Consider the following 72,089-nt stretch of genomic DNA (forward strand, 5'->3'; position numbering starts at 1 on the left):
GGTTCACCACAATGTCTCTCTGAAAGTCTCTGGCACTGTTTCTTTTTAAACTTATGGAATAACAGTCCTTTTGTCTCTGTGGTTTTACCTACAGAGTGCATCCCCTTGTAGGTATGCCAGTTGTGGCAGCCTGTCACTCTGACACCTGGCGTTTGGCAGAAGGAGATGGCCTTTGGCTCCTTGCGGAATCGGATCGACACTCCTGGAAGACCAGTTGTCGAATCTAGTCCAGTAAAGAGGGCGTCGTTTGGGGAGACTCCCTGGAGCTGAGCATTGGGGCTGAACACTACACAGATTTGATCGGGTTCCTGAGGGTTGTAGACCCCAGATGATTGGAGGTACCAGCATTCTTCACCTTTCTTTCTTAGAGGTTCTGGCTTTGTGTGGCCGGTAAGGAATATTTTCTGGATGAAGGCCACAAAGTTGTTTTTAGTCTCCAGTTCCCTTTGTAGGTCGCAGAGGTGCGAAGTGAACCTAGAGATGGCACGTTCTCCATTGTTTGGGAGGCGTTTTCTTGGTGAACGGAATGGTAGCGGGTTCACCCAACTGACCGGTCCGTCTTTGACGAGCTCCTTGACCGTTAACATTGGGAATCCTCTATCTCCCATCGATGGTGTTTGCTTGTCGTCGTCCCTTGTGGTCTGGGACGCTGTGCACCCTAAGTCATTGGTGCATTCCTCTTGCAAGAGAACGTCCCCGCGTATTCTGGTGATACGCCTTTGTGTCTCTTTGTTGACTGCTGTCAGGAGGTTGTTTTCTCCTTGGACAGGACGAAGAACGGTCTCTTTTGTCCTTGTAAATCCCTTTGTGAAATGTCTCTGCAACTGTCTCTTTTTTGACATGCGAGAGGACAGTCTTTTTGCCACTGTGGCTTCACCTGCAGGGCGCAATCTTTTGCGGCTATGCCAGCCGTGGCAGCTGGCTGCTTTGCCATTTGGTATTCTGCGGAGAGGAATGGCTGTACGTCTCAGCCGTGTCATTGCTCTCAGGAGGACTGTCTGATTGTTTATTGCCTTTTGGACGATCCCTTTGTCGGTCACCTTTGGGAGGTTACTTTCTTCCTTCGGTGGAATCGACTCATCATCCTTAGCTGTCTGGACTGCTGAGCATCATAGGCCATTGTCACATCCCCCCAATGTGAGGATGTTTTTGTTGATCTCAGGGGTATGACCTTGTCTTTTCTCTTCACTTGGCCCTTCTGTCACTTGGAGATGGCCAGACATGGTTCAGAGAGAGGTGTGTCTACATTCTGTTACCACGTTCTGCGGGCGTCAACATAGTCTTGTCCGTGCTCTTTGTCAGTGCACGCGTTGCCCACTATCACCCATCCTAGGTCAAGTCTTTGGGCGTATGGCGCGTTGTGGGGTCTGTTATGCTGTTTACGGACTATATGTACCCTCATGATGTCCTTACCGAGCAGCAGCAAGATCTTGGCGCCTTGTTCTACCGGCAGGATGTAGTTGGCTATTCCTCTGAGGTGCAGGTAATGGCGTGCCATGTCTGGTGTGGGAATCTCGTCCCTGTTTGTGGCCATGTGGTTGCACTCTGTTATCCACTGAACATATCACGTAACCGCTTGCTCTTCTCCCTGTTGTCTCAGTTGACCCTGCACAGGTTCTGAGGGTATAGGGTGAGGCATTGTCTTGTGAGTTGAATAAGTTGAAGAACTCCGTCTTCGCCAATGATCTGTTGCTTTGGTCGTCGAGGATTGCATACATCAGAATAGCCTTCTCAGGTTGTCCCTGGGGGTGCACTGCGACAAGGCATATTTTGGAGCAGGACATTTTGTCACTTTCTTTTCCGCAAACCTCAGTGCGCTGAGATGTGACGGATGTTGGTTCTCCTTCCTCCCCGCCATGCTCCGGTACGGAGGATGGGTTGTTGAGTTGGTGGAGTGTCAGCGCCTCTGGATGTAAAGATGTTACGTGCTTGTCACTTTTGCACACTGTACATTTGATTTCTTCTTTACAGTCTCTGGCTAGGTGAGTCGTGGAACCGCAGCACCTGAAGGAAACTCTGAATTCTCCAAGTAACCTCTTGCGTTCCTCTAAGGACTTCATCCTGAACCCAAAGCACTTGTTAAGTGGGTGTGGCTTCTTGTGTATGGGACATTCCCGGTTTGGGTCCCTTGGTTCCTCGTCTCCGGCGACCGACTGATCGGGAGTAGTTTGGGTCGTGGGAGGCACGTCTCCTGCGTGATATCTGGTGAGGTTCTGAGTTCTGCCATGCTGTAGGTGTGTGTAGGCCTGTAGCCAGTGCGTGTGGCGTGCGGTCTTTTACCTGTGTCAGCGATGGGCGACTGTCTCAGATGATGCCGAGCGGTGTCCTGCAGCATTCAGTGTAGGGGTAACTGTACTCACAGGTGTCCGGTGGCTCTGAACCGTGTCCTGGTGGGTGTTTGGTGGCGTGGCCCTTGGTGGCGTGGCCCTTGGTGGCGTCAGCCAGGAGACATGCGCAAGGGTAGGTGAGATGGTAGCTCTTCACTATGGAGCTGTGCAGAGAGTGGGCTCAAAGACAGACAAGAGCAATCAAAGTTCTTTTTATATTGCAGTCTTGACTGCAGTGCTGTTGCCTTGAGTGAGGTTGCAGGCTTGTGTGCAGTGTAAGCTGCTTGCTGTTTGAAAGGCTGCTGCAGGCTGTGTGCAGTGTAAGCTGCTTGCTGTTTGAAAGGCTGCTGCAGGCTGTGTGCAGAGACTGTACTGTGTTAGCATAAAGTCTTAGAGTAGCAGCTACTGTATGTATATTTCCAAGACACACGGTCTTCCTTTTCACATCCTTTTCACTATTCTGGAGGCCAGGGTCATGTGTAGGATGATTAGCCCAGATAGGTTCAACTCAGCCCCCTTTCCAAATCACTCCAAGTCCTCTAATATTTCCTTCACTTTATTGGAAAAGCAGCAGTAAATACAGGCACTTGTGGATGGTGTGTTGTAGTGATTTGTAGTTAGAAGCAGGTTTAAAAGATAAGGCCCTGTCACTAGAGCAATTACGGAGGGGTACTCACTCAGCCAGTGCTGGAGGTGGAAAAGGAAGTCCCAGTGTATGCTGGGTAGCAAGATAGCCTGGGAACAGACCATCTGTAAGCAAAGCAGAGGGGGAGAGGGCAGACTAACCCATTCTGATAGAAAGGCTGAGGTTGCTGTAGCAACTCACAGGCATAATGCAGAGACAGGGATTGCAACACTGTCTATCACACGAGCACTGTGTGTGTGCACAGAGCAAAACACATGCAGCTGGAAATGAGAAACTGACGGGCAGAAACCGCAAAGGAAAGGGGGGGGTGAAACAGAAATGTGGTTCTTGTGCCATGACAGGAAAGGATGCAGGGGGGAGTGTTCTAGACATAGGTAGAGAGCCGATAGGAGGAGGTTACCTGTGACTCAGGTGTAGCGCAGCTGATGGTAGTCCCGACGTTATCCGTTGCGTGGGAGGTGCGTGATGAGCTGGGTGAAGTGACGTTGTCATGCGTGCGTATCTGTTCGCGCACCGCCGGGAGTCCGCGCGAGTCCGCGGACGGCCAGCGTGACGTACCGGGAAGGCGGTACCTCGGCGCGACCCTGACATCTGCTCGTTAGCACTAGGTACTAGTTCCTTAATTCCTTGTGTTTGAAGACGATGAACCCTGCAAGTTACTTTAACTCCCTGTGCACCAAATATTAGATCGTAAGCAGGGACTCATTGCACCAGCAAAAATGTTCTATGTACAGTGCTGCATACATTATCATCTGTATATATATTTTTAAAGGAGCTACCCCTTTAAGATGGTTATGTTCAGAAGAAGCAGTTCTCCTAAATTCTACCAGAGGCCTGGACACCAAAAAACACCTCTATACACCCCAGAGGACATATTGCTGTATGTATGCTTTTTGCAGGCGCTAAAAGTATGTTATGATACTATATAAACAATAAAAACCACTACAAATAAATATTGACCGACCAGTCAGGAAATTAATCTCCTTTATTCTCACAGCGGCGAGATGTGAGGTAGCAGCCTCCTGGAAGAAACTATCCCCCCCCCCCCCCACCAAAGGAATGATTAAAAAAAGGATTAACGAGGTGATGCTTATGGAAAAGCTGACAGCTTTCCTTAGGCAAAACACAAACTCCTTCTATAGAATTTGGGAACCCTGGATAAACTTATAAGACGGGACCCTCCCCCCTTCATACAGAGAAGGAAACCATAGCACTTCCAGAAAAGTAAGACATAATCACTTCATCCTCAACTCCAATTTACTAGATTCAGATACTCGGCGCCCGGGGTAGATCCCCGATCCCCTCTCCCCCCCCTCCCATACCCCACCCCCCCTTTTTTTTTCCCCTATCCCCTTCTCCCATTTACTATTCTAAGCCTCCCTTTCTCCAGGGAGGCCCCACCTTATGGGCAATTAACCCTGCCTCCCTTCCCCCAAAATGTAAAATGTTTTCTGTATTGGGCTGTGTATTTTTGATATGTATATGTAACTGTATAACTGCCTAATAAAAATATTTGGAAAAAAAAAAAAACCACTACAAATAATTTTATCGGGGTTAATTGCATGTGGAATAAAAATACAGGTGATCTGTGCCACGAAGATCTTCTCATGTCTGTAAACTAGAACATGTGGACTGAAACCAGAGAATTATCACTGACAGATCCTTCCATAAAAGACTCAGATAAAGATTGACCGTGGCATATTATGTTAACATCTACTAACAGGAAACGTCCAAGAAGTATGCAAGCTGCGCCCCAAGGGTGTTCTGGAAAGATGGTGAGAGCAATAACACAGGGATCATTCATTTGACTGTTCCTGAGCTGTTATTGTAATAGCAGCACGTTCGGATGTTTGAGTCAAACTCCAAAACACATTTTTTTGTGTTACATTTATTCTGGATTCTGGCTGTGGATTTTTATGATCCAAGTGTATTATTTTGCACTTTTTGGCATTAAATTGTAGTTCCCATGCTCTTGACCATTCCTCAAATCTACCTAAATAAATCGGTCATTTTGTTTACCCCCTGGAGTGTCAACCCTTTTGTCATCTGCAAAAAGACAAACTTTCCTCTCCAGACCATTTGTAATGTCACTAAAAAAGCTATTTAAGAGCAGCGGTCCCAGTACAGATCCCGGAGGTATTCCACAGGTTAACGTCCCAGGAAGTAATACATTGACAGTTACCTCTCATTTTCAAGTACTGCATGTCGTTGGCACAGTTATAACACTACATATCAGAACAAAAATTCCTCCATAGTTACATTAAATGAACAGGGTTATACAGTCAATTCACAGACATTTCATGGACAGATCGAGTTGGAAAATTGGGTACAGGGGATAAAAGGGCTGGTGAGTTTCAGATTGAAATAGAGACGCTTTAACATCACCAAACATCAGTGAAAGGCAGCAAACGTCTCACACCCTTTAGGTGCACCAAAGGCTGTCTGCCTTTGGGGCGTCGCAGATGTACACTGAAGGGGTTTAGATTGAATGCAGCGGTGGATTCAATGTCCTTTGTCTTGCTAGCTTATTAATATTGGAGTTGACGTTCCACATAGTACAAGCAAAAGCAGAAGTTAACCCTTAGCACGGTGGTTCTGTGCAGAGGAGAGCAGCTCTTGGGGAACCCCATCAGGCATCCGCCTTTGGGGCGACACAGATGTACAATGAAGGGGTTCAGATTGAATGCAGCTGTGGATCCAAAGGCCTTTGTCTTCCTGGCTCATTAACATTCCAGTGGGTGGAGTTGACGTTGCACAAAGTACAAGCAAAAGCAGAAGTTAACTCTTACCATACTGGTTCTGTGCAGAGGGGAACAGCTCTTCGGGAACCCCATCAGGTGTCTGACTTTGGGGTGACGCAGATGTACGCTGTAGGGGTTCAGATTGAATGCAGCTGTGAATTCAAAGTCCTTTGTCTTCCATTCTACCACCTTAGAGTCCAATCCCAAGCATTACAACACTTGTTCAGCAGTATTTAATGTGGGACACTGTCAAATGCTTTACTAAAATCAAGGTAAGCTACATCTACTCAAATGACCACCACTAGTTGCTAAGCACTAGTCACAATAATATCTTGCTAAAAATGTGTAATATTGTCACCCAGTCAATAAAATAAATTAGATTTGTTAGACATGATCTCACCCCAGTAAACCCATGCTGACTGGGATCGTATGGGATGCTGGACTTTAGATGGTCGACAATCTTTCAGCAATGTTTCCATTCATTTCCTCACTAGTCTGTAGTTACCTGCCTATTCCCTACTTCCCTACTCTTTGATAAAGTCCCATCGGGACGAAACGTGTCAGAGGATGGTCTACGTGTAATTTTAATTTTGGCTATGATGCCGTAATAAAGCTTTTTTTCTATTTTGCACACTGCCCTTAGCCAGACAGTCCTTTTGCTGTGCTCGCAATCCCCACCTGTTTTCTTTTATTCCCTACTTCCATTCTTGTGGTATTTACTGCTTTATTAGGAGTTTTTGTTTTTCTCCAGAATGACACCAGTTTTGCCTTAGTACATTGGGGGTCATTTATCAAAGTCTCCTGTCTGCAAAACTGGAGCAAAACCAGTGCACAAAATCTGCACCATGTTTATCAAACAGAAAAGTCCATTTAATTTCAATGGAATTCTATGGGACACATTCACTTAGCACCCCCAGATCAGCGTGAACTTTCATTCAAGTCAATTTTTGGCAGGTGTGGGGGTTGTATATATTTGGCGGGGTCTTTTGTATGTATTTTGGGGTGAGAAGTTTTTTGGTATATATTTTGGGGGGGGAATTGTGTGAGGGGGGAGGAATGAGTGTGAGGAGGGGGATTGAGTGAGAGTGGAATAATTGACGGAGAGGGTGAGTGAGGAAAAGAGGAAGTAAGGCTGAGACGCAGGGGAGAGAAATACATGAGGGGGGCAGGGATTGAGTGAGAGTGGGGTAATTAGTGAGAGGGGAGAGAAATACGTGGGAAGGAGGGAAAAAGAGTGGGCTCGCGAGGTGGGAAATGCGGCTCGCAACACTGCCGACGGGGTGGGGGGCGGTCATATATATAGTCCTGGACCCCGGGAAATCTGTTTGCCTGATACCGATGTAAAAAGTCCTCCCTTTTCTGCATCTTTTCTCTGGAAACATCAATTACATTTAAAGCAATAACGTACCTTTAAATAGGTTTGTAGTCATTAAAGGGCTTTCACTGTGTGAAAAGAGCCTACACAGGGAGTTAATATGTGTGTATCAGTTGTTTTTTTCTGTACAAGACAACTGACATCTCAACGTGCCTGGGCATCAAATCCTATGTAACGTATGAAGACTTCAAGTCGCCTTACTTCCCATATCCACTTTCAGGGCTGAGCCTTAACAATAAAATAGTTTCTTTGTGCAAAGATGATCGTTCCTTTACTATAATGCCAAAAAATGAACTCTGCCGTGGCCTATTTAGCCCTTAAGTTTGTTCCCTAGAGGAAGAGAAAACGTTTTATGTTCATTTCTTAGGCTTTAGCAATTGCTTTTGTTCATTGTGGGAACAAAACAACATTGTTTTATCCGTCTCCTGGTGCCTTAAAGAGTCATAGATTTCACGTGCGGCAAATACTGAAACTTGGAGCGGTCTTGGGTTGTGAAAAGCAGGGGAAAGTTTTTAGTTGTGCGGGGAACATAATACTGTACAATCAGCCATTCTCATACATCGTCCTGGAAAATTTCCAGGGAGCACTGGACCCCTCACATTGTCCAGCTGCATACTGCTGAGGGAGAAGTGTGTATGTGTGTGTGTGTGTGTGTGTGTGTGTGTGTGTGTGTGTGTCTGTGTGTGTGTGTCTGTGTGTGTGTGTGTGTGTGTTTTCCTTGGTGCCGATTTAGTACTATTAGCACTGCTGCAAGCCATTTATAACCGTAAAGCAATTAATTTATTATTGATTGAATATTTGATTGCCATTTCCTACTAATTATAGAAAGGTAATGCTGTGACCTTGTTTGCATACTCAGAATTAAAATTGCCAGGTTGGCCGCATTGGCTAATATAAATAAACTTTTTTATTACTACATTCCTGATACAAACCCTCAATTTTGTGTCCTTCTGATGTATTGTCATGTGTATTCAAGTAATCCTTACTGATGAGAAGGTTATGCTGCATTCAGTATTTAATCAAAGATACTTTCCAGACAAAGCGTATAATTTTCATATACTTGAACATGTGGCATCAATGCTTCCCCAGAATGCTTATATTTCTCACTATGTCCCAACATATTAACATTTTCAGGTTAAAGTCTCTTCACGGGGTAGCCAGCCCCAGCCAGCCCCAGCCCTCCATGACCACCAACAGGCACAGGTGGCTCAATCGTTGGCCCAGTCATTTTGACTCAGCCACTGATTGAGCCACCTGTGCTGAAGCAGGGATATCCTTCAAACTTGACCGGTTGGTGGCCCTTGGGGACTGGAGTTGGCCACCCCTTGACTTATACAGACACCTGACTCTTCTGGCTCACAGACTGGCGACATTCCTACTTTCTCTCCTTCTCAAAAATAGGGTTATTTACTAATTGGCAATAGCCACACGGCGGTAATTGACATATCACTTACAGTATATAGCCAGGAACAGTTAATGGCATTGAGTAATAATCTCTAAGTGGTAGAAACTAACATGCATGAAAGGAGCTGAGTGGGGAAGGTGAAAACTCCTTCAATGAACATTAAATAATCCAACAGGTAATGAAGGATTCTGGGTACATTATTAGTGGTATTAAAGTTAGCCAGGGAGAATTAGCATGGCAGCAGTCTCGCCATAATTGTATTTGTTTTTTTTAACAGGAAGGAAACCATGGGGATTTTGCTGGTCTGAAGCACATTATTTTCAGGTATGGTGAACCCTTGGGTCTTGAGATATTTTCTGGTGTTCTTGCTGGGGATTTAAAGCTGCAGTCCAGGCAGCCGTTTTATTTTTTTATGTTTTATTTCCCCCCTTTAATATGTGCATCAATACAATTCACACCATGATAAGAGAATTAACTAAGTTGACGATCCATCCGTTCTCCTGTGATCAATCGGCGAAGATTTGGCTCGGGGGTTCACTAAATGTCAGTGCAGCAGAAGAGGACCAAAGACGCAAAATTCTGTGGGGAAGATCATGTGACAAGGCAGTCACTAGATACAATTGGTGCACTGCTAGAAAGAGGACAGGGCTCAAAAAAGGGTGTGCCAGTGTCACGGGAGACGCGCTTAATAACACATTTATATTTTGTGGGTCCTGATTGAGCAGAACAGGTTGAGCAAAATAAACTGAGATTTATTCCCTTGATAGGCAAACACACGACAACTGCAGAATAAACTTAATAATTACACTCACGGGTAGAAAAACAGAGGATAATGTCCAGAAATGTGCAAAGCAGCAGGAGATTGTCTTTAAAATGTAGTCCTTTTGCAAATTGCCAAAGAAATAGCCAGTCCAATCCTTCTGTGCATGTGCAAAGTCTTTGCTGGTAGTTTTAGATGCTTGAAGAAATCAGGTAACAACAGCAACAGCAACAACACAGGAACAACACAGGAGCAACAACAGCAGGAGCAACACAGGAATGAGGGGTAGAGGCCTTTTTAAGGACAAGGGCCTGTGAAGTGTTACATTAGCCTCATCCCATTGGCAAGGAATTATCTTCCTCCTATCAGAACCTGCCAGGTCACATGGGCAAATCCTACAGCCAACCCATGTAACTCTGAGCATGCTCAGTAAGCAGCTTGGTAGCACTGCTAAGTAAAAAGGGGCCACTCATTTCTGGGGACGTAATGTCTGGAGTTTGGTCCCAAGGTATGAAATATCTAGGACGAGTAGCAGGATTTGCTACTCAAAAACATCCTGATTAACTGACACTAAGAATCTGGGGTCTTTTGATATGCAACTTCCAGAGAGACTTACAGCTGTGGGCCTAGCAGGCTAGCTTTGAAGCTTGCATAGACAAGTGACCCAGCTCATAGGTGTCAAAACATTTGTTCCTTATAGCATCCTGCCTGTACATATAAAATTGCAACAGAAAGGCACTTTATCAAAAATATATGTTTCCCTTATGACAAAGTTATATTTTTAATATGTGTGTACTTGAGGGGTTACACTGAGGCTGCTCCCAAAAATCAGGGTGCTGGCTTACTCCGTTCCTAAATTAGCAGTCTTAAAAGGGGAACAGCATATAAAATTAACCCCTTCATCCCCAATACGAAATAGGGGTAACTAGCCGAGCCCACCGCCTTTATTAATGCGCTGATTACCCCCATTTTCGCCACAGCCAGAGCCAGTTTCAGAAGAGGAAGGGGATGTGACTTTGTAAATGGTTGCTATAGAAACAAAAATGCGTGTTGCATTATAATACATGACAAATATCATTCAGAGTTATTTGAAAAAAAGAATAATAAATGCTACAAGTATTTTCTCATAGTAGTACTTGCTGGATGCATGTCTTTTTTCAACCTCATTAACTATGTAACTACAGAAGTGATTTATTAATAAACACACATGTAGGATATTACTTGGACTGCACCTTTAAATGGCGTTCCAATAAGATGCCCCAACGGATCACATTGCAGCTTCCTATTGGCCCGCAGGACCTACAATTTTTTTTTAAATCTCTTCACGGAGCACAGAACTGGTAACTTCACTGGTAAGTAGCTTGAGAACAAGGGGTCCACGAAGCTGAAAATAACATGTTTCAGATCTGTAGGAACCAATGGTTCCCATCCTGTAAACATTTCATTTTTAATCAGTGCGGGGCGGAACGGCTGCTTTCATTAATCTATGTAACTAAACCCAGTTCAGATGGACATATTGGTCCAGTGCAGTTTTTATTGATTCTCTTTGCTCTGTGGAATAGCAAATAAAAATATCACCTGTGCGCACATTCACATGTCTCAGACAGGTCTGCAACCCTGCCTTTCCCCATTATCTCCCAGCATGCAGTGCTTCTACTGCCGCCAGGGATTCTGGGAAATCACATACAATTGAGCATGCATGCAAAAGTTGGAATTAAAGGACGACAAGTCCCAGAATGATTTGAAGGAAAGTAAAATCGGCATGTATTCACATGGGAACCTATTAAGAACAGGCCCCCAATAGAGATTCCCTGGAATCTCCCTCAGGATGTCTCTGGTAAAATATGCAACATTGTACTTACTGCAGCAGAAATTACATGAGATATAGTTTCAGGATTACTGCCTTCTGTCTAGTACAAGCATGTCAAACTTGCGGCCCACGGGCCGCATGCGGCCCACAACGAACATATTTGCGGCCCAGCCCAGTGGTTCCCAATCTGTGCGCCGTGGCTTGCCTAGAGGGGCGCCGCGATTATCCCTCCGATTATCCCTCCCCATTATCCCTCCCCATTATCCCTCCTTCATGCCGGCCCGGGCCGCAGGGGATTGGCTGCAGGCAGAGAGGAAGCCGGGGCGGGGCTTCCGCTTTGTGCAGAGCACACGGTGAGTGTGTGTGTCTGCCTTCCCGCTCCTGGCTCCTCTGCCTGCTGGTAGCTGCGCGGTGTCCCGCCCCCTTCTGCCCCGGGTGATAGGAGAAGGTGGGGGGGGGGTGCTGGGGGAGGGGGAGAGTTAGTTGTACATTTGCCTGTCCTGCACAGATCGCATGCCTTTCCTCCCCCCCTCCCCCCAGTCACTCACATCCGTCGCTGACTCTGCACTCCACTGCTCTCCTGTGTGTGTCTGTGTGTGTGTGTGTGTGTGTGTGTATCTGTGTGTGTGTGTATCTGTGTGTGTGTACCTGTGTGTATCTGTGTGTGTGTGTGTGTGTGTGTGTGTATCTGTGTGTGTGTATCTGTGTGTGTGTGTGTGTGTGTGTGTGTGTGTGTATCAGTGTGTGTGTGTGTGTATCATTGTGTGTGTGTATCAGTGTGTGTATCAGTGTGTGTATCAGTGTGTGTGTATCAGTGTGTGTATCAGTGTGTGTGTGTATCAGTGTGTGTGTGTGTGTATCAGTGTGTGTGTGTGTGTATCAGTGTGTGTGTGTGTGTGTGTATCAGTGTGTGTATCAGTGTGTGTGTGTGTGTGTGTATCTGTGTGTGTGTGTGTGTGTGTGTGTGTGTGTGTGTGTGTGTGTGTGTGTGTGTGTGTGTCTGTGTGTGTCTGAGAGAGAAAGTCTGAGAGAGAGTCTGAGAGAGAGAGTCTGTGAGAGAGAGCGAGTCAGAGAGAGAGAGAGAGAGAGAGTCAGAGAGGGAGGGAGAGAGAGTCGGAGAGAGTCAGAGGGAGGGAGAGAGTCAGAGAGAGAGAGTCAGTCAGAGAGAGAGAGAGTCAGTCAGGGAGAGAGTCAGTCAGAGAGAGAGAGTCAGAGATGCCAAGTGTCAGGAAGAAAACATTTATTTTATCGTTGTTCTTGTTCTTTTTTTTTTTTATACTGCCCTTTTCAAAATAAACCTAGGTTTCTATGAAAATTGAAGTTTTTGTTTTTTTGCGGCCCACCTAAACTTAAACCTTGTTTATTTGGCCCGTGTTAGCCTTTGAGTTTGACATGCTTGGTCTAGTACCTCAAGTTTAATTTTCATATTGGGTAAGTATCCCATAAGGTCCAAAAACGGAGCACAGCAGCATGAGAAATGGGGGCCACAACCAGCAAAAATGGTTAAAAAAGTTTATTAAATAACAAGTGGGGGGTACAGGGCTACTCTGACGCGTTTCGGGAACGAGTCCCTTTGTCAAAGAGTTAGTTTGCGTCTGTATACCATCCTGAATATGTCCGTGACCCCTCGCCCCCAGCCGTGACGTCACGGAGTCAAAATCTCGCGCGAGCATCAGGGCTGAGTCTCCCATTGGTGAAAGCAAACTACCAATGAGGCTCTGCTCTGAGGCTCGCTCTCGTGAGTACTGCTGTGTTGGGGAGGCACACACAGGAGTGTATAACTAGAAAAAGGAGTATAAAAACAAGGCAGCTTGTTGCTGCTTCGGAAAAGGAAGACAAAATTACACCAATGATGTTAAAAACAAACTATGTCCTAATATTAGCAATGAAGGAACAATAGTACAATGCTGAATTATATATCATATGTCATTGCAGGTATTATATTCATGAATGTACTTTGGTAGACAATAGAGGAGTAAACATAATGAATTATAGTTTATATACTATTCATAAATTTAAAATAGAAGTTAGTATGACAGTGAAAAATTCAAGCTTGAACTGATGCTGGATGAGTATAGATATTTCATACTGACATAAAGATGGCTATTCCATTCTAACCTATATAAATACCAAAAGCCACAACTAAATTAATAACGTATAAAGGAATTTACAAATGCTGAGATGAAGGTGGTATAAAAAGAAAAAGTGTATTGAGGGGGGGGGAAGGGGGGAGAAGGGGGGGAAGGGGGGAGAAGGGGGAGGGGAAAAAGGAGGGGAAGGGGGAAAAGGAGGGGGAGGGGAGGGGGTGTGTGGATGGAAAGGGGGAGGGAGGGGAAAAAGGGGAAGAAAGAAAAAGGGGGGAAGGGGAGGGGGACGTGGGGGGGGGGGGGGAAAGGGAAAGGAGAGGATGAGAGAGGGGGGGGAGGGGGGAAGAGGGGAAAGGAGCCTCATTGGTAGTTTGCTTTCACCAATGGGAGACTCAGCCCTGATGCTCGCGCGAGATTTTGACTCCGTGACGTCACGGCTGGAGGCGGGGGGTCACGGACATATTCAGGATGGTATACAGACGCAAACTAACTCTTTGACAAAGGGACTTGTTCCCGAAACGCATCAGAGTAGCCCTGTACCCCCCACTTGTTATATAATAAACTTTTTTAACCATTTTTGCTGGTTGCGGCGCCCATTTCTCATGCTGCTGTGCTCCATTTTTGGACCTTATGGGATACTTACCTGATCTACCTTGCTGGCGTGATGCACGCACCACCTCAGGATGAGCTGCTACATCAGTGAGTACTTACCTGTTTACTCCACTATGTCACTGTATATGCAGTTTGTTTCTTTGACTAGGCAGGGATGACCCTTATGCTATATATATAGGTCTGCCACCTTCTCTGGGACATTATACCACTGCTTTATGTATGCATCAATTGACAGGAGTACTAGACATACAGGTGCTCATAAAGTCTCACGTAACTTGGATTCTAGCTCTATTTCCCTGTGTGTTATTTCCACTTATGAAAACAGTGTAGGAAGGTTGGAGCACAACTGAATACAGGGTTGGAAAAAACAATCTGCAAGAGAGTGTGTGTCCCATAAAAAGTTTTAATGGATCAAACCATAAACATACAGTGAGCCCACGGGCCCCCACCAACGCGTTTCGAGCAACGCTCTTTATCAAGGTGCATATCGATCCCCTCTTACCTGGTCTCTGATATACCCTCAGTTTCCCGCCAAAACCTCCCCGTCCGCTCGGCGCTTAGCCGCGTCACAAGTGGCGCATCATGCGCGTCGCGCAACGGTGACGTCAGCGCGCACTGCGTGTATACAGATATGACAAACTTTATTGACAATTGACAATTTCATATTAGAGCATCCAAATAAGACTACATACATACAAGACCTGGCTACACAATGATAAGGCGTAGGGGGAAAGAAACAATATCCTTCCACATCCTACGAATATACAAACATACAAAATACTAAAATGAATGAATCTAACACAAAATAAACGCTTTTAAAACCCCACAATAGTAAATCATGTACATACATAATGTGTAAATACTATGATCAATGAGCTGCTACATCAGTGAGTACTTACCTGTTTACTCCACTATGTCACTGTATATGCAGTTTGTTTCTTTGACTAGGCAGGGATGACCCTTATGCTATATATATAGGTCTGCCACCTTCTCTGGGACATTATACCACTGCTTTATGTATGCATCAATTGACAGGAGTACTAGACATACAGGTGCTCATAAAGTCTCACGTAACTTGGATTCTAGCTCTATTTCCCTGTGTGTTATTTCCACTTATGGACTTTATTCATTTGTATGCCATGACCACCACTGAGCCCTGATATTGGGACTAGTTCCCTAGAACTCCATAATTTTCATATTGTTTGTGTTTGTTCATTTTTATTAACCAATTTATGGAGGGGAGGATGTATGTATTTATATCTTTATTTATATAGCGCCAAAAGTGTACTTAGCGCTTCACAAAGAATACTGTACAGGGAATTATAATTATACAATAAGTGCTGCAAAATCAGACAATAGGAAAGGAAATCCCTGCCCTGAAGAGCTTACAATCTAAAAGGTTTGATGGGAAACTTACAGAGACAGCAGGTGAGGGAGTAAGTGCTGTAGATGGCAGTGCTTGGTCACAATGGGTGGTAGGAGTGACTGGGTGTGGGACAATAGCTAGGAGTGCAGGCTATTGGGATGCTTGATTTGTGAGGCAAGTTTTAAGGTTAGTCAGTATTAAATCAGGGATTTATTTATAAAAGGTTTTACCAGGAAGTAACACATTGAGAGTTACGTCTCGTTTCAAGTATGTCCTGGGCACAGAGTTATGATGACAAAGATATGGTTACAAATACACAGTTACATTAAGTGAGCAGGGTTATACATTATATACAAGACATTGCATGCAGAGTTAAAGATAAAATATATTATAGGCTTATGTAACAGTTACAGACCAGATTACAATGTGGCATTTATCAGTCTACTGGCTGCAAAACTGGGGCAAAAAGATACCAAATGTATTCCAGACACCAAGGTTTTTAAATAAACCGTGGTAAATTACGATATTACTGAATATTGGTTGTCAGTAAATCAGGTGTGAAGCCTCCTACCAACATCTCATACATTAACATTGCAGAGATCAGTAAATACAATCTTACTTACTTGTGGAATTAGGCACCATATGTTTCCGCTCTCCCTTCCTTATAAATTGTAAGCTCCTTCGGAGCACGCTCCTCCTTACCTACTGTAACATTATATGTTAATGTTTGATATCTTGTTATTGTGTTCCAATTCCGTTGTACTGCGCTGTGGAATATGTTGACGATATAAACAAACAAATAATAAAAGTAAAAGTTATGGAGTGATTTAAATACACATTTAACCTCTCCATTAGTAGATAGGATTACAAACTAGGTCAGGAGAATGGAATATGCCCTCAGTGATACTTTAAGAACCATGATATCAGCACAGTAGGGAGTATGTTTTAAACTTTACATCCACTTAGCGGAGTTCTACATTAGAGTGAGACTCATGTTCTGTTTTCCTCGTTCTCCGCAGCATTGTCAGGCTCTGTCTCTGTTCCAACTAGCACTCATCGCCAATGGTTATTTATACTTACTTAATTTGTGCCAAAAATAATGAGGAGGGGTCAGAAACCCAATGCAAAGGTCTCTGCGGGGCCAGCAAAGTTTACTTGTTCACAAAGAATTAACTACATGAGCAGCTGGTGTCGTTTCCCTAAACAAGGAGAAGAAAATGTAGTTATTCAAACAAACAAAAATCTGTATATTTCCATGAATCTCTGAAAGAAAGTACAAGAGATGAGCAGGGATACTCCATACATGGAGTACTGTCTCTGCGTAGGTAATTTACCAAGTGTAGCCGAGTCCCCTACACTGCCTCCGGTGCGGGGATCTGCTCTGCTGTTTGGCCGGAGCTCCGCGCGATCGGGAGTGTGGGGGCGGCCATTTTGGTAAGGTGCGCGTGCGGTGAGGCGCGCATGCGCAGTGTCAGGAGTGCGACGGCCATCTTAGAATGGCTCGGCATATGCAGCAGCTGGACTACATGCCCCAGAATCCTCAGGTGGGAAGGAAGACCATATGGGACTGTCCCAGCCAATGGAATTCTGGCAGCAGGAGGTACAGGATATCCTCCTGACGAAGGAGTGAAGGGAGAAGGTAGTGTCTGGGAGCCGTGCTTCCTGGGCTAGGCCTAGACTTTGCCCCAGTCAGGCTGTAAGCCACGTGAGATCCGTGTTGCAGGGAAGGCCCCAGATAGGGACTCCTCCCATTAATATTATTGCTACGCCGGTGGCGAACGGCCACGCGGCGACTCGCGACCTGGGACCAAACCGAAGTATTCCAGAACAATTGGGTGAGACACTCCGGCTGGAGCTCACCCCGCGGGGAGGATCGGGACCCTTAGGAAAGAGGGGAATTGTTGACGGAGCCCCCCGCTGCATGGTACCTACTCCAACACACCTCCGTAAGCGGCACCTGGGTACTGGAGTACCCAGGCAGGTACCCAACGTGCACCAACATTTTCAGGGGGTAGCGCTACCTCACATTTGGGTGGAATTGCTGGGTCAGACACCAGGGGTTATTGGTGCCACAGCCCCCTTAGTACTTTGGGGGAACCACTAAGTGTTAGGGTCACTGGACTATACTGTGTTCCATAGTAGTGTGTGTTATATGTGCAGTATTGTTACAGTAAAGACCAGTTATATACATTGTGTGTTATTGCATACTGGGGTTGTATTGGTTCCTGTGAGGGGTTATCCCGCCAACGCTGGGATCCCTCATAGGCGGAGGCGCTGTGCACAAGGAGATAGAGCTCACCCCAGGCTCCCAGAAGCGAAGGCTTAGGCTGCGGCCAGGGTGGCGCTGAGCGTGCAGGCGCTCATGCGCGGCGGTGCAAGCAAGCAACAAATTCAAATTTGCTTGCTTGGCAAGCAGCTAAGCTCCACGCATGCTCTGGCGCTTGCTCACGCTGGCCACACACATTGCCACAATGTGGTCAGGCAGGTCCAGAAACCGCAGCAGATATGGAGTCCACGAACAACAGGAATCAGTCTCCCAAGCAGTACTGTTTCTCCGGTTCACTCAAAATCCTCCAGAACAGTCTGGTAACAGAGTTGGCCTTCATATAATTCCATGTGCTCCTCGGCCGTAAAGGATACACACAACGTGATGACGTAGTGTTGCAAGGTACGTCCCTGACGCGTTTCGTCGCAACAAATGCAACTTTATCAAAGGGTAGGAATTTTTGTGCGTATTATAAGTTCCATAAGCTGCATTGAACTCTCATCCAAAATCTTTCTCCAATGAAGTTCAAGCTCTTTACTGGTAAACCCAAAGGAGGGCATCTTTTTCATGCGTAAGCCCCTAGGAATACGTTTCACCTTTAGGTAGTTTTCTAACGTTGTTATGTCCCATGTTCAATGCAGCTTATGTTCCATGTTCAGACCCGCCTAGACCCCCTACAAATACAGCTAATACACAGGCAAAAAATGGAAGAGGTGCAGAAGGGGGAAGAAGAACAGGGAAACTCACTGGCTCCGACAGCAAGAGAAAGAAATACTTCTAGACCTTACCAAAAGTAACGTGATTAACATCTCAAACACAACTTTGACACCACAACAGACTCTACTCTTAAACAAAGGACTTAATTTCGCCCGTCAGGAGGACTTGGACCTATTTTCTACAATTATTGATCTCCAAAAATACACTAGGAAACTAGCACTTAAGAAATTGTTTTCAAAAAAAGATTAAATTGATGATAACTTGACTGTTGATACTGATGTATATGATACTGTTGATGAACCGACAAATTCAAATGTATGTTCCTTTAAGGAAAATGTCTTCAATCTTGAGATGGAATCTCTCTATGAAGAGGGATGTACCAAGGCCACACCAGACTCCCCATTTTTTGGTCATATAGACTCCGGTCTTAGGAAAAAGTCATTATTTATTCCTAATAGTTCCAAGGGTCCCTGCATATCCACCTTTGAGAGGTTGGTTGACAGGGACCTTAGGATCTTGGCTGAAGGTTTTTCCTTCTCATCACCCATATATGACAATCTTAGCAAACAAGAGAGGATTGACCTTGATATTTTAAGACATGATAATACAATCGTCATAAAAAAGGCAGACAGGGGGGCGCCATTGTGGTCCAATCGTCCCTTAAATACAAAGAAGAAGCTTTGAGATTACTAAGTGACAACAATTTCTATCTCAGATTGAAGACAAATCCTACTATGATCTATATCAGAGAATTACAGAATATGTTGGAATTGGGCGATATACTTTATGTTCTGAGTGTAAGGGAAAGACAGTTCTTGAATTGTTAGCACCCTGTCGTGCCAGTGTTTCACCATCTCCCAAAGATCCATAAATCTCTGGAGAACCCCCCTGGGCGACCCATCGTCTCCAGTATTGGATCTTTGGGGGGTGGTGTCTCCCGGTACGTTGATAGGCTCCTTCAACCAATAGTACAGACCCTACCTTCCTACATTCAGGATACTACAGCACTATTAATTGCATTAATGGATATTACCTGGAGAGATGGATACAGATGGGTCACCATGGATGTCACGTCTCTATATACTATCATTGAACACCAGCACGGCTTAAGGGCTATTTATCACTATCTTGAATCTTCATCACTTTCTACTGCACAGATTACCTTTATCACTGATTCTATTCTGTTTTTACTCACTCACAACTATTTTTTATTTGATTCACTATTCTATCTTCAAAAATGGGGCACGGCTATGGGGACTTCTTTTGCTCCTTCATGTGCCAATTTATTTATGGGAATCTGTCCACATTTTTGGTAACACTAACATCTTTCGTTCTAATATTATTTTCTATAAAAGGTACATTGATGACCTGATTTTTATTTGGCACGGTGAGTTGGATAGTTTACACACTTTTATTCATAATCTTAACACTAATGACATTAATCTTACATTTACATTTCATACTGATACACATTCGATCAACTATCTTGACGTGACACTCCATGATGATCCTGATATGATTATACAAACTGATATTTTCACCAAACCCCACTCCAGGAATGCCTATTTACACGCTAAAAGTAGTCATCCCAGATCCCTCATTCGGGGGATCCCCAAAGGCCAATTTTTAAGATATAGAAGATTGTGTTCTAACAGAGATTCCTTTGTGGAACATTCAAAAGAACTTAGTTCTAAATTTTTGGCTAGAGGTTATTCTACAGATGATGTACATGCAGCCTATGTCAATGCTGAATCTACAGACTGCACTGATCTAGTCCATCATAAAAAACGGAAATGTAATAAGGTTCAAGATAACCCTTTATTCATTACAAAATTTAACAAATAAGCACAACAAATATGTACGTACAATTGTTTATAAACATTGGGACGTCCTAAAACTGGATTCTGATTTAGACTCTATTACTAAATGCGGTCCTAGATTCGCATTTAAAAAGGCGAACACTTTAGGCACCTCAGTTTCCAGAAGTCTATTTCAATCTAGACATCAAAAACCCTTGGGTAACATACCTAAAGGATTCCACAAATGCGGTTCTGTAAATGGTGTCGATTAGCAGAACCCACAAAAAGATTGCATACCTTCTATCCTAAAGATCGGTATAGGATTAAGACTTTTATTAACTGTTATATAATATATGTCATTATATGTGGCTGTAATAAGAAATACGTCGGTAGGACCATTAGGTCATTCAATACAAGAATTTCTGAACATGCTAGATTGATTGTTAAAAAAGATGTTCCACACCCTGTGTCCAGGCACTTCACAGAGTGCCCACAGGGAGGAATGGCCAATTTAAAATTAATTGGTATTGAACATGTGCCCATTAATGTTAGAGGTGGAGATAGACTCCAATCTTTAAATAGAAGGGAAATGCACTGGATTTTCTCTCTCCATACACTCCATCCATATGGATTAAACATTGACTGGGAACTTCAACATTTCCTTCGGGATTGATTCATATGTTTATTCATTCATTGTCTTCTCTGTGTTCTTCTTCCCTTCCTCTCCCCACCCCTTTATATGTGGTTTCATTTACTTATTGCATACGGCAAGACTATATATATTTTTTCCTATCTCTGGTTCACTGTTGTTTTTGCTATTCATTACATAACATATTCATTTATAGATTCTTTGCATATGATACCCTTAATGTTTCAGAGCATATTAGTGGTACTTTCTGGCTTTGCCTATTTATTTTAATAATTACCAGATTCATGTTTCTGTTATATGTATGTTTATTTGAAATAGTACATATCTATTGAGTACGCTATATATGAACCTGGTTATATTTTATTTATGTATGTATGTCTCCTAACATGGTGATGTCACTCCAGATACCTGCTGATCATCATGTGGTAATTAGATCCCACAGGTGTTTTGGATTTGACACTCCATATTAGGGCTATCTGTTCACTGGCGGATCACTCTTTGACAAAGGCCCGCTGCGGCTGAAACGCGTCAGAGGATCCGCCAGACTTTAACCATGATGCTTCAATAAACTTTTCCAGTCCCCATCTCAGCCTTCCTAGTGACTTTTTTCTACGGCGGTGCATCGTCACTACCTCCGGTGGGAGGTGTGTCTATTGTTCCAGCGCGTCATCGATAGCACGCCGGGTTGCGGTGTCAGCTGATCGCTCAGCTACTGCGGGTCAAAGACCAACCACCGATACAGAGGAGCTGCCTGGTGGTTTGCAGTACGGCTGTTTGCAACCTATCCTCATTCATTCATCCGGTTCCATCTGCTCCTGTAACTGTGAGTCTCCACATTCAATGTTATTTGTGCTCTTGGAGAGCCAATTGTTAGGAGAGTTTATGCTCACTGGTTTCATCCTGGAGACTAGTCGTGATTTAATTTCCTTAGCAGGACACAGCTACTATATTGACTGTTTGAGCGCCTGAGTGGTTAACCCCTAGGTTACCCAGTGTATACTTGTATTGAAAAAGGAAGGTTTTTTTATATGACACGTTAGGAAGATGAGGCGTCTTCAATGAGTCGTTAGGATTTTTTTGAACTGTTTTCATGAAAAAAGGTTAAAAAAAATGCACTTCATTTGTTTTCCCCGTGCAACGACGATATATCCTATTCCAATGGGTGATTAAAACAACTTTGCGGACATACAGTCTGCTTATTATCTACATCATACAGAATATAAAATGGGGGCTATGAATAGGCAGAAGTGTTGCAATTTTGGCGCAGCACAAATTGCACTGGATGTGTCAAAGAAAAGAATCCTTTTTCAATGGGATTTTTTTGTTTGATACATTTTGTGCATTGTGCCCAAGGCCTGATGTCTGCCAAGAAGCATTGAAACGCAATTGTACAGTAAATATTGCAGAGCTGCCAGTAGTTTAATTAGCTTTATGAGGGCAGTGTTTGCTGCAGACGAAAATGAAGGACCAAGAAATAGATTTTGGGCCTGGAATATTTCCACAGCCGTGAGGGCTTTGATTCTGTCTGGTGGTAAAAGCTAAAGCTTTCTCTGCCAACGCTTATTTTGTGGGTTCGTCTGCTGTATCCGATTTGCATAATTTGCATGGAAACTGTTGCACTGTATTTTTTATGTGATTCAACAACATATTTACATAAAAAGATTCTAGCCCCTACTTCTCTCCATTCACCGTCATAATGATTCCCTTCTGTCTAAATCAGGGGTGCTCAACTCCAGTCCTCAAGACCCCTCCCTACAGGTCAGGTTTTCAGGATATCCCAGCTTCAGCACAGGTGGGTCAATCAGTGACTCAGTCGAAGCAGGGATAGCCTGAAAACCAGACCTGTTGGGAGCTCTTGAGCACCCCTGGTCTACACAACACCGGACATAAACATATTTCATAAATACCTGCAGGTGGCACAAACGTTGTCATTATATAGTTAATAAATGACTCCTCCTGCCAGGGCCGGCTCGTCCATTAGGCGAATCTAGGCGGTCGTCTAGAGCAGGGGAGCGCAAACTTTTTTCCCTGCGCCCCCCTGCCAGCAGTTCCCCTCTCTCCGCGCCCCCTCCCCCCTCTTACCTTTTCGTCGGTGTCGTGATGCCACGTTGCCATGACGACGCGTGTAAGATGTCGCCGGAGCGAAGGTAAGTGAGGTTTACAGAGGCATTCGCCGCTCCCCTGGAACTTAATTTAAGTGCCTTCGGGAAGCGCGCAGGGCCTCTGTAAACTCTGCGCCCCCCGCAGACAGTCTCGCGCTCCCCCCCCTCAGTTTGCGCACCGCTGGTCTAGAGCGCAAAGGTCTTAGGGGCGCATTAATAATAATATTATTAGTGACCGGAGCGACAGTAGAAGACTATGTCAGCGGAGTGAAGACCCCAGCGGGATACAAACTAAAAATAATAGGGCGCCAAAATACCAGACCAAAAAAAATGAAAAATAATTTTAAAAAAAAGATAAATAAAAACTAATACAGTAGAGTCCTGGCGGTGGATTGGCTATGGCAGACGAAGACATCCAATCGGAGAAGGAGCACCGGAAACGGCAGGGGAGGTACGCGCTCTTATACCGGCTCCGGAAATCAGGCGCCGGACGTCAGACGCCAGTCAACTTCCGGTGTTACAGCGGATGTCTTCACCTGCCACAGCCAAGCCACCGCCGCCCGCTGTCGCAACGTCTTCCCTCCGCTGACATCGTCTTTTACTTCCGCTTCCTGACCCCTGTGCCGCTCCGCTCCCGCTGTGCCGCTGCCAAGGCCTGGTAAGTGAGAAGGGGGAGGGTAGGGGGGGTGCAAATGTCGGATAATATTTTCCGTATTAGCCGATATTATTGGTTATCCAACACGGTATTTCATAACTGTTTTCATAACTATAAAGTTCCTGGCTCCCATCATTTCCATCTGCACACACGCCCAGCCTGCATGGACCAAGACCCCTGACAAGGTAGCGAATCCTGAGTAGCCAATATCACAGACACCTATGTAAACTCCTTAAGGGTAGGGAGGGTTATATACAGTATGTTTCATAGACATGGCAAAATGGAAAGTTAAGGAGTTTGTTACCATCTCTTGGATACCCTTCAATAACTCCAGGTTAACAGTGTGATAATGATCCAGTCCGAATTTTGTATTCCCATTGGCTGGTCTGTCATACACTTTTTTTTCATACACATTTTTATGAGGTAGGTGGCACCTCCCCCCAGAGCTCACTCCTCCTCCTCACCTTTTTAACTTGGGAGGTCTTTTCACTTTGCTGCAAGAACAGGGCCTACTATGGTTCTTTCCCCTCATACAGAGGTAAAGGGAAGGGTTCACAGTGTAGTGTCAGGACCTGCATTCATTTTGGTTATACCTTGAGGTGGTATACAGCCTTATGACGCTTTGGCCAAAGGGTTTAACTAAATAACCAAGTAAATATTATTATTATTGAAGTATTTCAGCTTTATACTTATTACTTTATATGTTTTGTCAATTGGATGTAGCATTGGGCACTTTTCTTGTATACATTTGCCACGCTCAGTAGCACTCTTTTTGACATAAATATATATTCATGATGTGGTGGGTGTGGGAGTTTGAGCTAGCTGCGAATGTGTGCGTTTCTCCTCAATTTGTTGGGCAGTATTTGTTAATCAATTAGATTTTTATTATTTGCACTCATCTTATATTTACCAGAAAAAAAATACCCTAAGATATTTATGCCGTTTTTAAATATCTCCAGGTAATTCACAAAGAAATTCAGTGTTTTGCTCAAAATCAGACTATGAATGTTATTGTCAGGGATCGAACCAACAAACGTGTGGTTTAATATCTCTGTACTGGTGACCTGTCATATTGGGGTTTGTTACCTTGATATTTTGGGTGGATTTCTATACTATACACTTACATAGTACTGTATATAATGTATGTTTACAAAAATGTGCACTTAATAGTTGTTGCTCTGAGGATCATTAAATCCCCTTTATCACTCTGTTTTGACAGATACTGTATCTTCTTTCTTTCTGATTACGGTTGGTGGCAGCGAAGGTGGAAACGCCTATTTCGATATATGCAGCAACAGCAACAACCAAAATGCAGAATGTGATGTTTTCTCACCTTCCTGGTATTATGTTTATGATAAACTGTTAACATCTGAAACTGTATTCAATAAATTGTGATGCAGCTTAAGTCTTCCTGGACAAGGAGAAGAGGATTTAAGAATATACCGTAGATATAGTAGACTATGGGTGCGCCCATGAAATACAGAACCTAATAACTCTTGAGGTACTGTAATTAAGAACCAAACACTGATTTGGGTGCTGCATGTGGTAAAGCCATTCACTACAATACGTTCATTGCATTGTTTAGTGATTAAGTGCCGAAAACAGCGATCCCTCCAGAAGCTTTGGTTTGATTCATATAACGGAAAACAGATACATCAAACCCGCGTTCCTCCCTTTATGAAGTATGCAGCTGGTAAAAAGATTGGCCTTACATTTATGGAAAACAAATGTACAAATCCAGGGCTCCTCCCAAATTAGCTAGCAATGTATTAGTGACATTTCTACATTTTGAACCTAAGACTCATAACAAAGGAGCCATTTAAGTGCATCTTTTGATCAAAGCCTGCACGGAATGAATACAATTTCTTATTGTCGTATGAACTAAACTTAGTGAAATATGTGAAAGTGCCCTAAGGGTTAAATTAATGAAGCAACATGTTTTTTCCTGATTTAGTGCAATTAAATACTGGCAAAAGCCAGTAACAAGGATCCTTTCACATTATGAAGAAAAACTGTAAGTGCACAAATTCCTTAGTGAGAAATAATATTACATACACATATTTCTCTTATGTAGCACACTTTCCCCCACCCCCAGGGAGATGTATAGCTACGGTGTGTGTGTGGGGTGCAATACCTGTGGCTCACAGGAGGCCTGAGCCTCCACTGCTGGGAGCCTGTGGTGTACCTGGAACGATGCTCGGTAGCGCCTCCACCTGTGCAGGATTCTATGGTATAGAATGACCCAGGACACAATAGATATACACACTTGATAAAGCAGAACAGAAGCAACTAATATAGTTACAGTCTACCCACCAGGCCTCGCATGGCCGTACCTTCCAATACTCCATCCCCCTCTCAATGAAATCACTGTCCCCCAAAATACCTATGGGCCCTTGGGCACCCAACCAACCACAACGTCAATCCCCACCCAATGTGTGGTACAGCACTGCCCACTAATATGTGAAGGTGAGTTGGTGCACGTGATGAGGTGAGGTACCTGCCAGGTGTGTCCCCACACGGGCGCGCAGTGATGCTGATGGGATCCACGGATCCAGTGACGGTAACCGCGAAGCCTCCGCCTCTACATTGGGTGGATCCCGCAGGGATGGTACCACCATATGCAATGTCTCCGTATTGCAGGTGTCTAGTCCCAGATCACCCGAGGTCAGGATGCAGCTGCGTCCTGGCTGTGTCCCTCACTTTAATGCTACAGGGGTAGTGTCCCTATCTATGGGACGGTCCCTGCAGCAACCACAAGCTGAGGGGAGTCGGGGCCTAGCTGGGGCCTAACAGGGGGTATCTGGCCTAGTGCAGGAGCCACAGACCCCTGCACACACTAGCTACCCCTTCCTTATCCCAGCTCCGGGGCAGGGGATTCTCTCGACCATATTGGCTGTTGTTCAATCATTATACCCTAACCCCTGTTATTCATGTACTGTGTAATCATTGTACCCTACCCCCTGTTATTCATGTACTGTGTAATCATTATACCCTAACCCCTGTTATTCATGTACTGTGTAATCATTGTACCCTAACCCCTGTTATTCATGTACTGTGTAATCATTGTACCCTACCCCCTGTTATTCATGTACTGTGTAATCATTGTACCCTACCCCCTGTTATTCATGTACTGTGTAATCATTATACCCTACCCCCTGTTATTCATGTACTGTGTAATCATTATACCCTACCCCCTGTTATTCATGTACTGTGTAATCATTGTACCCTAACCCCTGTTATTCATGTACTGTGTAATCATTATACCCTACCCCTTTTATTCATGTACTGTGTAATCATTATACCATAACCCCTGTTATTCATGTACTGTGTAATCATTGTACCCTACCCCCTGTTATTCATGTACTGTGTAATCATTGTACCCTACCCCCTGTTATTCATGTACTGTGTAATCATTATACCCTAACCCCTGTTATTCATGTACTGTGTAATCATTGTACCCTGCCCCCTGTTATTCATGTACTGTGTAATCATTATACCCTACCCCCTGTTATTCATGTACTGTGTAATCATTGTACCCTAACCCCTGTTATTCATGTACTGTGTAATCATTATACCCTACCCCTTTTATTCATGTACTGTGTAATCATTATACCCTAACCCCTGTTATTCATGTACTGTGTAATCATTATACCCTACCCCCTGTTATTCATGTACTGTGTAATCATTGTACCCTACCCCCTGTTATTCATGTACTGTGTAATCATTGTACCCTACCCCCTGTTATTCATGTACTGTGTAATCATTATACCCTAACCCCTGTTATTCATGTACTGTGTAATCATTGTACCCTGCCCCCTGTTATTCATGTACTGTGTAATCATTATACCCTACCCCCTGTTATTCATGTACTGTGTAATCATTGTACCCTAACCCCTGTTATTCATGTACTGTGTAATCATTATACCCTACCCCTTTTATTCATGTACTGTGTAATCATTATACCCTAACCCCTGTTATTCATGTACTGTGTAATCATTATACCCTACCCCCTGTTATTCATGTACTGTGTAATCATTATACCCTACCCCCTGTTATTCATGTACTGTGTAATCATTATACCCTACCCCCTGTTATTCATGTACTGTGTAATCATTATACCCTAACCCCTGTTATTCATGTACTGTGTAATCATTGTACCCTGCCCCCTGTTATTCATGTACTGTGTAATCATTATACCCTACCCCCTGTTATTCATGTACTGTGTAATCATTGTACCCTAACCCCTGTTATTCATGTACTGTGTAATCATTATACCCTACCCCTTTTATTCATGTACTGTGTAATCATTATACCCTAACCCCTGTTATTCATGTACTGTGTAATCATTATACCCTACCCCCTGTTATTCATGTACTGTGTAATCATTATACCCTACCCCCTGTTATTCATGTACTGTGTAATCATTGTACCCTGCCCCCTGTTATTCATGTACTGTGTAATCATTATACCCTACCCCCTGTTATTCATGTACTGTGTAATCATTATACCCTACCCCCTGTTATTCATGTACTGTGTAATCATTATACCCTACCCCCTGTTATTCATGTACTGTGTAATCATTATACCCTACCCCCTGTTATTCATGCTTTGGCAATACTGAAATGTTCTTTCGTCATGCCAATAAAGCTTATTTGATTTGTCAGTCAGATACTCAGGAGCTCAGAACTCACAAAAAAATTGCAAGTCAATTTGGGAGGAGCGCTGGAATTAACTCATATAATGTTAGTATTTTGCTGTTAATGTTAGATTTTTTTTTTAGTGTTCAAAATCATTGTTTTCTTAATCTTTAGCGTCTGAGGTTGCTATTATGGAGACATCCAGTTTGACCTCTCAGACACTTAGGGGCCTATGCTATAAGCCTTCTTTAAAAATATCGCTGGGCCATTTAAATCGCCTGTTTTTTGAGCGTTGCTATCACGGTATTCAGAAAGCCTCGATTTCCTGTGATAGCAAAATTCCTAAAACAGGCGAGTAGCCGGCGATGTGATGATCGCCTCTCTGAAAAGGCCAAATCCGGCGATTTCTTTCAGCTGCTGAGAGAGCTGCTCAGAGAGAGCCGCCTCTCCCTGCGCATATCTCGCCCGAAATGAATGTTTTTTTTTAATATACATTGTATTACTAGTGTAGATGAGCAGGGGGTCTCCGGAGCAGATTTCAGGTCCGGGGACTCCCTGCTTCCCGAGTTACAGGCCTCGTTATGGGGTGCCGGTATGTCCTCTGCATTTAAATGTCTCGCGTCATGTGACCGTGGGATTTAAATCCATAGGAGATACCGGCAGCCCATAACAGGGCCTGTATCTCGGGAGGCAGGGGGTCCCTGAGGCTGAAATCAAAGCGGTTCAGCTCAGGAGACCCCCTGCTCCCGCACACTGTTAATAAAAATTACATTAAAGCAGATTCATTACCTTAGTGGCTATCCACTAAGGCAATGAAGGGGTTAAGGCTCAATAGCAGCTTTATTGGGGGCAGAGGGGGTGAGTGAAGGGGGTACTTGGCCCAGGGTGGGTTATTAGGCCTACCGAGAAGGTTGCGGGAGGACTTAACGCCTTCATTACCATAGCGGTAGTAACCGCTATGGTAATGAATGGGGTTAACCCCCCGCGCCCCAGCCAGTAGACCTAATAACCCATCCTGGGCAAAGTACCCCCTTCACCCAATCCCTCTACCCCCAATAAACATTACAATACCTACTACCCACCAATGCACAACCCACCCACCCCCTGTATCCCCACATAAAAGTATTATTTTTTCCTCATCCTCATCACCGTCCATGTCCTCCGTTGCCAGAAACAATGCTATAAAAATAAAATCTAATGGCCCCTAACCCCTTTACCACCTTAGCGGTTATTAACCTCTATAGTAATTAAGGGGTTAACCCACCCTCACTCGCAACACACAAGGGAGACCTAACCACCCACCCGAGCCCACTATACCCACCCTGTACCCATTGATTGGTACAGTGGTATATCATGCCCATATAATATGGGCATAAGCCACTATAGCAGTCAATGGGCAACCTAATCAAAAAGCATGAAGGCCAAAAATACACAATAATAAAATATATACACAAGCACCTAAACACCCCAACAATAAAAGAACTAAAAAGCCTAATAGTAAGCCACATCAATAACTTACTGTATGCATCTACAAAACAGCACAATAATAAAAATCTGTTCTTCCAAAACATAAGAATACAATTCAATAAACACCTATCCAAGCAAACTATTCAAGAAATAAAACCACTAGCCAAACAAGCAATTCAATACATAAAAGCACTAGCCAACAAATCAATTAATTAATTTCAACCACTAGCCAACACATCAATTAAAACCAGTAGCCAACAAAATAAATAATTAATTAAAAACGTTAAACAATTGGAAAATGAAATAAAAACAAGACAATTTAAGCCAAACAATAAACAGTAAAAGAAAGAACAACAATCAATAGAAAAAAAGCATTTGCCAAAAAATGCATTGGCTGTCACTGTATTTATCTATACCCTAAACAGGCACAGATTCCTACATTATAAGTCAATGGGCAATGAAAAAATTAAAAAAAACCTGTAAAAATAAAATTACATACATTCAATATTTTTCATACCATTAGAAGCATTGACCCTCTGAATCCCGGCGTTTCTGCAAGCACTCGTACTGCGACATCATCAAAGTCTATTAGGCTTTTTAGTTCTTTTATTGTTGGGGTGTTTAGGTGCTTGTGTATATATTTTATTATTGTGTATTTTTGTCCTTCATGATTTTTTATTAGGGTGACCATTGACTGCTATAGTGGCTTATCATGCCCATATTATATTGGTGTGATGTACCACTATGCCAATCAATGGGTATAGTGGTCCCGGCGTGGGTTGTTAGGCTTCCCGGGTGGGTAGCGGGGGAGGGTGGGTTTACCCCTTAATTACTATAGCGGTTATTAACCGCTAAGGTGATTAAGGGGTTAGGAGCCATTAGATTGTGTTTTTTCTTGGATTCCTTCTGGGGACAGAGGACATGGAACTGGAATATGCTGATGAGGACAACCTTCATGATGGCAGGGGTAACTAATGTTTTATTTAATAATGGGCATATGAGCCCATCTGGATCCATATCTGGATAATAGTTATTTTGCCCATTACTGTTCTGTATGTGTTGGGTGGGATGGGAGGTGGGAGGGCCTATAGACACCAACGTGGACCACCCGAGGGCCCACAGACACCCGCAGGGACCACCTGAGGACACCCGGACACCCGTGGCTTCTGGTATCAATCATGTGGGGGTAGAGGAGGTGGGTATTAGTGTTTATTGTGGGTAGCAGGGGTGGGTAAGGGGGTATTTGGCCCTTGGTGGGCCTTGGGGACCACTATACCCACCCTGTACCGATTGATTGGCATAGTGGTACATCACACCAATATAATATGGGCATGATAAGCCACTATAGCAGTCAATGGTCACCCTAATAAAAAATCATGAAGGACAAAAATACACAATAATAAAATATATACACAAGCACCTAAACACCCCAACAATAAAATAACTAAAAAGCCTAATAGACTTTGATGACGTCGCAGTACAAGAGCTTGCAGAAACACCGGGATTCAGATGGTCAACACTTCTAAAGATAAGAAAAATATTGAATGTATGTAATTTTATTTTTACAGTTTTTTTTTTTAATGTTTTTCATTGCCCATTGACTTATAATGTATGAATCTGTGCCTGTTTAGGGTATAGAAAAATACAGTGACAGCCAATGCATTTTTTGGCAAATGCTTTTTTTCTATAGATTGTTGTTCTTTCTATTACTGTTTATTGTTTGGCTTAAATTGTAATTTGGATGGCTTGTTTTTAATTCATTTTCTGATTATTTAGCGTTTTTAATTAATTATTTCTTTTGTTGGCTACTGGTTTTAATTGATGTGGCGGGAGGGGTTAACCCCTTCATTGCCTTAGCGGTTAGCCGCTAAGGTAATCAAGTTGCCTGTAAATGCATTTTTATTGCATGGGATTCATGCCGGGGGTCTTCGGGGCTGGTATTAATGATATCGGCTCCGGAGACTCCCGGCATCAAGCCGATGCAGGAAAAAAGCATTTTTTTTCTAAGTCCCTCTCTCGCCGCCTCTCAGCAGCTTCTCACCAGCCTCACGCCAACTTTTCCTGGCGTGTGGATTTGGGGAGAAACTCGCCATTCTACAGCTGCGATAGGCCTCTATAAGCTAATCATGACTACTAGAATTGCACGCATTTCAGAACTAGAATTGCACGCGTTTCAGAACTAGAATTGCACGCGTTTCAGAACTAGAATTGCACGCGTTTCAGTGATTTATCGCCGCTCACTCTGCGTTTTTTTTTGCTTTTTTGAAGGCTCAAAAATTTGGCGATTCAGTCTTTTATCGCCCACTTATCGAGGCTTACTGAATAGCAGTAGGCATTTTGGTCGATAAGTGCTCGATAAGTGGCTTACGAACGCTTATAGCATAGGCCCCTTAATATTTCAACTGCTCATAAAGCATCAGACTGTTAAAAAAAATTTAAATACCTTGACAGCAAGAGAAGATCTGTTATATATAATATACATGAACAAAAAAAGACTGCTACTTTAGAAACACTACAATGACATATATATTTTTGATCTGTGTCTCTGTTTGGTCGCGTTCCAATACATTTTAGTTCTCATCATTACGTGAATCAACAGCTCACCAGATGAATGAGTCAGCGTCCTGTCTGTCCGTTGGCTGCAAAGCAATACGTCAGTTCGGTCAAGTCTGTGAGATGGGAGAGAGCAGAGATTTAGGTTTTCAACTGGAAAAAAAATCCCTGCAGGCAGGATTTGAGCTTCTTCTTCAGGCTTCTGGAAGACTAAATATAACCTCTCCCACCACAAAAGGCACAGAGTAATCATATTTTATTATGTAACAGAGCACAATCACTGGGATCCCCTAACCTCTGATGTGGGTTATCTCACCATGGTGGGGTGTAGATCCACAGAAGTCCATCGTTTTTGCGCTAATAACGTAAAGTTCCCGAAATTGGGAATGACCGTTATTTTTTTCCGTCTTATTAACAGATCAAAGCTAATGAGATGCAAAAATAACACCCGTTCATATTAGTAGCAGCGCTATTAAATGGGATTTTCATGTCTCAGACATGTGCTCTGCAATACACTGCACATGCGCATTGGTAAAAAGTCGTATTCGCTCACGTCGTTTTGTTTCAAATTCAAACAAATACGCATTAGAAACTGAAACTCAACCAGATCAGCTAAACTGTTGAGATCGCTGAGCAGGCTTCTATGTCTACTGCTGGGGCTGCTCCTGCTGCTGATGTTAGCAGAATACGAAGCCAGAAATGTACCGATCAGGAGCGGGAGATCTTAATAAATGGAGTTGTTGATGATAACAACAGTATCTGACAGTAACGGAGTTCTGAGGACCTCTGTTCTTGGGTAAACTGCTCACTACCGTATGATTTGCATATGAGCAAAGCCAAGGTTTGTTAAAAAGTATCGATCCGCTATTTTTGGGGTAAATGCGAGGACATTGTAACGCCATGGACCTTTGGGGATACGCGTAACAGATATCGATACGATATCGATTCGTGGATCTACCCCCATGATCCTCCGTTAACTGAAATTGACTTTAATGGTAGTTAGTGCAGGATCGCAGGGCAAGAAACCATACTGTATATGAGGTTAGTTGTAGTTCACCTGAAAGTGTATATTATGGGTAGTGTTTTACCACTGGCCTCCTTCCATCCTGACGAAGGTCCCTCGAGACCGAAACACTTGACATGTGTTTGTAATAAAAACAATTGCTCTAGTGTCCTGTGTTTATTCGCTGGCCTATCTCTTTGACTTGTCATTGACATGAGCACTCCCACCATGCTTTACCGATGACCAGTGAGGTGAATTCACTGGGACTACCTATCTATGTCCTTTAAATCGTAAGGTTCTGGCATTTACATACAGAAATACTTCAACAGATGTTGGGTTGTAAATATCTATACATTAAATATGTATTTTTTTCCCCCTTTCTAATAGGTTAGCGCAGGGATGCGCAAAGTTTTTGCTTGGAAGCCCCAGCGTTCGCGCCCCCCCTCGGGTAGAACCCGGCGTCAAATTACATTGCGTGTCTTGTGACATCATGTCACATGATCCCACAGCGTCATTTGATGCGCATTGTCATGGCGACACGTCACGTCACATGCCCTCACGGCGTAATTTGACGGCGCGTTGCCATGGCGACGCGTTGCCGAAGACCCAGCTGGCAGCAGGCAAGGGACGTTACAGAGGCCTCATGCCTTTCCCGGCTTTTGATTTCAATGTCTTGGGGAAGGGCGCGGGGCCTCTGTAACCACCGCGCCCCCCCTAGCAAATATTGCGCCCCCCCCCCTGGAGGGAACACACCCCAGTTTGCACACCGCTGGGTTAGCGTTTTATGTAATTACAGCTGGGTTTCCAAACATGGAATCTACATTGCACACATGTACACACACACTTCTCTCTCTCCCTCATCCTCTCTCTCCTCCCTCTCCCCCAACGTACACACAGATACCTCACAGACAATGGGTGAAAAGAACCTAGGCGCCTCCTACACAACCAACGTGATGAGTGTGGTGACAAAATATATTTGTGACTTTATATAATACACTGTGAATAAGTGAACATGATAAAATATAGGGTTGTAACTCCCTGCTCTGACCCTCTGGCAGGGACTGTCTTCGGTGGTCTCAAAAGGAAGCAACTAGTATTCTTCAAAATCCAGACGGAGCATGTGAGAAATTCAACCCCAAAAAAGAACAGAAAAACATATCTACTGTAAGTGTAGATGTAATAAATTTGTGAATTAGTAGGAAAACTTGGCTCCTATGTGTTGCCTACTCACATTGTGGCAGGTTTATATGGGCACATCCAGAACCTTGGTAATCTCTTCTTATGTGTTGGAATCGAAATGTAGAAAAGAGAGAGAAACCATTGCCCAGATCAAAAAGGTATGAACTTTATATTTTAAAGGTATTAGAATCGCACTCTCAATGTCTGCAATATTAAAAGCATTTAACACATAAAGTGTATGGTGCTCGATGATGTGAACTCTCTCACTGCCACCATCCCCTCGGGTGTCGTTGATGGCCCTGGAGTGGCGTCTCAGCCCTGCCGGCATCTCTCTTGGGCTCAGCGATATCCCGCAAACGTCCTTCCTGGTGTTATTGGCTGTCAGGAGCGGCGTCTCGGCCCCACCGGCGTCTCTCTGGGCTCCGTGACGTCACTTCCGATTTCGGCTTTTCCGCTGGATAATGCGTCTACGGGTGCAGTCTCTCAGGAGGCTAACACGCTACGCGTTTCGCTTTCAGTAAGCTTCGCAAGCTGACGAAGGGTATTGCACGGCCCTTTAAAGATATTACGAAAGTTGTCAAAGTTGGTTAGCAAAATGTTAAAGAAAACAAAAATATGCAAAGAAAGAAATAGCGATCAACACAGACTGCTGCTTTAAAAATATATACTCTATAGAAACATATATCACACAGTCTCTGTTTGGTTCTGCCCCAACACCTTTCGGTTCTCATATAATTACGTAAATCCACAGCTCACCAGATGAATGAGTCAGCATCCTGTCTGTCCGTTGGGTGCACAGCAAAGCGTCCATGTGGTCAAGTCTGGGAGATGGGAGAGAGCAGGGATTTAGGTTTGGGGTTGAAAAGAGTCCCTACAGACAGTGATTCGTGTTCTTATTCAGAACTGTTGAAGCTAAATATAACCTTTCCCTGCACAAAAGGCAAAGAGTAAATCTATTCCCATCAGAAATGTTCTCTCTAGCTTTTTATTACTACGTTCCCTCATTTTCTCCCTTAAAGTTTAATCTTTCCTCATTTTACCCCTTTTGTTCAGCAGGGATATATCCCTCGGAATTTTTTTTTTTTTAAGGCAAACAGGGGAATACAAAGAACTCTTCTAGGCCACTGACATCTTTAATAGGATAAATGGGGCTAAGTATTTTTTAATGATCTTTTAAATTTTTAGCATTTCCATTGCCTTAGGAGAAGGAGCGGATCAGTGAGTAAAGACACTGACTGGCATTGAGTTTTAAGCATTGGGTTCAATTCCCAGTGTCGGCTCCTTAGGCAAGTCACTTTATCTCCCTGTGCCTCAGGCACCAAAAAATAGATTGTAAGCTCCACGGGGCAGGGAACTGCAAAATGTGTCTGTAAAGCGCTACGTAAAACTAGCAGCGCTATACAAGAACATGCTGTTATTATTATAAACACGTATCTTGGATGGGTTATTATAATCTTCATTTAATGGCTTTTTGTGATAACTGTTTGTCAGTCCTCAACCTCACAGACAGAACAACATATGTCTGTTACTTGTTTGCAAAGTAAACAAAGTATATATCTTGAATATCTGTTACGAGCGATATGCAGAATATTTATGAGGTTATAAATAAGTAAGGCCTCGGACATGATCAAAAAGACCGTGCTGAGGCGCGCTGAGCTGCGCTGAGGGAAAACATTATCCCTATCAGCGCGGCTTTAGACGGCGCTTCCGCAAACGTGCGGGGGCGTGTGGAATTTCAGCCGACAGACCAATTTTAGATTTCCTGCTGAGGGAAGCGCAGGGCCGGTCAGGTGACTGCCAGAAGCCAATGGCAGTCCGTGACTTTGGCGCCGTGACGTGGCGCGCTAGCCCTGCCTCCCGCTCCACCTTCCGCCCGACTCCCACCTGGCACACAAGTGCGCTCGCTGACGCTCATGCAGGGACACAAAAAAGCTCCTGCTTGAGCAGGAGAGCATGTGCGTCAGCGCTGCCCAGCGCTCCTCCCTGCACCGTGTCCCAGGCCTAAAACGGTTACTTTAGGGCTGATTACATCTTTGTAAGGGAGTCCAAGAGAGATAGGAGTGAAACACCCCCAAGCAATGCTTCCCTGAGACCAATTCTAAGGTGTTGGTTGTTAAAATAATGAATCCCAGACAGTATGTTGAACAGAGACTATGGGGTCTATGCACTAAGCAGCGAAAAAAAGCATTAGCCAGTTTTTGAATTCGCCATGTTTTTGGCGTGTTAAACTCGCTGTATGCTAGAAGGGCCGAATCCCTGGCAAATAAATGCGCCACCACCATTTGATAAAATGGCTAGTAACCGGTGGCGAGACGGCTGCCTGGCGAGAAGCTGCCGAGAAGCCGTCCCCTGCCGAGATATGTCTGCAGCAGAGAGAGATCCGCTGCTCTCTCTGTGCAAAGATCGGCACATTAAAAATTATTTTATAAACCATTTTTATTCATACTGTAAATGTGCAGGGGGTCTCCGGAGCTGATCCGCATTGGTTTCAGGTCTGGGGACCCCCTGCTTCCCGAGACACAGGCCTCTTTATGAGGTGCCGGTATCCCTCTGCATTTAAATGTCCCGAGCACGTGACCGTGGAATGTAAACAAAGCAGAGGGATACCGGCACCCCCTAAAGGGGCCTGTATCTCGAGAAGCAGGGGGTCCCCAGACCTAAAACCAAAGCGGTTCAGCTCCGGAGACTCTCTGCACATCTATACTATGAGTAAAACACATATATAAATAAACAATCATTCCTTACCTTTGCGGCTATGTGCTATGGTAACGAAGCAGCATGAATATATTTTTTAATAATACTGTACAGTGAGCAGGGGGTCCCCTGAGCGGAACCGCATTGCTTTGTGGACCAGGGACCCCCTGCTTAATGAGTTACAGGCCCCGGTATGTGTCATCGGGTGGGCAGTGTCGCCGCCATCTTTATAGCGTCCCATACGCGAAGTGCCCGCTATAAAGATGGCGTTGACACTGTATCCGATGCCCCAAACCGGGGCCTGTAACTCGGGAAGCAGGGGGTCCCTGAGCCAGAATTCAATGAGGTTCAGCTCAGGGGACCCCCTGCTCCCGCACAATATTATTAAAATACATAAATGCTGCTTCATTACCATAGCGGATAGCCGCTAAGGCAATGAAGGGGTTAACGCATAATAGCATGTTTATTGGGGACAATTGCCCCCAATAAACATTGCAATACACAACATACAATACAGTAATGGGCAAAATTACTATTATCCACAAATGGATAATAGTGCAGTTGTCCATTTAAAATACATAAATAACAATAAATACATTAAATACATATAGCACTCACCCATGTCCGGCTGCCACGGTGAAGGCCATCCTCATTTTCATCCTGCTAATGCCCCATCCGCTTCTGCAAAACAGAAACAAGAATAAAAACATCAATGTAATGTCCCCTAACCCCTTAATCACCATAGCGGTTAGTAACCGCTACAGTCATTAAGGGGTTAACCCACCCTCACCCACCACTCGGGAGGCCTACATACCCTCCCCCAGTATCCCCCGCCCCGTGATGCCTAACCACCCTCACCCACTACCCACAAGGGAGGCCTACCCACATACCCTTGGGGCCAATACCCCCTCCCCCCCAACACATAAGGTACAATAATGTGCCAAATAACTATTATCCAGATAGGGATAATAGATTATTTGGCCATTATTAAACACATTAACTAGCATAGTAAAATAAATAAACTTCTACTGACCTCATCAATAAGAAGGCCCCGTCGCCAGCATAATCCTTGTTGTCCGTTGCCAAAATAATACATAGCCAATACATTGCAATTACATTCACATATCAATGAACCCCTTAACCCTTATCGGATACTAACCGCAAAGGTAATTAAGGGGTTAAGCCACCCTGGCCCGATACTTACCCTTCACACATTGCTTTGTACAGTGGCTTCATCATGCAAAAAAAAATTTTTTTTTAAATACAATATATATATATATATATATATATATATATTGTATTTTAAAAATATACACATGAAGAACCAATATACAAATAAATGTCTCAGGGTTAACAAAAACATGCTTAAATAAAAATACCACTTCTCTATAACATCCACAATGAAATACAATGCTATTTCCTAAACAAATCAAATGTAATCATCCAATCTAAAGCATTAAATGCCAATCAAAAGCCTCAAATGCCACTCAAAACATTGCATTTACATTGTATACATGATGCATAAAATCTAAGCAACATGTAGACGCTGCAAATCAATGTTAACAATGCAATATTCCAAAGAAAATAGCATTACATCAAACAAAGTATACTATGTAATCCAATAAAGTCACCATCAATCAATTTGCATACATTAATTACATCCCAAAACAATTAAAAAAGCATCCATACCAATTACACAATTAACTATAGCAACCGTTAAAGAGAACAAGTTACCATCATACAAAATAGAAGGACACCAAAAAATAAAATATACAAAAGCAAGCCTCACCATGACCTAAAGTACAGCATACAAGCCCAAAAATTACATCTATCTAATTATAAAATACATTCAACACACATCTATGCATAGCAGCATAGCCAAAATCATTTAAAATAGTGCAAAGCAAGCTTTTCAAACACAATCATTTCTTACCCTGTATGTATATATCTATCTAGACATACATACATAAATACGTACAGTGGCAAGAAATTATGTACAAAAAAAAACCCAACACATGTAAAAAGCAAGAAAAAAACAAGTTACAACAAGTTAATACATTTCTTTTCTTCACTTACCATTACTTGACCCACTCGCCGACTCCCGTTGAACAGCTTACTCGCGAACCAATCCACGAACAGGAACCCATAAAATAATAAACAAGAAAAAAATAAACATTACACTAAAAATCCAAAAGAATCCACGGGTCTTCTATTTGTAATCCATCTTCATCTGTATTCTTCTTTCTCTCAGCTGCGGCTCTGTTCCGGGGTCTTCTTACCGTCTGCTGCCACGCCCTTGTCTTCTTCTTTAGGAGGTCCTTCCTCCTCGGCGTCTGGCTTCAAAATGAGACGACATAGGCTTTTAAAGGCCTATGACGTCACATTTTCGTCATGGTTTCCACGGCCCTGATTGGGCCGTGAAAACCATGTGCTTTGGCCGATAAAAAAAAAATGATGACGTCACTTAAAGGCAATGAAAGCACAGCCAATCAGAATGGCTTTGATTCAATTGCCTTTAAGATGACGTCATTAAAAGAAACATGGCCGGCCTCACAAGGTACGGTAGCCAATCAGAGCGTGGGAAGTCTATCCCTACTCTGATTGGCTCTAGTACACCATGTGACAGAGGCTTGGGGGAGAACGGATATGACGTCATTGAAAGCCTGTCACATGGCAAGCCCTAAACAAACAACAAGGGCAAAATACCCCCTTCACCCACCCCCGCTAGCCACAATAAACCTAGCACGGCGGCTTAACCCCTTCATTGCCTTATGAAGTGGCCTTTAAATGCATTTTTCCTGACTCCGATGCATGCCGGGGGGCTCCGGTGCTGGTATTAATGGTATCAGCTCAGGAGACCCCCGGCATCAATCCCAGCCAGGAAAAAGGCCAGAATTTTTTCTAAGTGCCAATCCACTGCTCATCAGCAGCCTCTCACCATCAACTTGCCAACTTTTTGTGGCGTGCCGGATTCGGCATAAAAACGCCATTCTAGAGTGGCGAATAGCGGCGCAAAGCTACTCGCCACTACTAGAATACAGCGTGGCGGAAAAAATGTCTATTTCAGGCAAAAAATGCCTTCTCGCCTCGCCAATGGCGGGAAAAAAAAAACGCCAAACACATTGACTTTTTTTTTGATTCTCGCCACATTTTCGCCCCTGAATAGGGGTAGGCATTTTTGGCGTGAAACGGGCGAGAAGTGCCTTTCCGACGCTTACTGCATGACCCCATATAACTCAAGTTGCTTAATATATGCGGAGTCCTGTTAATATATTTCTTATTATTAGAGGGAGTTTTCTCCTTGCTGTCTCTATAGGCCGTCAATAAAGATTTTTCTGTTCCGGTAATCAGCAGACCGGCTACTACTTCCCCCTCCCCCCCCCCCCCCCCCCGATTGTGCATCATCTCTTCACTCTGGATCTCTGTAAGGGAGTCGAACACAGCGATAAATGGTTTATTACTCACTACGTTGGACTGTCTCTTTACATATATTCTCCGCAGTTTTGTATAATTCTCCTTACAAGTGATACAATAGGCATTCAGTTATCTGGCAGTAAATAAACATTATTTCCAACCTGACATTATTCCAAACATTTATTTCTAACAAAATTATTATTTACCGTTCTAAGAAACCTGGAATATTAAAATTGATATTTGAGGGGTTCTTTAGCACACAAACATATTAGTCACTATAGACAGCATAGAAAGGTTTGTTACAATACATAGGGTAATTTTTATTTTATTTTAAATTGATCAATTGCAATTTAGCTGCCAACGTTTTTGAAAGAATGCAGTAGTGATTTGGTGCCCATTTCCAGTATTGTCCCTGTAGAAAATAATCTCAAATAATCTTAGTAGAATGTCTAATAGAAAAAAGAATGTAACAAGCATTTTTTTGTTACTAAAGCAAATTCATAGAACAATCACTGACGTATGATGTGGGTTATCTCCCGATGATCCCACATTAACTGCCATTGACTGTAATGGTAAGAGTGCATTATCGCAGTGCGATAAACCATATATGATGCTAGTTGCAGTACACCTCTTTAACGAAGCATATGGGTAGCTCTGTGTGCTGATATAGCTCCGTGTGCTGATACAATACATCTCATATGCACTGACCTTTGCACACACCCTCTTTCTGTCGCTGTAACTTCTCCCTACTTACCACTTAGATTGTAAGCTCTTCGGGGCAGAGACTCCTTTTCCTATTGTTACTTTTATGTCTAAAGCGTTTATTCCCATCATGTGTTATATTATTATGTCCCATGTATTATTGCTCTGAAGCGCTATATACATGGATGGCGCTATATAAATAAAGATATACATACATACATACATATATACATACACCTCAATGTGTATGTTATAGGTGGTACGTTACCACTGTCCTCCTCCCATTATGGGGAAGGTCTCTCATGGAGTTTGAAACAGGGTTGCCAATAGGGGAGGAGAGCCGGGACAAGTGTCCTCGGCCCGATGACTGTGGGGGGCCTTGCCAATGCTGGGAGTTGGGCTGCTACTACTCTACTGCTGGGAGCTCTACAGCTACTACTCTACTGCAGGGAGCTCTACTGCTACTACTCTACTGCAGGAAGCTCTACTGCTACTACTCTACTGCAGGGAGCTCTACTGCTACTACTCTACTGCAGGGAGCTCTACAGCTACTACTCTACTGCAGGGAGCTCTACTGCTACTTCTCTACTGCAGGAAGCTCTACTGCTACTACTCTACTGCAGGGAGCTCTACTGCTACTACTCTACTGCAGGAAGCTCTACTGCTACTACTCTACTGCAGGGAGCTCTACTGCTACTACTCTACTGCAGGGAGCTCTACTGCTACTACTCTACTGCTGGGAGCTCTACTGCTACTACTCTACTGCAGGGAGCTCTACTGCTACTACTCTACTGCAGAGAGCTCTACTGCTACTACTCTACTGCAGGGAGCTCTACTGCTGGGAGCTCTACAGCTACTACTCTACTGCAGGGAGCTCTACTACTACTACTCTACTGCAGGGAGCTCTACTGCTACTACTCTACTGTAGGGAGCTCTACAGCTACTACTCTACTGCAGGAAGCTCTACAGCTACTACTCTACTGCAGGAAGCTCTACTGCTACTGCTCTACTGCAGGGAGCTCAACTGCTACTACTCTACTGCAGGAAGCTCTACAGCTACTACTCTACTGCAGGAAGCTCTACAGCTACTACTCTACTGCAGGGAGCTCTACTGCATGGAGCTCTACTGCTACTACTCTACTGCAGGAAGCTCTACTGCTACTACTCTACTGCAGGGAGCTCTACAGCTACTACTCTACTCCAGGGAGCTCTACTGCAGGGAGCTCTACTGCTACTACTCTACTGCAGGAAGCTCTACTGCTACTACTCTACTGCAGGGAGCTCTACAGCTACTACTCTACTCCAGGGAGCTCTACAGCTACTGTACTACTGCAGGGAGCTCTACTGCTACTACTCTACTGCAGGAAGCTCTACAGCTACTACTCTACTGCAGGGAGCTCTACTGCATGGAGCTCTACAGCTACTACTCTACTGCAGGGAGCTCTACAGCTACTACTCTACTGCAGGGAGCTCTACAGCTACTACTCTACTGCAGGGAGCTCTACTACTACTACTCTACTGTAGGGAGCTTTACAGCTACTACTCTACTGCAGGGAGCTGTACAGCTACTACTCTACTGCAGGGAGCTCTACTGCTACTACTCTACTGCAGGGAGCTCTACTGCTACTACTCTACTGCAGGGAGCTCTACTGCTACTACTCTACTGCAGGAAGCTCTACAGCTACTACTCTACTGCAGGGAGCTCTATTGCTACTACTCTACTGCAGGGAGCTCTACTGCTACTACTCTACTGCAGGGAGCTCTACTGCTACTACTCTACTGCAGGGAGCTCTACAGCTACTACTCTACTGCAGGGAGCTCTACTGCTACTACTCTACTGCAGGGAGCTCTACTGCTACTACTCTACTGCAGGGAGCTCTACTGCTACTACTCTACTGCAGGAAGCTCTACAGCTACTACTCTACTGCAGGGAGCTCTACTGCTACTACTCAACTGCAGGGAGCTCTACTGCTACTACTCTACTGCAGGGAGCTCTACTGCTACTACTCTACTGCAGAAAGCTCTACATCTACTACTCTACTGCAGGGAGCTCTACAGCTACTACTCTACTGCAGGAAGCTCTACTGCTACTACTCTACTGCAGGGAGCTCTACTGCTACTACTCTACTGCAGGGAGCTCTACTGCAGGAAGCTCTACTGCAAGTACCTCTACTGCTTCCATGGGTCTTCTACTAATCAATACCAGTCCTGTCAACCCTGAGCACAGTAGGGTTCTTATTATAAACTTATTTTAAGGTCAACTAGGACTAGAGCTACTCCTGTTTCTTTAGTGCCTGCAAATAAGACACTTTCTGATCACCTCCTATCCCAAGGCTTTTACATCGACCAGCAGTTCCTTGTAATTTCATTGCAGTTGCTCAAGCTCTGGCAGCTTTGTACAACCATACGCACTAACACACATTTCCGAATGTCTTGCTGCCTGACTGGCCTACGATGCATTGCAATGTGTTGCAGGACCCTATAGAAGTGTGGGATCGAGGTCTTCAAAGTTGGTTCAAAATGTTTAGCTCATTTTGCTTTCATTTCATATGGCTGTGTCCCATCTTAAAGTGTAACAGCAAAGTGTGTGGCAGTGTTAATTTTGGAGTTAATATCTCTGGATGTTTTATTTCTATATCTTTAATCATGGATGCATTCAGAATATCTGCATTAACATTCTGATTTATTTCTTCAAACAGGTATGTTTCATTGAACTGAATTTCTACCATCAAGAGAAATTAAGATTTAATTAACTATTGGGGTATGTTTCTGTGAGTTGATAGGCAGACCCCTCCCTTAATTGTTATTCAATTGCATGTGATCAGAGTACCTAAGACAGAATATCTTGACTGTGAAGCCATATGGCTGTGTCCCATATTAAAGTGTAACTTCAAAAGTGTGTGGCAGAGTTAATTTTGGAGATGAAGATTGGAAGAAGATCGGGACTCTGCACAACAACTTTGCAACTGTGAGAACTTTACTTTCGATACGCTGTGATTCTTTGTACTCTTTCTATCCACCAGTACCTGGGAAGTCTCTCCTCCACTATGTCCGCCCTACTGCTTTTTCTGTTTACTGTTTCCTCACTCCTTTGTGAATGTCTCTGTTCTCTCCAACTTCCCCACTCCCCACTGCACCATTATTTATACACCTTTCTTCCATCAACTTCTTTACCCCTCAATAAAAAACACTAACACAAATCCTCTATTCACACCCTTTATCTACTCCTTCCTGCTGCTGGGGATCTCTCCTAATCCTGAACCCAGACATACACACCTGATTTCACCCACGCCTCCCTGCCATCTCTTCCCCTGTAAATTGTGTTAACCCTCTCATTTTAATACAGACTAACCTTAAAACTCACCCCACAAAGCATCCCAATAGTCTGCACTCATGGCTATTCACCCACACTCAGTCACTCCTACCACCCATTGTGGCCAAGCACTGCCATCTACAGCACTTATTCCCTTACCTGCTGTCTCTGTAAGTTCCCCATCAAACCTCTTAGATTGTAAGCTCTTCGGGGCAGGGATTACCTTTCGTATTGTCTGATTCAGCTGCACTTATTGTATTATTATAATTCCCTGTACTGTATTTTTTGTGAAGCGCTGAGTACACTTTTGGCGCTATATAAATAAAGACATACAATACAATACAATTTCACATTTCTCAAAAAGCCTGTAACATTTTTCACCTCGCCTAGCGTAATTTCCCTTAAATAAGAAAATTGCACCAGCATTTTGAGTAAATGGCAATTTATTAAGGGTCATGTAACATTGGTGATTTTTTTTGGGGGGGTGAATTTTGCCACTTTTGAGAACATTTTCACCACAATCAATGGCAAATTGCTCACATCACCAACGCTGATCTCACAGGCAGCAAATCTGTTAGGATAAAGAAATGAAAACACGTGATCCAAATATTAAAATGATGATTGTAAAATGTTCACAATGTTACTAAGTAAGGTCTAACGACTTTTAAGTCCTGTAACATTAGATTGCAACATGCTTCTGGCTCTCTTGCTCTCTTGCTCTCTTGCTCGTAAATCGTTTTTGATCTAAACCGGTTGGACAAACTATTTGAAGAGCTCTGACATGCACGCTGCAGAGGTGGCGGCATAATGGAGGCCCATATTTACTAAGCAGTGCTACTCAATAAGACAAATCCCAGCACAGCTTAATAAATATGACCCCATACGGCCCATTCAAGTGTCTTCCGGCATTGAAGGTGTCTTATTGAGTAACATTGCTTAGTAAATATGACCCTTCAGGATCCATTCACTTGGATGGGGCAGTAAGGTGTGTTTCAGCATGGAAAAAGTCTGGAGTAGCACCATTTTGTTAGTAAATATGGCCCTTAATTGAATTCTCAGACCACAACTTTAAAGACGTTTACCTCCAAGAACTTAGTGAGGTTGTGGCTAGAATTAAATATGCAGCCTTACCTAGAGCCAACTTGATCTATATGTTTATATGAATAGGGATATATACATATGTAATGCCCTAGACGTTGCAAGAGCTGAGCTGCTGTTCACGGAAGCAGTCCACTTAAACATATAGCTATGGTTGACGGGTATCAAGGCACGTGCTAGTCCAATATAAATCCCAGAGATCAGACCCTTCCGATATGCTCCTACTACACATATCTTTTCAAAGTTAGAGGGGTTTTCAAACTTGGAGTTGTGGGAGATCGTTGTTAAGAAGTGTCTGATCTGGAGGAAAGCGAATAGGGGGAATATTTTTCCTGCGCTTTGGAGAATTTCATAGGCCGACCTTTGATTAGCAGATCGGACGCTTTTGTTATATTGGCTGCTTTGAAAAGTCTAAAGTCCCTGGGATCACAACCCGGGGGAAGTCCGGGTTTCCAAACAGGGGGGTCAGCATTGAAGGGGAAGATGATAGGCCATTTTTAATTCATTTTGTTACATTAATGTTGTTGTTTTCCCCTTGTAGCCTACAGTAAGTAATACAATAAGCAAGATAATTAAATAATTTGATAACAGGCAACAAGTGGGTATATAAATGCAATGTGAGGCTCTCTAGGAGATCCCTGATGAAGTCACATTTGCAGGAGTGGCGAATCGCGTAGGGCTATCCTGTGCAATACATCACCCCTTTGGAAAGCTGAGACACAACAATCTGTTACACCGTGACATCATTGAACTCTCGTTATTACTCCAAATCGAGCAACGGAGAGTGTTGCTCTGCAATTGTAGGGGATGGTGTGGGGCTGTGGCCATCCCTTATTGCCTCCGCTTCTCCTCTCATCCGTTGTGGATCCATGTATTCTGAAGCTTCAGTGGGAGTGACATCTGAGAGGGTCCCCCGGATGACATCTTGAGGCTCGAGGCTGGAGTTTTACATATCTTCCATCTGATGTGGTAACCAGCACTGTGGTGCTAAACTGCGCCTTATTTTCTGATTTCTTGTGAGTGGGCATATGACACTTTTACATTTTTCCCACTTATTGCACTATGGAGTGTGCGTGTCTCCCTCCTTTCTTATATGTCTATATATGTATATATCAAATTGGCTGTAGGTGGGACTGCCACATACTGTATGTCTTAGGGATATATTTAGTAGGATACAACTATGTCTAACGTATAACTATTTTTCCTGCTATCTGTAACAGCGAGGGCCTGTGAATAGGGAGATTGGAGAATTGTCCCTCTTTTTTACTCTCACCCAGTGATAAGGTAACCAGCTTTTTATTCATGAACCCTGCTTTACAACTTACCAGTTAGTAAAGAAGACAGGATGCAGGGGAGATAAGACAAGAGATAAACCCAATAAGGGTTTGTGTTACCGTTACATTTCCTGGGAATTAGAACAGATGTATGGCAAATGGGGGCCTTAAGCCTTTGGCATACTGCATAAGAAATTTATTGCTATGATGTAGAGTCAAAGTAAAAACATATTTAATTGTGAGCTGGAGTGACATTTTTATCTTCTCACTCAAACCTCTGCCCCAAACCTCCGGAATGTTAACATGTTCCACGTGTTATGAAGATACAGTACTTACTGTAGCATGGGATTTATCCACTGAGCAAGGCAGCACATTTTGTTCTGGAAGTAATTCACACTGTCTTTGGCGATCTGTGGAAAAATAAACCGATCCCAACAATTGTGATAAAAAAAGACAGTCCTTTTATTTCTTGTCACTAGAAAGATGCAGTTCTTTAATAGACAAAAAAGGCACCAAATATTAGCATCTCAGAAATGCACGAGATTATCCCCACTTGCTGGCAATGTAGAATAACACTCTAGCCAAACAATCACATTTTAGTAGCAAAGGTTCCATGAGCTACTGATATTAAGCTTGGAAGTAAATGCTAAGGCCAAGATCCACAAAGCTTTGTTAAATCAGGGCTCATTATGTGAAGTTGCTTAATACAGGCGCCGACTTTGTGTCCCCTGAGTAAACACTGTATCCTCAAAGCTAATTACTGTAGTGCCAACGAGTATTCTAAAACAAATCTGGGGCAATCACCAACAAGACCCAGGTTCATGCTGGGTACATGCTGCAACATTTCAGTGACATTTCTGCAGACAGACTAATGGCCCATCGGATTAACAGCGGGGGTCCCTGGCAGTCCCATTCAAACTGAATGGGACTGCCACGGACCCCTGCTGTGTTAATCGGATGGGCCATTAGTCTCTGCAGAAATGTCACTGAAACGTTGCAGCATGTACCCAGCATGTACCCAGGATGTACCCAGCATATACCTGGGTCTTGTTGGTGATAGCCCCAGATTTTCCAAGGCAAGTTTTAGAATACTCGTCGACGCACCTGTATATGCAAAAACAACGTCTCAACTGCATCTCATTAGCAAAGGCGTCACGTTATTCTAGCATAAAGTTGCATTATCTTGATGTTATGTCGTTAATGGCGTTAGACTGATGCTGACCCTGAAAGAGGTATTTAAATGAAGTTGAGAAAAAGAGGAGGAGAAATAACATTGGGAAATAACACTGTTAGTAAAATCATGCCTAACTACGACCTACACCTATCCAGACCCTATTTCTGGGTCTGGATGTGAGTACCACCAAATTTAGGTATGACTTAATTAATTAAGTTAAGTTAATTGACATTTGTGGATATGATAACACCTCATTTAGAAATATTCTTCCTTATCTACTGGGACTAGCAGAACGGTATATCACAAATCCATTCTTTATTATGGTTACTTGATGCATGAAGGTAGTGATTAGTCTACGAAGACCTATTATCCTAGCTCTCAAGTTGACATTGCTAAACAGTGCGGTTTTGGTATGTTCAGAAGTAGCGGAATGAAATGTGAGGAAAAAAACCCTATTCTCTATTACAAATCGCTTCTTTTAAACCTCTTCTATAAAAAGTGACAAATCACATGGTTTCACAGCCAAACCACCCAGATTGTAGTTGCTTTAGAAGCAGAATGACCTGAGGTGCTGCTAACTCCATCTCCGGTCTGACTTATTGGTTTTGCTCTCTCACCGAAACCCATATTTCAGGCTCTGGATCTAACTCGCAATACCAATCTCACCACCCTTGAGGTGGCACGAGGAAATAAAATAGATTTGCTGTGTTTATAGTGCCGGCGACATTAGTATACATGTGCTAATCTGTCCAGTGTTAAATACCATCTCATCATGATCTCGTACCATTTTTCTTTGATAATTTTGCAGACAGATGAGCGGGCCGCAGTCAATCATTAATAGAAATCTCTTTGCCAATATCCCTCTCCCACAGGGTCATATACTGTATGTATCCTTTTCTTTTTTTATCAAGGAGTCTGAAGGTGGAGTATATACTTGAGATCAGCCCTCTTTGATACGTTTGTACCGTGCACATCTCTTCAAATGCGGTGGGTTGTGCATCCCTTCGCGAGAGTAATTTCGAGGAGATACAATGCCTGATTTGTGTGTATCTGAAATGTTCTGATTGTGGGATATTCACACTCAATACAAAGCAAGAAATTAAAAACAAATTATTGGCCTAATAATGTATTGATCTGTACCCTGACGTGATACAGATTAATACATTATTAACCAACGTTCAAAGAAAAAAAATACACATCCAATCGAAAAACCTGTAAAAAAATTAATTTCCATACATTCAATATTTTACTTACCATTAGATGCATTGGCCCTCCGACTCCCGGGGAAATGGGAAGTCACGTACCGCGAAGGCCTCAAACTGCATCCGATGCCATCCGCCACGAACATCCGGATCAGGTACTCAATTCTTCTTTCTTCTATCTTTAATCCGCTTCTTCTATCTTCTCCTGTAATAATTTCTTTATCTTCTTAATCTTCTGTCTTCATCTGTCAATCTAAAAAACCCCATGGTAGATCCCAACCGATGTTGTCTCGTCGTCTTCTTGGGCTCAAATGAGGTGTCACGGCCTTAAATATGGCTTGAGATGTGACATTTGGGCGGGAACTGGTTCAACAGCCATCTGATTGGCTGTTAAAACCATGTGCCGATTTTATTTTTTTATGACGTCATTTAAAGGGAATGATGCCAGCCAATCAGAATGGCTGTGCTTCATTTCCCTTTAACATGACGTCACTAAATCCAAGATGGCCGGCGTCACATGGTATTTCAGCCAATCAGATCGTGGGAACTAAATCCCCAATATGTGGTTGTTGTACACCATGTGACTCCCTTTGGATGACATCACATACTTGACCTAAAATGACTCTGTCACATGGTGTAAAACAACCAATCAGATTGGGAATTGGTTCCCACGATCTGATTGGCTGACAACCACGTGACGCCAGCCATCTTGGACTTAGTGACGTCATGTTAAAGGAAAATGAAGCACAGCCATTCTGAGTGGCTGGCATCATTCCCTTTAAATGACGTCATTAAAAAAAATCGACTCATGGTTTTAATTGGCAATCAGATGGCTGTTGAACCAGTTCCCCGCCTAAACGTGACGCTTCATGCCATATTTAAGGCCGTGACGCCTCATTTGAGCCCAAGAAGACGATGAGGCAACATCGGTTGGTATCTACCATGGGGTTTTTTGTATTGACAGATGAAGACAGAAGATTAAGAAGATAAAGAAATAATTACAGAAGAAGAAAGAAGAAGCGGATTAAAGATAGAAGAAAGAAGAATTGGGTTCCTGATCCGGATCTTCATGGCAGATGGCATCGGATGCAGTTTGAGGCCTTCGCGGTGCGTGAGCTTCCTGTTTCACCAGGAGTCGGAGGACTGTTGTGTGTATTTTTTTGGATTATGGATAGTGGGGGTGGGTGAAGGGGATATTAGCACCAAGGAGAGGTGTTTAGGCCTACCGGTTGGGTAGCTGGAGGGGTAAACCCCTTTATTACCTTAGCGGTGAGCCGCTAAGGTAATGAAGTTGCCTGTAAATGCATTTTTCATGCATCGGATTCATGCCGGGGGTCTCCGGTGCTGATATTAATGGATATCAGCTCCGGAGACCCCGGCATCAATCCGATGCAGGAAACATGAATTTTTTTTTCTAAGTCCCGTCTCGGCAGCTTCAACCCACCTTCTTGCCAACTTTTTTGGGCGAGACGATTTGGCGTGAAAATCTCAATTCTAGAGCGGCGATCAACTGTGATAAGCTGATCGTGGCTACTAGAATAACATGAGTTTGAGACTGGTGATCAGGAGCGAAAATAGGCTTCTCGACGCCCGTTTGGCGAATTTTTTTTTTCGCCAAAAAACTTGCCGATTTTTTAGCTTATCTCCAACTTCTCGCTGCTTACTGGATCGCTAGAGCCTTTTTTTTGGCAAGAAGCTGGCTTCGGAGCTTTCTGCATACCCCTTGGTATGTTTAATGTCTGCTGAGTTGAATGTTATAGGATCGTGAGTTTGGAATGAAATGGTAGTTAGAAACAGTTAGTAAAACAATACATTAGAGATCGGTCTTAAAGATTAGGAACACAGTTAATGCTATAGTTACTTAGTAACAGAACAATGGAGTTTTGTAAATCATAGTAAGTACAGTATTGCTAAATGAAGAAACATTGTTCTAACATTGATGATTGACTAAGGACAGTTGGCTGACTGAGAAAAACAAGTAATTGCTTTCTGAAGACTGGTTAAGATAAGTGTATAAAGATTGTGCTTGGATGTATGGGATTTAGAATCATTATCACCAAACTGAAGCAGAATCATTTACTATCAACCAAGCTGAGGATTCTCCACTATACAGGTAGTCCAGGTTTTACAACTCTTCGCTTTGCAACGAATGGCTAATCCAACGCTATGCAATGTATACCTATGTTCATTTTTACAACGCCAAAACGGCTTATCCAACGCTCTTACAACGTTTTGCAAAGTTGTTTATGTATATATAATATATATATTATATAATATAATATTATATTATACTATATAATATATTATATTATTATATTTTATGCTATATTATATATATAATACAGTATATACACTATATAATTTATGTGTGTGCTGCGTAGCTTATTGCCTGCATAAAATATTTGGTGTATTTTAGTGGTAAAAATGCCTTCAGGAACAGAACCTTTCATTTAAAGCTGCAGTTCAGTCAATATCCTGCATGTGTGTTTTTTTTAATAAATCAGTTCTGTAGTAAGAAAAAATACTTTTAGCATTATCTGTTTATAAAAAAAACAACTTTGAAAGACCAATTTTCTTGTATTCTATTTTAACAGCCATTTGCTAAGGCACTGCCCCTTCATGTTCTGTCACAAGCCCTGGCACACCCCTTTGTCAGCCCTGCCCTCCCTCTAGCACATGTCAGTGCAGGAATGCTCATGAATATTCATGAGCTTCCACTGACAGACAAGCAGATTATAAACAAATCCCAGCTTTTAATATGTCACCAAATTTCGACCTATCAATACATGGAGAACGAATTGACCTGCAGCTATACAGTTCTTTAGGTAATTAGAGATTGCACACATGAAACTATTGAAGTAAAAAAATAAATGTAAAAAAAAAAAAGACTGAACTGCAGCTTTAAACAGTGTTCCTATGGGAAAACGTGTTTCGCTTTAAGACGTTTCGCTATGCAACGCCATTTTGAGTAATGCATTGTGTCGGATAACCGAGGACTGCTGTATAACCACATTATATATGTATGCCTGAAAACCTGATGTAACTGACTGAAATGATGTGTTCTATTTGACTCTAAATAAATTGGGAAAAGAAGCGGATTGTGGACTATTTGATATATCACATGAAGGTGGGACATTTATTTGCACCCATCTAATGAAGCAAATCTTCACCCTGACAGATTTTGGAATCACAGATATTTGTGCCCTTAACATTGAGGGGGGCGAGGGGGATTTATTTTCCTTTCATGAAGGAATTAAAAAGTATTTTTAGAAATGGTGCCAATTGTGTTTTGAATGTTTTATAATAAATATTTGAAAGACCATCAGGTCCAGGTGTTTTTGAGTTTTTAAGCTCTTTAATCACTGCTATTATTTAGTCTTGAGAGATTTCTCCATTTAATAGGACCCTGCCTTCATCCTTCAGGACTGGTAACTGACAAGAGTCCAGATATGTTTCCAGCTGTTGTTTAAATACATTTTGGGTTTGTTTATTGAGTAGGTTATAGGCTGTGAACTCCCCTTCCACGATCCTTGGGTCATGTGAGATCTCTCGATTTTTCATCTTGATTGATTTAATAGTAGTGGATGTTTGGATTGTTCTTAATTTATAGCGACTAGTCTATCTGCTTTGTTACTCTTTTTATAAAACAGCTGCTTAGTCCACGTTAGGGCTTTTTCTGCTCCATTCATTTGGAGAACTCTCAAGTCTCCCCCAAGATAAGCATTTGTTGATAGTTTGAGCCTGTGGGTTTTTTTATGTATGCCGTCTGCTTATGCAAGTTAAATTGCGCATGTTGCAATTTTATATTCCCGTTGTTTTTTCTTCCACGAGGAGATTGCAGTAAACTTTCCCCTAGTACACGCCTTTTGAGCTTCCCATTTCATTGAAAGGGACACATCAGGCACATCATTGATCGAGATAGAACTCTGCTAGATGTGTATTTACCTCTTCAACAACAGTCAGATCTCTCAGAAGCGAATCATTTAGCTTTCACATTGGTCTTCCTACACTGGTGTTTATATCTCAACTAGGGTTACCAGGTGGCTTCTCCAAAAATACTGCACTCAATGGTGAAAGGTGCGTCAGGTCACTATGTCCAGGGAGGAAAATACCGGACACATACATGTCCAGTATTACAGTACCTCTCATTATTTACTGGACAGAGTATCCAAATACACGACAGTCCGGTTCAATACCGGACACCTGACAACCCTAATCTCTACTGTGAGTGTGCATGTTATTAGTGCGTGGTCAGACCAAATCATTGCAGCGATCTTTGTGTCTTTTACTACAGGGATCAGTGAGTGAAGTATACTAAATGTGGAGCCGAATGACATGTGTAATCTCTCTTTTTAGGGTGTTGTATCCTCCATATATCCCACAATGCTATATCCTGTGTGCATCTGGCTAGATCTGTGTCTTTTGGGTATTGTGTTCCAAAGATGCCTTTTGGGGGATTTGGTTTATACATTTTTGTGTCATATACAACATTAAAGTCACCTGCCATCATTATTTTTTTTTCAGCGAATTTGGCTAATCTTCAGCAAACTCTCTCATTAAAAATCTGCCTGCTTTTCGTTTGGTGTATAAATGTTTGTAAAAGTGATGGATCCGTTTCCAATTTTGCCCGTGAGAAACAGGAACTGACCTTCTTTGTCTGAGTCACTTTCCTCAAATGGTACCGACCTTCTCACCAATATGGCTACTCCTCTTTTCTTTACATCTGCTGATGTGAAGAACACAGATGGGAAGGCTTTATCAAACAGTCTGGGCTGATCTCGTCTCCTGAAATGAGTCTCCTGTATGGCACAATAAATCTTTCTTATTCAGAAATCCGTGGAGCGCTGGATCCCTTCTTTTCCTCTCCTGTATGAAAATATCCACCAAATGCTTGTTAAAATTCTATAATGCCATTCTCCATTTTTTGGGATTGTTTCTTTATTTTATTTACAAAATGTTTTACCAGGAAGTAATACATTGACAGTTACGTCTCGTTTTCAAGTATGTCCTGGGAACAGCATTATGATGACAGATACATGGTTACAAATACATAGTTACGTTAAGTGAGCTAGGTTATACATTATATATAAGACATGGCATGCACAGTAAAAGATAATATATATTATAGGCGTATTTAACAGTTACAGACCAGATTAAAATGTGAGACAGCTTTAGTTTTGAAAGAACTTTGACTGGTGGTGGCTGTGAGAGTCTCCGGTAGATTGTTCCAGTTTTGGGGTGCACGGTAAGAGAAGGAGGAGCGGCCGGATACTTTGTTGAACCTTGGGACCACGAACAGTCTTTTGGAGTCAGATCTCAGATAATAAGTGCTACATGTGGTAGGGGTGAGGAGCTTGTTCAGATAGATGGGTAGCTTACCCAGAAAATATTTGAAGGCAAGACAGGAAAGATGAACTTTGCGCCTAGACTCAAGTGATGACCAATCTAGTTATTTGAGCATTTCACAGTGATGTGTGTTTTAGTTGCAGTCCTTTAACATTCAATGAACCAAGTTTTAACATGTCAAAACTGAACTGGGTTTAATAAACATTTTTGCTTCCTTATATGTGATCAAGCATTTATTCTGTTATACTTACAACATGTCTCTTGCCTCAACTGTGGGGGTGGGAGGGAACAAAAAGAGAGCAGCATATATAAAACAGTTAAACCACCCATGTGGGTCTTCCTGAGAGTACATGACATCTTAGTCCTTAGGAGATGTACAGAGGCGACACAGTTTATTCTAATGCGGCTAGAGCCGCAAGCCGTGAGGTTTCCCGGCTTTGTTATTAAATTCCCTCGGCGTGCCGCGCGTCACTGATGCGCGGTCACGCTTCATCGGGATCTTGCGCGCACGGCATGCGTGCCCAGGGCTCCTTGAAGGGAGCCCTGGTGTCCCGAGATGTGGGGGATGGCGGTGGGGGGCTCCGGGGGACCCGGAGAGGGGAGCGGGATGCCTCGATCGGAGGACCGATCCTCCGAGGCTCCGGCGCGCGTGCGGGACAACCCGGCGCGCGCCCGGTATCTGTCGCGGCCGAGACCGGGCAAATGTTAGAATAAACTCGGCCGCGACAGTAGGGCAGTGAGCGGTTTCCCATGTGATCCCTAGTCCTAGGATTTATGAGGAGGGGAAGGAATAGGGCAAAACTGGATAGGACCCCAAACAGAAAATAAAACACTACTAAAAGTAACTTCTAGGGGCATCTAAAGCTCCCAAAGTCCTTTTACTCTCCAGAACAGGGTGTTAGAAGTGGGCCACCGCTGGCAGGCGTCACCGATGTCACTCAACAAGGAGGCCAAAGAGCCCCACATTTTGGTCATTCTAATGTCATTTGGCCACTAGGAAGGAATAGAACGCACATCTACAAATTATAGCTCACGTGTGAAAAGCAGTGTCCTCACCAGATTTATGGCAGATGTTGTGTTTCCAGTGACGGGTCGACATACTTAACATCTCTTTAGAACACAGTGTTTCACAATGTCCCGGAGGTCCCTGAAAATATCTATTTTGTAAGGTTTGTTCCCTGTAGCTGGTGGGAACAAATACTGTCGGCTTGTTCTTCGGTCAAGTAGCCCCATGTGACCTAACAATCAGTCTGAAATGTAGAGTGTTGTGTCATTTACAGGAGATGTTATGAAATCCAAAGATAACGTCCATATTCAATCTCTTTGGCGTACACATACAGAATGCCGGACACGTGGCTGGTGGAAAAATACACAGGTTTTATGGAGTCACTTACAGTATACTTAACTATTGGATCTACCAGTAACATTACATAGCTATTGAGCTCGTCCATTTTAGATAACCCCCTATTAATAAAGCAGCAAGCCAATTTAAATAAAATATAAAGCTCCTGAGAGTTGCCTGAGACATATGAAATAAAATTAGCATTAGTTTTTTTAACTCAGCTGGAAATCGTAAATTTAACTAGAGCAGCTGCTCTCCAACCAAAGCTCTAAGAATTTTATCCAAGCTCCAATTAGCTTGACCCTGAGGTTTTAGCTGTACACATTCCCAACACAATTCAAGGACGGGTAGAGGGGGAAATGGAGTAGATGTTAAACTACATAAAGTGAATAATTATGCATGATAAATTCATCACAGACCATGGTGTCGATGTATCAAAGTAACAAAGATGGATGCAGAAAGAAGTTTGTTTTGATGCATTGCTCCAGTCAGATGTTGGAAAGAGTTTCCTACATGTGACATCAGAAACAACAACATCACTCCCGACCTGGGCAAACGCAACAGAAAAAAACTAACGCATAGACACAGAATTTGAGACCTATTATACATCTTATGGACATGGAGTAAACTGTGACACTGTGTGCTCAATTGCATGTAATTTCCCAGAATCCCATGTAATTTCCCAGAATCCCTGGCTGCAGTGGAAGCATGATATGCTAAGCCCGTGCCCATGCTTATCACACGTGAGCGGCGTGATGAATCACAATGTGAATAGTAACGTCTATAGTGTGCACGTGAGCGTCGGGAAGAGCGAAGCTGCAGGAAACAAAATTGTTTCTTTGTAGCGCGTCAGTAGGGTCACCTGAGCGGTTCAACCAATGAGGGTGAACCAGCTCCGTGACGTCACTGCCAAGCCTCCCCATCATGTCTGCCTACAGGACAAATCTCTCCTGCTACAGAAGTGTGTGACGACGTGCGAACGCACGCGCACGCACTAACCATGGACGCGGCCTGAGAGATAATGGGGAAAGGCAAGGTTGCAGACCTGTCTGAGACATGTGAATGGACTCACAAGTGATATTTTTATGTGCTGTAAATCTTATTATAATATGTGTGTTATGTAACTCCTACTTAACTCCTTCAATTGATACTCCCTATACCACAAGCATATGAGGCAAAATGTGAAGCAAAGACCTTAAATACATTGACGCTAGAAATGGGCAAATTATTTGCCCGAATTTGTATTCAACGCAAATACAGCATTTATTCACAAGTGCGAACATTTGGAAATTTTGATCACCTAACATAAAAAAAATAAGTGAAAGCGTGCACTTCCTCCTACGGCCATTAAGATTCGCCTCGAAGTTTAAAACGTTAAATATAGGTGTTTTGGAGTGGAGTCCTATTTTACTAGTGTCCCAAGTTACTTATTTATCACCCCACACTAATTTATCAGATCAACTTTTTTTACGCGAGGACAGTTGTGTATTATTAAATTGCTTTTTCAGCCTTTTTGGGGTCTTTTATATCTCTTTCTTGACATACATTTGGGACCTTGCGGTAGGGTATTGGTTTTATTGCATTGTAGTATTGTGTAATCTGTATATGTTTTTATTTAAGGGTTATAATAAAATTGTATATTTGCAGTGGATAAATTCCATTCTCCCCACAGCCTTTTCATTTAAGTTCTGCCGCTTTAGTTACAATTGTACTTAAACAGGCAATCCCTTCTAGAACCAAAATGAACTATTTCCAGTGACATGTTTAAGGGGTCTTATCTGGGTAATTGATTTTTTTTTACCCAAATCTGACACCTGAAAGTATTTTTGATTTATTCTTCAAAGTTGAGTTGGGTCTCAGAAGAGGTTTGATTTCATCAGGCTCCTCCCCTTTGTGTGATGTCACAGTGTGATGTCACTGTGTGTTGAACAAGTGCTTGTACAGCCAGAGTCCCGCCTCCCCTAATCTTTATTGGCATTGACAATTGACATCAGTGATTGACAAACACTTTTCCATTTAGAGGGGGAAAGGGCCGACTATGTGGGATTGCATCTTTTAAAGCTGCAGTTCAGTCTTGTTTGTTTTGTTTTTTTATTTATTTTTTTACTTCAATAGTTTCATGTGTGCAATCTCTAATTACCTAAAGAACTGCATAGCTGCAGGTCAATTCGTTCTCCATGTATTGATAGGCGAAATTTGGTGACATAATTAGTGAAGGGATCTGTTTTTCTTCTGCTTCTATGTCTCAGTGGAAGCTCATGAATATTCATGAGCACTCCTGCACTGACATGTGCTAGAGGGAGGGCAGTGCTGACAAAGGGGTGTGCCAGGGCTTGTGACAGGACATGAAGGGGCAGTGCCTTAGCAAATGGCTGTTAAAATAGAATACAAGAAAATTGGTCTTTCAACGTTGTTTTTTTAAAAACAGAAAATGCTAAAAGTATTTTTTCTTACTACAGAACTGATTTATTAAAAAAAACACACATGCAGGATATTGACTGAACTGCAGCTTTAAGTGCAATAACTGTGATTGCATGTTTGCTATCATTCAAATCAATTAGAAATAAACCAGTATATAGAGAAATCAGCCTGGATTATAATGTATGTGTGTGTGTGTATATATATATATATATATATATATATATATATATATATATATATATATATATATATATATATATATATATATGTGTGTGTGTGTGTATACAGTCATGCTTATATATTTTTATCGTTTGTGAGTTTAAATTTGTTGGACCTACCCTTTTTATATTTTTTATTAAAAGTGTATTTTTCATGTTGCACTAGGATCGGGCGCTTTCTTTTCTTGTTGTTCATATATATATATATATATATACACACACACACACACACACACACACACACACACACACACACACACACACACACACACACACACACACACACACACACACACACACACACACACACACACACACACACACACACACACACACTATAATTCCATTATTTATTTAGTTTAAAGTGTGTGGAAAATATTAGGAGCATTTGCAGTAATATCTTAGAGTAAGAACTCCACAGATAACAGTGGGAATTTTTACTGTACAAGTTTCCTTGTTATTTCTGGTATGCAACCAATGTTTGGCTTCACGATGCTGCTAATCCGTGTATCTTGTTCCGCTGAGTTCTTATAGCAGGGAAGAGATCGTGGTTCCAAAATCTTGGCAGTTACAATCCCATTCGAGACATATCTCAGCTCTGCGAGTTAAGTTGGGAAAACATCATTAGTCTGCAGCTTTACAATGAACAAAATGTTGTTTGGGATAAAAACATAATAAAAAACAGAGTAATCAGCCAAGCGAAGGGGAAGACAAATTAATACACGGGGAACTGATGCTTTAAGGCTTTCACAAAGTCAGATGTCTGAAGATCATTCTGAGGACATGCTAAGCCAAAGACACTAAACCCCCTAACAGCATTTGTTACACTGGTAGGCATCTTCCCTTTGTCCAGGAAGATTTCAGATCCATTCAAATCAATGTCGCTGCAATATCACTGAGCAAGGGGAAAGCATATTAAATAGGGGTCCAACAAATATTTAGAATACATTTTTTTTTTAAATCCCCTAAACCGAAAACTACCCAATATCCGAATTACACGAAAAATGCTGGATCACTAGAAATCACACGGTATTTTGTGTATATAATTGTGCGGTTTATCAGTATGAGAGCACATCGTTAAACAGCTCTCAATGTATCTAATTGTTTTGTGAACATATATTCATTAGGGTCATTTTCCTAGGGTTTAAACGTCAGAAAACCAAGGAGCTTCAACTTCAGATCTCCTCTCCTCGCACCTTTTATAGACGGCTTTTAAGGTAATGACATGAAGTAAGCCTTTAACGCAGCACTACAGGTTGTGGTTTGTTTCTTTTATTTTTATTTTTTAGTTATGGGATTGAAGCAGGGGTCTCTGGAGCTGAACTGCATTATGTCAGCTCTGTGTACCCCCCTGCTCCCCGAGATACTTAACTCTGTAAAGGGCAGGGCCGCCGACAGATTTCTATGTGCTCAGGACTAGAGTTACTTCCGGGGCCCTCCTCCCCCGTGTCGGCGGTATTGTGAGCCCCCCCCCCCCCCCACATTTCACACCTCACGAGCCCCCTCTATTTCCCTCCCCTCTTCCCATGTATTTATCTCCCCTGTCTCACTTCCTCTTCCTCAATAACGCCCTCCCCCTCCCTCCCACCTCGCATGTATTTCTCCCCCCCCCCGCAACCTCCAGGCCCGGGACACCTGTCCCTTCTGTCCCCCCCCCCCCTGTCGGCTGCACTGGTAGGGGGTGCCGGTATCTCCGTCATGTTTAAATGTCCCAGTCACATGGGCCAATAGGAAGCCATAAGGGATGACCTCACAGTTTCCTACTGGTCCGCAAGACGCAGAACATTTAAAGCTGCCAATATGTTCGGCACGCACAGCCCACCCGGAGATGCTACCTGCAGAGATACCGGCACCCCTTACGGAGGTAAATATCTCAGGAAGCGAGGGTTCCCCGGACTGGAAATTAACGTACTTTAGCTCCAGAGGCCCTTCAATCCTATAACTAAAAAAAATGGAAATAAAAGAAACAAACTTCAACTTGTAATGCTGCTTTAAGATCTAAGCCATCGTTTGAATAACAGAATATAGCACAGTCGTGAAAATGTTTACTTAATAAGTGCAAATGTATTAAACACAAAGTCAGCAAGTGAGATGAGGATTTTAAATCTCATTGGAATGTATTCTACCAGTTTAAACTCGTATGCTATCCTGAGATCTGGGTACAGTCCCGGCACAAAGTTGTCACATCGGTTTGTTTTTTCAACTTGCTGCATTGTTGCAGTGAAAATGGCCTTGGATTGTAAAGTGTTACACATACAATTATAACACTTCTAAATGAAGGAAAAGATCATTTTTTCATTTCAATGGAAACAGCCTTGGGATGCAACAAAAGACAAAAATGAATCATCACACTTTGCAAGATTTAATGGTGCTATCCCACGTAGCTGTCATAATTCATCCAGAAGTAACCTCATAAAGACGTCACTGCTGTTAGTACATTTTGGTCCTAGGAGGAATTGTCCCTTTAGATAACATAGAGAGAGAACCCATGAGTGGTACATTTCCTCCACGGCTCCCCAAAATCGGCTTCACCTCAATCAATAATTAAACTGGAGACAGGAATTCTGGGTAGGTTGAGTTGTTACAAACAGTAGTGACATAGTAGATGAGGTTGAAAAAAAAACACAACCTATGTTAAATTCTAATTGGGTGAGATACTCATCCTACATTTATACGGCGGTACTAAAGGAAAAGAGCCATTGACTTCAACAGAGCTTTTTGTGCTGAAGAACTGGTCTGCCACTATCACACTTTATAGAATAATGCCCTGTATCTCGTAAGGTATAATACTCTTTGCATGCCTAATAATTTACTATAATTACTATATCCCATTGCAATCATTATTTATGTGTGTGCGTATGCCTTTATTTATATAGCACCCACAGTGTACTCTGCGCTTAACAAAGACAATACAGGCATACCCCGCATTAACGTACGCAATGGGACCGAAGCATGTATGTAAAGCGAAAATGTACTTAAAGTGAAGCCCTACCTTTTTCCCACTTATCGATGCATGTACTATACTGCAATCGTCATATACATGCATAACTGATGTAAATAACGCATGTGTAACAGGCTCTATAGTCTCCCCGCTTGTGCACAGCTTCGGTACAGGTAGGGAGCCGGTATTGCTGTTCAGGACATGCTGACAGGCGCATGCGCGAGCTGCCGTTTGCCTATTGGATGATATGTCCTTACTCGCGAGTGTACTTAAAGTGAGTGTCCTTAAACCGGGGTAGGCCTGTACAGTATAGGGAAGTCTAGTACAATCAGCGCAACAACGTCAGACAATAGGAAAGGAAATCCCTGCTCCTGAGAGCTTGCAATCTAAGTATATGTATCTTAGAAATATTATTAACCCTTTCTCTGCTCGTATGGCGAACCCAGTATATCATGCGAGTTGGAACGCATGGGGCCCTTATGACATGCTAGGCATGTCACACCATTAAAGCTCATTTTCTAGGGGCTGATCAGGTACACCACTCCAGACACAATTGGAGCGGAAGTCGCAATCTTGCACGTTTTGGTGGGACTCGGGTGCTGCCGGACTTGCGGCATGTTAAGGTAATCTTTCCATTTCCCACCTTTTCAATAAAGTGCTTCACTAGCTTAAAAACTGTGTTGGGGTTATGTATACTGGGCTGCAACTGGGCATTATACACCCTATTTCAGAATAAGGCGATTTACATAAACATTGTTCTACTTAGTCAGTTAGATTTGTGGGTTTTCAGAAGTCAGGGTGAGTTGTTGCTCGATACAATATTTCTTTAGCAAAGTTCCATCTGTAACCACTGCTTTGATATTTGTTCTCTGCACCCGACGAAATCTGCCCAATCACAGGTGGCGCTTACGTCTGCGGCAACAATATAAGTGCCGGACGTAAGAGACGGATTAGAAACATTCGAAAAGCTGGAGAACCAGGTCTTAATGTGCCATGTTTTCTTGTGTAAACAATATAGCAAAAATAAAAAAAAAACTATTTGCCAAGCATTAAAAGTCAACGTGCAAGGTCACGTGACCTGTATATACCACAATTGCTGCCAAATTCTGACACAAAGTGTACAAATTAGTGAAATTCTGGCAAAATTCTGAGCAACGTGTACACTCGCAATCATTTTGAGAAAAACCAGCCATAAAAGGTGGGAACGGAAGTTTGAGACATTCATCTATTTCTAAAACTGACATAACTTGTTTAATACATTCTGTCTCAGAACAAACCTACGTAACAGAAAATGATTGCACCGGATCAAATGATGTCATCTTCTTCATATATTAACCCTGGTACGTCAAGCTGTCGGTATATTCATACTCACCCTCTCTGCTAGTATTGATTTATTTATCAAATGTTTTACGAGGAAGTAATACTGTACATTGAGAGTTATCTCTCTTTTTTAAGTATGTCCTGGGCACAGAGTTAAGATAACATTGTACATGGTTGCATTGAATGAACAGAGATTATACATTTAATTTACAGACATTTCGTGAGTTGGAGATAATATATGATTATGGACATATGCAGTGCTTGACAAATCACCCAAAAAATCTACTCGCCCCCCCAGACCCGCTCCCACCTTTTATATAAGAGATTGACTAAATTCCTCATTTTTTACATAACAGTTTATTTATTGTATTACATTATACTTTACTACAATTAGTCCTTCTTTCATAGTTGCGTGTGTGTGTGTGTGTGTGTGTGTGTGTGTGTGTGTGTGTGTGTGTGTGTGTGTGTGTGTGTGTGTGTGTGTGTGTGTGTGTGTGTGTGTGTGTGTTGACCTCACTAATCTAGAAAAAAAAGCCAGATGTGAATGACTAGTTTCCTGAACCCCTTAACCAGTGTCTGGACGCCCCCGCTTCACAATTTTCAAAAGCTGCAATCCCGCCTGGGATCTCACCTGATCCGCAGTCCCTCAATGTCCAGGTACCCTCAGGGAGAGACAGAGAAACAGAGAGAAACAGAGAGACAGGGTCAGACAGAGAGACAAGGTGAGACAGAGAGACGGAAAGAGAGACAGGGTGAGATAGAGAGACAGGGTGAGACAGAGAGTCAGTGAGAGACAGGGAGACGGGTTGAGACAGAGAGATGGGGTGAGACAGAGACAGGGTGAGACAGAGAGACAGAGTGAGACAGGGTGTCAGTGAGACAGGGTGACAGAGAGAGGGTGGGTGACAGAGAGAGAAGGTGGGTGACAGGGAGGGAGGGGGTTGGTGGATGGGTGACTGACTGGGGATAAGGGGGGCCAGGGGAGGCTGTGGGGAAGCCAGGGAAGACCAGGGGGGTCAAGGAGAGGCCGTGGAGGGGCCAGGGGGGGCTGTGGGGGGACCATGGGTGTCCAGGGGAGGCCGTGGAGGTGCCAGGGGGGTCCAGGGGAGGTCGTGGGAGGGCCAGGGGAGGCCATGGGGGATCCAGGGGAGGCCATGTGGGAGCCATGGGGAGGCCAGAGAAGACCAGGGGAAATCTGGGGGGCCAGGCGGAGCCGTGGGAGGGGCAGGGGAGACCAGAGGGGGGCATCGGACACCAGGGGGGGTCAGACACAAGGGGGAAGACATGGGAGACAAGGGGGAAGGCAAGGGACAGTACTTGCTTTCTCTGTAAACAGCATTGTAAAGAAAGGGCTGATTTCACTGCTCCTGCTCATATAGAGCCTGTGGTCATATAGAGCCATTATAGTGGTCGCACGCACCGTGAACAAAAGGCTGTACCTCTATGAGGCAGGCAATAACGCGCGCGACTTTGTGCGCAAGTGTGTGCAATTCTTAGCCAGACAAATAATTTTGTCTGTGCCATGTGGCGGCCGGGTCACGTGCACGGTTCAGCCAATGAGGGCGAACCCCTCAGCTGATGTCACGGCCACGCCTCCGCCACACCTCCACCACAACTCCCTGTCGCCAAGTACCTCAGTGCAGGTTTCGCGCAGGCGGACACTATAAACGCGGCCTTATAGGTGCAACAAAGTTGTGTGCCCGGAATTAGACAGAGAACACACACAAGTAGCACACCCGCTGGGTTCATTTGCTTGTCCATGCCAACTGTCTGCAGTTTAAACATTTTGGCTGTTACTAAACAGAGCTAATCCTTAAGGCATAATCATAGGAATATGCTGTAAGGTTCCTTGTGGCTGAGCACTGCTGTGTAACAGAGGAACAGAACCATTCCAGACAGAGCTAAGACTCAACTTCCATCTTCCAGTTCTGCTTTTCCCAAGCGTCACTGGAATGAGTAAGCTTTCTGAGCATGTCGCCACGTCACCAGCTACCTGCATGTCTGTAAAACAATTCAATATATTTTAAGAACCATCAAAAATATTATGTTAAAAGAATGTCACGCATTGATCTAAAAATAAATAAACGGTTGTACTGTAAATGCAGAGATAAGGATCCTTGGTCCATAACCCAACCCCCAGTGTGCACTATAATTAAATCAAAACTAATATAACGTCACAGCTTGTTTGACCGGATGAAATCCGGAGACGACCACATGTGAACTCTGCTAGAAACTTTACTACACAGGGGGCAGACTTTGTTAAAACTCTGACAAAGCCTATAAAAATAACAACAACAATTCTGCAGAAGTGTTATTTTAGTTCATACAAACAACTTAACAGATTAACACGAAATATGAAAAATGGGGCCAAAATAGTGTAACACAACAAAAAAAGCCCCAAAATAGGAAAAACATTATCTTCAATAAATCCAATTTGTTTTTCCATGATTTCCCATGTACTGTATTGCAGCTGAAAGATTCACATCAATAGCTCCAACAACCTTGTTTATTTTCAAAGTGTATAAGAAATGATTTGAAACATGTGAATGAAATATTCGCATCTTCCTGTTGCAGTTCGGCCAGAATCCCGAACAGGAGGGTGACAGAAGGGAACTGCATTAGGAAATGATATTTGATAATGATGACATTTTTAAGGGAAGCATATATTTTGGCTATCAGTGTCACTACCAGGGCTGTTGGTTTTTGACATGATTTTTTGCTAAAAAAAGCAACATGATTTAACCACTTTACAGGAACTTGCAGCCAACTAAACCCATCTGGTGCAGTGGCGTATCCATTCATAGTGAGCTCGATGCCACGGGACTGTCCTCCTAATGCAGAATTCTGACATTTTCTAAGACCTAAAAGCTGCCTCAATGGATAGTGCATAATGTTTATGCATGAACTGAATTAGCTTACTGGTAATTACAGCTCAACCCCGTTATAGCGCGATCCGTTACAACGCGGATCCGCTTATAACACGATGCAAGCGTGGCTCCCAATTTTGGTATTTATGAATACTTTACAACACGATTATTGGTATCTTAAATACTTTATTATACAATGCATACAATTGTACATTATTTCTAACGCGATCCGCTTATAACGCGATGTGATTCTTTGGACCCCAAGCACAGCGTTATAAGGGGGTTGAGCTGTAGTTTTTTTTCCATAGGTTGTGTGAAACCCAGTGGTGGATGTGAAAATCCGCCGCCCCATGGCACTTACATGTGGTGGCCGCCTCCTTGCTGCCGCCCCCCTTCTCCATTTGAATCCCAGCGTCAAGTGACGCTGCGGACGTCACCAACGTCACGGCGCCGCGTTGCCATGGTAATGTGATGTCGCTGGGTCACTGTGACCGTTGGGACCATTGTGGTTTGAAATAAAGAAATAATCTATTCTACTGTAGTTCATATGCGGGTTAGAGACTCCACACGAGCACAAGGAGCAGAGCCACAGAGGGTTTGATTACTGTCTTCATTTGCTATTCCCATGAACCTTTCATTGAATGTTGTGGACTCCTGGTGCTTCTTTGCAAGCTGCTTTCTTGCAAGCTGGGTTCAGCCTTTACTGTACCATTGCCCACAGTTTCTTGTGGTACTTGAACTACTGGCATTGACTTTAGTGGATTCTTGCTTCCCTGCTATTAGCTGTTTAGCTGTATTTAGCCTACACTGTATGTTTGCTATCTATTTTCAGGGGTGTCTGATTTGACCAGTTATAGGGGAAGGTTATAGGGGAAGGGAGGCTTAGGGAAGTACCTCTGGGACCTTTTGGACCAGGGGGAATGGGCCAGATGAAGAGGTAGTCCCTCGAAACGTCGCCCCCCTAGCATACTTGCTGTTCTCCGTTTTTTGTGTATATTCCTTGTGTTTCATGTTTTTTCCCCTTTTCCTTCCCCCCCCCCCCCCTCCACCCCTCACTTTGTGACATGCCCATTTGTGATACTGGTTTCTGCAAACACATTTGATTTATTTCTGGTTCGTTTTATTATTAAATGTTTATTCTGCATTACAACTGTTTTCATCATTTAGCTATTAGACAGTGAGTGCTGGTACTAATGTAGATTTGTTAGTATTATACAGGGGAATAAGGGTCCCCTTTGGTTCCGTGCACCCTGCAATTGCATAAATTTTACTCTATCAGAGTGCTGTCTATCGTCCCCTTTTACCCAAAGAAATAATCTATTCTACTGTAGTTCATATGCGGGTTAGAGAAAAAGGTGTATCCCTTCTCGCTTGGATGTAATTTTTTGTTGTTGTTAAGGTACCCTATAACTATGTTGTGAAAATCTGCAGAACCCCAACCCTCTCTAATAACGTATCTGAGATTAGATGCATTGTAAGTAGGGTTACCAGGTGTCCAGTTTTGAGCCAGGTGTCCGGTTTCCGATCTGCCCGGTAAAAAATGAGAGGTAATACCGGACATGCGGGCAGCGGGAGTGTGAAGGGCGGCCGGGTGCAGGGGCTCTTACTTCCCATTCAGAAGCAGAAACGGCAGCGTGAGTCTCCTGCAGGCAGCAACGTCTGTAACCAGGGCAACGAGCAGCGTCCCCCCCCCTTTCCTCCCAGCCAATGGGAGGGCTCCCCCATTTGCATGCTGGGAAATGTAGTTTCCATCCAGCTTTGCATGCGCAGTTTGAGGTAGATTCCCAAACAGACACAGAGAGCAGCTTATAGCAATCAGGAAAAAGACTTACACCGCTCACCAATCCTACAGAATTTCCTTCTTGCTGCAACTCCACAAGTAGAGCGACCTGAATCTATTCTCTCCTCCTTCCGAAAACACTAGTGCCTGTCAGAATTCTGATGGCAGAGGATAAAAATAGTCTTCTTCTGTACTGAGGAGCTGTAGTGGATGACCTTGCATTATTCCCATGATGATGGATTGCAGATCTCTACCTTCCCTACTGCAGCCACCAAGGAATCAAAAACCGTTGGAGGAACCGTTACTCTTTTATAGGGGTACAGGTTAATAAAAAAAAAAAATAATAATAATATTTGATTACAGGTTTGAAGCAGGGGATCTCCGCAGCTGAACTGTTTAATTTCAGCTCCGGTGACCCCCTTGTTGCAGAAATATCTGGATATCTCTGATATCTCTGCAGAGTTTAAAGGTCCAGGTCACGGGGCCAATAGGAAGCCGCACTGGATGTCACGGCTTCCTATTGGCCCCTGTGTTGCGGGACATTTAAAAGCCGCCATTAGATTAAGGCAGCGGTTCTTAACTCCAGTCCTCGAGAGCCCCCACCCAACAGATCAGTTTTCCATGATATCCCAGCTTCAGCACAGGTGGCTCAATCAGTCTCTGCTTCAGCACACGTCTCTATCAGTGGCTCAGTATTTGACCCCTGGATTAAGGAACACAGTTTCTCTGCCTACAGGGATACCAGCACCACTACGGAGGTAAGTATCTCTGGAAGGACGGGGTTCCCGGAGCTGAAATTAACACACAAATCTGGTCCACAAAAGGATGACACCATCATTAGCGTATCGCTCAAACATCAACAAACGTTCAAGCACTTTGCTTTATTTGCCACATTAAGGTACGGAAATAACTATATATACTTAGGAACAAAGTGATTAAATCCAATCCAATCTAACTCTTAATATTAATTAAATGTATACAAACCTGATATGCTCATATTACACATTGCATTATAGAACTTTATAAGCTTATGTAACGTTCAAGTCAACTTAAGAAATATTCACTTTAACCTCAGATTGACTTGTTTCCATTGAAATCCCTTTTTTTTGTGTGTGTGCAAACGTGTGCTTTACAGCTCCTTATAATGTAAAGTGTGAGATTACACAGTTACTAAACCAGGCTCCTGAAACCCAGTTGTTTGGTTGGTTGGGATATTAACAACTCTTCATTAATATTGTGGCTGATCTAAAAAAAAAATGTAGTCTGGTGAACAGCACTTGTCCACAATTCCGCATTAATAAAATCTTTTCGAGGCGAACACCCGGCGATGTCTACCAGAGCACAAGTTAAGAAAACATCGCCGGAGTTAGCGAGTTACTTCCACAAGTTGGATTCGGGACAGGCGGCTGAGATGCCGGGGGAGGGGTGGGGAGGGGGGTTAAGGGGAGGGAGGAGAGTGGGAGTCCTGACTTAATGCCATTTTTAATGATTTTAATATACTGATCGTCCATTGATTTCTCTAGCAGGCTTTAGCCTCCTCCCCAGCAGTGCAAAATGTTTGCAACACTTTCCTGTGTGATAATTTATTGCCAATATTCCCATAAGTTTAAGCCGTAAACTGTAACAATAGATAATGTTACCTTAATAATATAAGGATACATTGTAGCTGCTGAGTTACACTGACTGATGCATTGATTGAAACTGAAAGGCAGCCAGTTAGTGAATCCTGGGAAGCAGGATTTTGCTGATCGATCACGGGAGAAGGAATCGATCCGCATCTTAAGTAATTTGTTTTCAATAAAGGAAATCAAAGGCTGCATATAATAAAACAAAAAAAAAATCTTTTTTATTTTATTAAACTGCTTGGATTGTCTCTTTAAGCGCAAACCGGGGACAAATCGTATCTGTTTGCATCACCGTCTCAAGGTTTCAGCTTTAATTGATCTTAATTCTTCTTTTGTTTCCGAACTCAACCATTCGCAGGATGTCTTTGATGCCGGTGTCATCGGTGCGACCGCACCGGGCCCTGCGCTTACCGAGGCCCCCACCTGTGCAGCAAGTGCAGCGTTGGCAACAGAGATTGCGGCGAACCCCGTGGTGGGCTCCCTTCAACTCCTATGCCGCAACTGCCCCATAGGTAGGGTTACAGGGAAGGAAGAGGTCCCGCACACACACTCAGCACAGGACCCTGCGGTTTTGCACGCCGGTCCATTGAGGATGGAGCCACCTTGATTTTTAGCTGAAAAAATCTGCCATGTTCCTACTGTCTCCCTGAAAAATAGTTTCGGCGAAGTCCATAGTGCAGGCGCGTGCCACGGAGACCACGGCGTTGCGCGCGCCTGTTGCTTGAGCGATCAGTGGCCTGTAAAATTTCTATGATGTACGCGATGGGGAGGCGTGGCAGTGACATCAGGGCTGGTTCGCCCTATTTGGCTAAACCACCCCACGTGACACGGCCGTCGCGCCAAAACCTTGTTTTCTGGAAATGCTGCCGCACCGTCGCAACTCACCGCGCGCGCTCGTGCACACTACAGGCGGCCTCATTGAGGAGCCGTCTCTTGGTCGCGATCACTATGGACGAGGCCTTACTTGTCCCAGTGCAAATCAGTAGGGTTTTTAGAAATACCCTGCATTTTCATCCCAAATCTCCCCCCGAAGAAGCTTTCCAGTGTTGGCCACTGTGTTTTACAGTAGCAAAGATCCCTAGGAGTCTTTATAAAATATAGATTACAATATCTTCCTTGAAATAAAAATGGACAATGTATTTATCAAATGGTGATGTATTAAACTGAAGCTAACTAGAATTCCTTAACAGAGATGTTTCTCTTCGCGAAACCAGTCTTCTAATAAAAAAAACCCCTTCACAGCAAACAAAGCTTTGTTTTCCCACAGGAATCTGCCTCCAAGGATTCAGACTTTGCAAAATGCCAGGAACACGGCACATGCCCCATTGAATTTACGTCACTGTATTTGTCATCGGAGGTAGAAATGAGTCTCGACTCCTATTATGGAAATTAGGTTCCCGAGCTGGAAAGGGGTAAGGGATTCATTTACTTTGATTTGTTTGCTGATGATGGAACCGGGAACACATTGGGAATAAATAAACCGTTTGACTGTATATTGATTTGTTTGTTGATGATGGAACCTGCAATACATTTGATATGCAATGTACTGTATTACAAGTTCCTCCAGCTAATGGATTAATGAGCTGAAATACACCCATAACTGGTTTCAATCCCAGTGGAGATCAGTTCTTAAATATTTTGAGTGGAAATCACTGAGGACTACAATAAAACAACATATTAACCACTTTATTTTCTTTAAAAAGTCTTTAAACAAACAGTACCACCACTTATTTGTAACCTCTGGAATGCTCGTTTCCCGTCTCTCCTCGACACAACCAACAAGAACTGGCAAACGCATGATGCTCCTTGCTTGTAATCAGGCATACAGCAGGCAAGATGTCTTATGGCTGCTGTGTGGCTACCTAATCTAGTCAACTAGTGGCAGGGAACGTGGCACTGATACCTCAAAGAAAACATAAATACTAAGGATAACTTTCTCTACAACCTAAAATGACATGAGCTTCAAATCATAGGCATTAACATTAAGTGGTGTAATATCCCTATTAAGGATGGACAGGTTCACGGTTAGAAATCCAAACTTTGAAGTTCATTAATAATATGTTTTAAATCGAGCTTCGTATTTATTTTTTTAAATCCCAGCAAAATTCTAGCCAAAGGCTCATCCGCGCTGGTGCTGTCTTTGAAAAAAGAACAAGGGGAAACGGGGAAGAGGGGGGAAAGCTCCCGCATCAGCTGCAGTACAATAGAGTAATGTGAAAATAATCAGAGGTCATCTCTGGTGCAAAAAGGGACAAGGGGATCATACGGCGTGACATCACTCCGCACAGAGATCACAGAGACCACAGAGCTACACGGCTGCTCGGGCTCCTGTTCCCCTCCTCTCTATGGGCTGCATGATTTAACACTTGAAGACTACAAACTAAGCTAAGTGTATCATTTTGCAGCCCTTCACTGGTAACATCATGCCAGTATGTGCTGTGAGGGAGTGTTCAGGGACTCCACGTGTCTCTGTATGCACACAGGCAGTTGCTGTTTACCAAGTCCACTGCATTATGTGTTCTGTTTAAACTTATTATGAATGTTGTTTGAGCATATTACTCTGTATATCATCAGCATGTGCACTTCTACGATATATTCACTAAGTGTTTTATTGTGAGGATTATAATGTAATTACCGATACTAGCATTGATTTACATGTGTTGTGATCCTACCATACCATCAGGAATACACTTGCTCTCATATTATAGTGAGGGTTCATGAGGTTTATGGGTTAAGAGGCTATAACTGGATACGGTCAGTGAATCGTGCCTCTGGGCTATACGGATGCACATTTTGTGCTAGCCCTATTTAGGATCTTATACTTCTACTATTTTTACCTCTCATTGTATTATGCTGATCATACAGATTGATTTCATTGTGTTTTGTATTGTGACTACACGCTGATTATTGACCTACACTATCACACCAGATTAGTCTGGCAGTTTACTTTTGCCAGCTTGTTGGTATTCTATTTTCTGTTATTTGGTATTTTCTTCCTCCAGATTTAGTATCGGCAGCCTTACAATATTATAGACTGACATTTTTTTAGATAATAGTACTGCCTCACTTCATGCTAGTACTTTTTCTGCAGGAATTTACCCATACAGACTGTAGCCATTATACCGTGTGATTTTGTGTAGTGTTTCTCACAGTTTTCTTCCCCATTTACTCAAATGTGTAAGTTGTTTTGGTATGTAATTAG

General features: G+C 43.2%; 1 long non-coding RNA gene across 1 annotated transcript; it reads right to left on the reverse strand.

Annotated features, from left to right (window-relative positions):
* Window positions 1–44,759: 44,759 nt before the first annotated feature.
* Window positions 44,760–53,827, reverse strand: LOC142494585 (uncharacterized). Its single transcript, XR_012801549.1, has 3 exons — window positions 53,714–53,827; window positions 46,988–47,061; window positions 44,760–44,850 (listed from the first exon to the last, which is right to left on the reverse strand). It is a non-coding gene; the product is annotated as an uncharacterized LOC142494585 (long non-coding RNA).
* Window positions 53,828–72,089: the final 18,262 nt, after the last annotated feature.

This window comes from Ascaphus truei, chromosome 5, assembly GCF_040206685.1.
Source record: "Ascaphus truei isolate aAscTru1 chromosome 5, aAscTru1.hap1, whole genome shotgun sequence".
Taxonomy (NCBI): domain Eukaryota; kingdom Metazoa; phylum Chordata; class Amphibia; order Anura; family Ascaphidae; genus Ascaphus; species Ascaphus truei.